At 43.1% G+C, this 72,089-nt stretch overlaps 1 protein-coding gene across 4 annotated transcripts; it reads left to right on the top strand.

Annotated features, from left to right (window-relative positions):
• Positions 1-19,162: 19,162 nt before the first annotated feature.
• sema3fa (sema domain, immunoglobulin domain (Ig), short basic domain, secreted, (semaphorin) 3Fa) lies at positions 19,163-71,170 on the top strand. Of its 4 annotated transcripts, none has more exons than XM_035151579.2 (19): positions 19,163-19,521; positions 21,543-21,697; positions 49,764-49,924; positions 50,015-50,077; positions 52,598-52,717; positions 54,326-54,415; positions 55,535-55,628; positions 57,331-57,450; positions 58,873-59,012; positions 60,943-61,057; positions 66,736-66,805; positions 67,570-67,714; positions 67,833-68,055; positions 68,567-68,655; positions 68,758-68,799; positions 68,949-69,106; positions 69,225-69,307; positions 69,472-69,605; positions 69,718-71,170. In XM_035151579.2, the coding sequence occupies exons 2-19, from the start codon at positions 21,586-21,588 to the stop codon at positions 70,144-70,146; spliced, it is 2,388 nt and encodes a 795-aa protein (XP_035007470.1). In that variant the 5' UTR covers positions 19,163-19,521; positions 21,543-21,585; the 3' UTR covers positions 70,147-71,170. The 4 variants fall into 4 exon arrangements, with proteins under 4 accessions (XP_035007470.1, XP_035007471.1, XP_035007473.1 ...); XM_035151580.2 differs by having other exon boundaries at positions 19,164-19,521; positions 69,240-69,307; XM_035151582.2 differs by lacking the exon at positions 54,326-54,415 and having other exon boundaries at positions 19,164-19,521; positions 69,240-69,307.
• The last annotated feature ends 919 nt before the right edge of the window (positions 71,171-72,089 follow it).

Here is a 72,089-nt window from a genome sequence, read left to right as displayed (position 1 = left end):
TGGAGACTAAAGTAATCCAACAGATGTGGATGAGCGCAGACATTTTCCTCAGCTGTTGCTTATTCCCCTTGAGGTTCTGTGACCTTTACCTGGAGCTTCTTGTTGCGGCGCCTCTCAGACATTAATAATAGGCAATCCTAAACATGTCATGGAGCCTGAGTGGATCTGGAAAGGAAGAACGTGCCGCTTAGGAAGTGGAAATCTCCGCGCAGTCGTCAGTGGTGAACCGTACAGTATGCACGCATCTCACGAGCTGCCTGGGGGCGGCTCAACACTCTCCAGAGCAGATGGACTTCCTTTAAGGTGGAAAGGGCAGAGAGTTTATTGAGCTCAAATCCTCTGGGTGTGCGACTGACTGAAAAGGTGAAGTTCATTCTACAGACAGGCAGACATACACACTACTTCTTTTTTCCAAACAGGAGAGATATGGTTTTCAGTGGAGTGGACCCTGCACCTGGGGTCCATCATCCTGGTCTGGAAGAGGCCCTCTATTTCACAGATGGCAGAGCTGATGTGGGCCGTGGACTTTCTGCTCTGGGTTTTTGATTACGTGACCTGGTTTCAGTGCTTGAGAAAAAGGTGTGGAATGTGGAAAACAGTCTCTCTGACAATGTGCAGCTGGTTTCAAAGAAAGAAGAATTCAATTTTCTCCACACAGCCTAATAGAAAATGTGTTGGCAAAAATTTGGGGTTAGGTATTTTCATCACTGAGAAGAAGTCACCAGGCAGTAAAAATGAAACTGGGCTTTCTAAGGCTCCATCCCTATGACTTCATCTTTGTTCGAAAATGCATCAACTCTTTTATGGATACTCCTGGTGCCCAGACTAGTTTTAGAGATGATAAAATGGAGAAGTTTGAAAATGGAAAACTCCCGGGCAACGCCACCCACACGTGCATGCTTTCCTGATATGAGTGATATGAGTTTACAGGCATGTCAATGAGGATGGGGATTAAAACTGATTTGGAGCCAAATTCCTCATGTGGACAGAGATCGTATGAGTTTGAAAATGCCAAGTAATGCGGGAGTTTCTTGGTCAGATTCACAGCAGTATTGATTATGAAAAAACGTCTTCATCATCCTCTGAAATAAAGGATTCTTTATTTGCCTTAACGCTTCGTGATGCACAGCACCAAGTTATTTAGCAGACTCACATTATATGAACTATGTAAGTGAGACGTTGAGACTGGATGAGAAACTGGGTCATCGATCTAACAGCTCATCACAGTCTCTGTTCTCTTCATTCTGTCTGAAGGCCAATAGATTAACATGTGTTTCTATATTCCATTGATCCGGTTCCCTAATCCAGTCCCACATGTCAATGTCAACACCTCCAGGTGAGAAACTCCTGCCCTTGTCAGAACACGAGTACACACAAGTGACCGATATATAAACAATGCATAATCCTTAGCTTAGCTTTCACACTGCATCCAGTCTTTTCACGGGAAACATTTTCTTTCCCTTTTTCTTCGTTCTTGTTTAATGACCTCTCTTGTGACCCATCAAAACTTTGAGGTGTTTGCTTGCTGACAAGGCAGCGTGTCCTAAAGGTCATGGACGTCAGTGAAGATCCTATTTTAGCAACAAAAACAAGTCAGCTGCTCAATGTTAATTGGCAAAAGGTACAAATGTTTGCATAGTTCTGTCCTTTCTGATCTTGCATCTCTTGACATATAACAGGACCTAAAAAATTAGCAAATATCATGAAAGTTCACCGTTTCCTGGACGAACCAAATGTCTCTGCAATATTGTTGTAATTATGTTTATTATTAGAAGGAGTTCTGGCTCTCATCTTCCAGTCTACAGATGAAACTGCTTCTCTGGTTAAACTAAGTTCAGTCATAATAATCCAAGTACTGCTTCCCATCACCTGCCCTTACCTAATGACACCCACCCTCCCATACGTAAACACACACAGACACACACATATTCAAACACAGAAACACACACCCTTCCTCATTAGTGAGCTTGGTCTCCATGGAAACACTAAACAGGTGACAGTATTCCGAAGGGGGAAGGTTTTGGAAAACCGACAGGCTACCATCCTGTGTGTGTTAGTGTCGCTCTCTCTCTCTCTGTGTGTGTGTTTGTGTGTGTGTGTGTTTGGCTGGGAAGTGTGGGACTGTGGCTGTGCCTCTGTCCATTGGCGTCCTCACACTTCACGCTCATGCTGCAGGTTACTCAGCCTTTCACAGCATTATGTCAACACTCACTTCTGAATAATTTAACCAACAAAAAAACCAAAATGTGGCTACATCATCATCTGTCATCTTGTGTAGCTGGGAATGGTGAGTTCGAAGATGCTGGAGCTTATTTATGTTCGGACAAGTATTGAAATATTTCAGGATTTCTGTCACTCTTCCATTATTATTATTATGAATATAATCATGTCAATTCATTTTTGTTGAGAGATGGCACTTAAAGTCTGAAAAAAACACAGACATAACAAAAATGCATTAATGAAAAGTATAGGTATAAATAATTATTGATACAATTATAAGAATAAAACAGACTTGTATCACAGATAACTGATGAATAATCAAATGTTTGGTTTGTCATATCCCCAAAAAACTTGTCTTGTAATTGTTAAAGGGAAAAAGTATTTTTGTTTAATTCATTTTAGATTGAAAAGATATTCACGAATGGCTACATGCACTGTATGACCCATGATTTTTCTGATGAGTATTTGGGTCAAATTACAACAGGATTATCTAAATATCATGTTAAGCACATGTACACGCAGCCTTGATGTAAGCCGGTGACAAGCTAATGCCTGTGAGTGAAGAGAGTGGTGGCTAACAGTTAGCTTCATCAAGCAAGAAGGTGCTCACATACACAGAGATACTCAGCTCTGATGGCATGACCAGACATTAGACAGTGTCCTGAGGCATTTCCCCTTAATGCTACGACAGCAGGGACGAATCCATAGTGGATTATCCGACCTCTTTGTAAATAGCCTTGTTACCACAACAAATAGAGCTGTTTGTGCACATAAGGGGAAACGACCAGAGGGTGGTCTGGTGGAGTGGGTGCGGGGTTAACCCCAATTCAGAGCGTGACAAGTTTAATATGTAGGGCAGCTTTAATGTCATGCCCATGAGTCGAGGTAAAAAGGCTTGGAATGCTGATGGGTTTCATGTGGGGGGAGCAGGTTCAGAGTTCATCATGCTAGTTAAGATTAGATAAAGATTCGACAAACCTTTCACATGTTGCCCAACATGGTTGGAATGAGACTGACGGAGAAGCAATGCTAACATAAGTCTGTCCTACAAAGAAGACAACAGAATCAGTCTTTTGAGCTGATAGCGATTGAAATGAAGACAAGGACGTCAGGTGCCATTATCATGAAGCAAAATAGCATAGACTGTATATAAAGATGGATGATGTGTCTCTACTTCCTCCACTATCCAGAAATATTTTAAAATATTTTGATACGAACGAGTCTGTGTAGCAGCAATCGGGATTTGAAAATCAATCCCCCGAAAAATTTGAACAAAAACTTTTTGTCTTTTTAGTTTGGTCCATGCGGGACGTATATGACTTACACTGCAGCCAGCCACCAGGGGGCGATCGAGTGATTTCAACCCAAACCATTTCCCGAGCTAGCCTAACCAGGTTGTTTTTGCAATAAGCCGAAGCAAACGTCAACCACAGCATTGGGGCATCATAAAATTATTCAACAGTCCATTGATCCAGACTTCCTTCCTCCATGCCACGCTTTTTAGCCCCTCCTGGGGGGGGTGGGATATGCGGTCCGTCCAGCGGGTTCTTGGTCTACCCCTGGGTCTCATTCCAGTTTGGTGCGAACAGACAAATTATGTTTTTCTTCCGATAGATGCAGAACAGAAAACACTGCAAAGGTCACGGTAAAGGTCAGTTCAAGCAGGAAGCGCTCAGGTGTGACCCATAACACAGCTCTTTTCTAATCAAGTGTAGCAGTGACCCATGACAGTGTGACAGTGTGACAGTGAACCAGTGTGAACACTATGAGCTTGAGGCAGCGAAATGGAATCCAGCCATTATTCATTTTTTTGTTTACTCTTGTGCTTTTCGTACTGTGACATGTCAAAAAGCCATATTTACACTTCCTGCAGTGTAATGACCCGAACTTGTCAATGAATCTATGTTGGAGCCATGCTGCCTCTTAAAGCCCGCGTGTCTGTACGATCCTGCTGCGAGACTCATTGTGAGAGAAGCATCCCAGAGAGTGTTGTACAGTTTACGTCGCCATGGTAACAGGACTCAGCGGGGGCCAGAGGGAGGGATCGGGCATGCACAGTGGATTCAAATGTTGCTACAGGTGAACACGCATGACTTCACATGGGCCCTTGCGCTCTGACATGCGGAGGTTTCAGCTGACACACGTGTAGGGATGATGGGGGCAGAGAAATAGGCCGAAAACATCAGTGTGTCAGCAGCTGCCTCCCCGCAGCGGCCTGTCAGACACGGACGAGGTCTCCCTCCCGTCCCTTCCTTGCACAGTACGCTGCGCTGCAGGTGAGTGTCAGTCTGGAATCTGCTAAAGGTTCATTAATATTAAAAATGCAACCCACCAGCAGTCACTGAGCTACTGCAGATGTGCGGAAATAGAAGGAACGATGTGTGGATGACTGAGAAGGTGCAGGAACAATCTCTGTATGCAGAGTCAAGATCCAATTACAGAGCAGCCACAGGCACAAACTGTCACAGACATCACGTCGGGCTCTTTATAAAATGCCATGCCACAGAAAATACCCATACAGTTTAACTGCAGTTTTGCTGCAGGTAGAGACATCCACTGTCAGAGGTCTCTCCGCGTCCCTGTGGATATACAGTAAATGAGCGCTCTCCTCTCTTACCTGACTCTCTATGGTAATGAGAAGTGACACAAAAGATGTGGCTGATTTCCTATATGGCCCTGGCAGTCGCTTTGCATTAGCAGGGATGACGGGTGATTAAAGGGGGAGGCAGAAAGTGGTGTCTCGCTGAGTGACAGTCAAATGAGGGAAAGCGCGAGTGAGGCAACAACCTGCGAGAGGCAGGAGCTTGATTACTTGATCGCTCTCGCTCCGCGCGGCTGCTGTGAGTGCATGCAGGTTCCCAAGCTATTTTTAATGAGAAAAAGATGCAGATGTAGATAGTCCAGCTGAGTAGCTATTAGCACTAGAAAAAACAGCACTTTGATTGAGTACAACATTATCATGCTGTTTAATTCAGTGCTATACCTAAAATGTGTTATTATTCATGCAGTGAAGAAAACAACACTTAACACCTCCGAGGAATCAGAAGAGTTTGCCATTTATAGACGTGTAGCTGTTTTGCTGCTGGCATTTCAGAATTTGTACCTGACATTTAACCAGCACACATATTAAAACTGAACAATGCCATTGTGCATGATTGTCTAAATTTTAACTTCCTGATTTTTTTGTATGATGATAACAACACAAAATTGTTCTAGAGACGTATAGACTTAAATAGACACGAAGCAAACAATGTGAACAGCACAAATGAAGCAACGCCAAAGACACAAAATCTGCGTCATTCGCTTCATTTGACTTGAGTGAAACGTTTGCACGATGCGTTGTTATGAAAACCAATCAGCAGTGAGAATGAAACTCACCAGACACAGGTCCTGGCACGGACCCTAGCTAGCAGGTCGTCTAACTGGCAACTGGTCAGCCTTAAGTAGCAAAGGAAACGGCAGTCGTCCAGCTCCTGGAGACGACTGAGAAAATTGCATGCATTGTTTTGGCTTCACCGGCTTTTCCAGTCAGTAGTCCTCCTCCTCCTCTCTTTTATTTTCTGGAGGAGAATGGGCAAATATTTGCAGATTGTGTTTACTAAGTACCGTAAACACAACAAATACAAATTGACACAAAAAAGAAATGTGACCGCAGCATTATTTCCAGAACACCTCTATTACACCTCATCTATTAATCAGAACGCCGGCGGTTTGATTCCCCTCCAATCTGCATGTTAACGTGTCCTTGGGCACTGAACTGAACCCCCTGTCGGCTCTGTGTGAGTGAGGATGGGATGTGTAAGTGATAGACAAGTGCTGTATGAGTGTGTGAGGGAAGGCGTAAATGTGATCTCTAATGTAAAGCACTGTGAGTGGTTGTGAAGACTGGAAAAGCACAATATCAATGAAGTGAATTTAACATCTAACACAATCCTAAATTGAATGTAGCTAATTCCTGCATCCTGTCGTTTCCTCTTTTGTCTATAAAATGGCATTTTTCAGACATTCAAAGTCCTGATGGTCTTTGTTTGGATAAGAACGGGTTTCCACCAATTTATCCCCCCCAACCAAACCTCACTGCTGTTTTTTCAATCCAGAGGGGACCCCCACATGTCTCTGCTAAGGGTCTTTGTGCCTCAGGGAGAGCAGCATGGGGGGTTTTACCCTCTACTGTTTTCAGGAAGGGATTAGGAAATTTATTGTGATTACGTCTGCGCTGTGTTCCACCCCCAGACCCATTCTCCTAATCATCTCTTGTTGCGCAAAACACAGCACAGCATCAAGGTCTGCTGCTCCTCCGGCATCTCAGCCCCCCCGAAGGCTCTCATTTAAATGTAATCCAAATCATACTAATAACCTCAGCTAATTAATTACCATGTTTTACACTAATTAAAATGCCTCGCCCAGTCTTCAAGACATTTCGACGAAAAACAACCGAGCATGCGTGCCTCTTAACATTTCCCATACGTATCGGTTTACATAACATCAGCGTGGTAAGTAAGTACTGGAGAGGTGAGGGGTCGTGTCAGAGCCAAGTGACCCAGGTCCTTGGTGTCTCTGGAGGGAAGACCAAGCATAGCGTTGTGGGGTAGCTCATATTGCAAAGATGTCTAAAAGTCATAATCCTTCAGCAAAAGAAGGCTGATGTCACATCCACTGCTGAGAGCTGCTGACCCCTCGGCCGATGGGATGGGAACTTCAAGGCCTTCACTCAATGCAGACCAACAGATTTTCAGTTTTCTCATTCCAACACATATCTGATGATTTTTTATATTTCAAAATACAACAACCGCCTACTTTGGTTACTTCAGACATAAATCCACTGACACGTTTATGCTAGCGTCCAGAGGCTTGGGTGTTACGTTGCCTCGGTAACTCTGGTCCAGGACGACTAAATATAATAAACTTTCAAGTTTAATATATGAGTTTTATGTTTGACACACGTTTCAGATTGCAAGAGTACATTTCACACTGGGTGCTGGAATAAAGAGTGAGTAAAGCCATTTATACTTTCTTAACATAATTTTTTTTAATTAGAGGCCATATTTTCATTTAATTTATTTCATTTATCCTTATTTAAGCAGGAGGGTCCCATTGAGCTACAATATCTCATTAGTCCTGGTCAGGACGGGCAGCAAAGTTTCAAATATAGATACAAGCAGGGACAAACATACTAAAACACAGCAAACTGCATAGAAAGGACTTACATAGAAACATGAAATTGATAAATGAAAATTACTGAAATAAATGAATGAAATTAATATATGAAGTTGATTAGATATGAGGTGTTTATTTGCTAAGTGATACATTTGAGTTTTCACAGCATTTTGCGACATCGACATAAAGCAACTGCTTGACGGTGCATACCCTGCGTTTAGGTGTACACAATGGTAGGACATTATGTCAACATGACTCATAATAAACATCATAATCAAAATAATGTCCTATTCAGAATAAGGTTAATAGTTGGAATATTTGTGTCCATTTAAACGTAGCCAGTGTCAATCACTCAAAATAGCTTTGTCACATTAACTGAGCGGCTTTGTAAAATTTAAATGTTGTAGTGATTTAATTTCCGTCTAATTTTGTTGGCTAGTTCATCATTAGTTTAATAATATATAGAGAGTATATTTGGTAATATATAATATGAGAGTGCAAGGCTGTGGCTACTTCCTGGAAGCCTTATGTACAAGTGCCGACCTGGTGCATTCCAAATTTTAAAATAGTCTCAGGAGAAAAAATATTGTTCATTTTTTGCCAGCATGCGCTCATGCTTAACAGGTGGTGGGTTCTCTGCACAAGCTGCTGGGCACAGAGGGTGGAGCGGGGACGACATCACCTCATATCAATCCTAACTACCTCTGGCCTTTATCGCCACAGATGCATGAAGCATGACACACTGGATGCTGGTCAAACTCCAGCTTGGACTAAATGAGGGATACTTCATCTCTCTGTGAGGCCCGTCACAAATCAAACGCAGAGGAGGTTTATTGAACACTGAGACTTCCTCGCACCCATCCTCGGCTCTGTAAATAGCTCAAATCACTTCCATCTTTTGCCAAAGTAATTTCTCAATTTTACCAGCCCCAGATTTAGATCTAAATTCAAACGGACTTTGCATTACGTCAACTAGCATGTCAGAGATTGTTGGGAATCCTGATCTGCTTTGAGTGAAACTAGCACAGCCTTGACTAGCATGCTTGTCAAATGGCCCTGTCCTGGGCATCATGCCACCGGTCTATTGCTGGAGACATGAACTCTTGGGAATGTTGGGATAAACAGTAGGTCACTGTATGATTACAGCTCATGTCCCTTTTCCTCTAAGACACCGAAAAGCAACTGAAGAACAAGAGAGGCAACAGATGTGTACTGCAAGCTTTCAAGTCAAGTATATTTAGATCTGAAATCAGTTAAAAAAATTGGCAGATATACAGCCGACACTAGGTTATGGACAAAATATGGCTAAGTTATAAAGGAATAGTTTTTGAAAGTACTCCTACCTTTCAAAACAAGAGTCAGATGAGATGTAATTTTTGTTTGGTAAATGTGAATTTAGCAACTACTTAGCTATAAGCTTAGCACGAAGGCTATCTTTATTCAAGAGCACGATCTTTCAGTTTGAAAGCATTTACGGATATCACTTTCAGATTGTTTAATGCTTTCACTCAAAACCTTGCACTTGCACTCATAAGGCATCTGCTTGTGCTCAAACTGTGCGCGTGCACTCACAGGATTATATTCAATGGGAACAATAGAAGAAAAGCAAATCTAAGCACAAGCAGGTGCTATTTGAGTGCAAGCACAGAGTTTTGAGTGAAAGCTCTGAAACTGAAAGAGCATGCAGTCGAATAAAGATTGGGAAGAAAAACCCATAGGAACCAGCTAGTCAGGCTCAGTTCACAGTTAACAAAATCAAAGACTAAAATCGTCTTCATCATCATCATCATCATCATCATCATCATCACAAATTGTTAATCAGAGGTAAATAGTGAGTTAGGGTGTTTCTCCTTCATTTTAGTCTCTTTGCTAAGCCTCACCAGCTGCTGGCTGTAGCTTTGTATTTGCTATACAATGGTATCAGTCTTTCACCTAACTAAAAAATAACAAAAAGATATTTCCCCCCAAAGAAATTCTGAGAATTTCACATGTGTATCCTTCACATATTCCCTAATTTGTCTGTTGTGGTTCAGCCATATTTTTCAGGTCAGGTTTACAGAGTTCCTCTTCTATTTTGTTTTCAACAAAATGTATCACTGATACTGAAATTTGAGCTGGTGACTGTATTAACTTATTGAACCTGTGGGAAAGTAAGTGTTACATCTCAAGAATCCATTCCATGAGTTATAATATCAGGTTTTGACTTAAGCATGTCTTTTTAATACAAATGTGTCAGCACAGGGCAGAGAGGACCTGACCTCAGGGGCTGTCCCACAGTCTCGTACACTAGGGAAAATGTGGAAAAGAAAAGGTCTCCAAACACCGTCCTCTCCACACAGCAGGTGTCTTTTTTCCTTCGGATGTGAGGTGGACGCGCTCGTTTGTTTCTGTGATTGGCAAGCCAGACGTGAGGGGTTTGACGGAGGCTGCGGGGCAACACATAAGAGTCGGCCCGGACCCACTTGGTATGCTGCGGGCTCTCAAGGGGCAGAGAGAAAGGACGGGGGCTTGGCTCGCTGCTAATCTAGTTGGCAGATGACTGACGTCTCCCTGTCCATCAAAGTGTGACCTGGGGCATAGTTTTAATGAGATCCATTCCACATGACAGGCGCCACCTCTCCCTGGGCTGTCTGTCTGATCGCCTGCTCTGTTCCAATCAGATTGCTGAGTACATGTGTTGCTGTTTTACGTACATTGTGCCTAATTGTCTGTGTGTGTGCGTACATAGAAGTGTGTGTGTGTCTGTGTTCTGTGTATTTTAAATGTCTCCGAAAAAGGAAGTGATGTCTGGAAAAGTGAATGAACATGTCAAGGATGAGAGACAACGCTGCAACAAGCAAATCTTCTGCGTTACAAACCAGAAGTGTTTCGACCATTGGCTGCTTTTAGAGAATTAGGAGCCAGATGTGCAATTTATTAGCAGCTGGCTGAGGCTGGACACTGTCCTCAATGATTGACCATGAAACTGTCAGCACGTGGTAATGCCGGGGAGTAATATTTGTCAAGAACCTTTATATTTTAAGTTTTAAGTTTTAATTTCAGTTTCACTGTATATCAGTATAAACTGACACAAATAACCATTGCATCAACAAAAAGTGACAATTTTTAGGGCCCCAGAGTGTTAACTACTCAAACTTGAGTGAGTAACAAGCAGACTTTTTATCTGCGCGGCGAGGACAGAGCACTGATGGGAAAGCAGACGGTGATAAGACCAGGGGACTTTCTTCTGGGATTGACTGGGGAGCCACCAACAGTTGTGACATCCTTCCAACAACATTTCCACAGTTAATTAAATTGCAAACTAATCCACAGAGAAAGACATAGTTGAGAACATGCGCTTGATGTGCCAGCCTGTCTCCAGACAACTTTACAGCACAACTGCTGCGGGAAACACTGGGAACAGATGTCCAGATAGATTTGCTGGACATCTATCCTTTCTGCAGGGCTGAGAAAACCTTTCGTCATTGTAAAGAGATAAAAAAAGACTCATTGTGTTACATAGAAAGCTTTTTTTCTTATTATTGCAAGACACTGTGTCTGTTTCAACTAAAATATGCAAAGCCACGGTCATCAATGCTTTCGTTTTGTAAAAAACGCCCAGTCTGTCACCGCTCCCAGCTCCTCATCTGTGATACTTTAGAGTCCCGAGTCTGTATCAAGATGGAATTCTTTAAGTTTAATTCAATTTAGGTGTAGTTCTGTCAACAGGCAGACAGTCGAAGGAGAAAGCGGAGGACGACGAAATAAGTGTAACAGGGTGAACAAAGAAAATGTGGCGGTTGGTTCTGCAGAAACCGTCAGTAAACAAATTATGCTGTTTGTTGTTGTAGGTTTTGGTTGCCCTTCCACTTTCTTTTGTCTTTCATGAACACAGACACACACATGCAAAGCTTTCTCCCTCTCTCTCACATAAGCACACACACACACACACACACACACACACACACACACACACACACACACACACTGTGTTTGGTCTCCATCGCTCGCTCCTATGTCATTTTGAATTCTTGAGCCACCTGTTTCACAGCCTCATCACAGCAAGTGATGACAGGAGGATGAGATGGGGAGAGAGGGGGGAGGAGGAGCGAGGGGAAGGGTGAAGGACAAGGGACTCAGAGTCCAGAGAGAGTCATTTCAAAAGGAGAGTCATCATAAATATATATTTTAAACACAATGACACAAATGTACTCAGCACTACCCTCGTTAGTTGCAGAATCCAGAGCCACGATAGCAGCTCTGCTCTTGCAGTGAGCCAAATGCTAATGTCACCTGTCATATTCCCACAATGACAATGCTAACAAGCTCACACAGATGAGCCTGTAATATTTGAATGATAACATTTGGCTGTGGCTATTCATGGAAATGTTACTTTTATTGTTGTTTACTGCTGTTTTATCCTTTTGTGAAGTATAACTTTGTTAAGAAAGATAATATACAGATATTATATAATGATTACAATTATTGTTATTATTATTATAAATATAATAATAATAATAATAATTATTATTATTATTATTATTATTATTATTATTATTATTATTATATGCAGTAGTAGTAGAAGTAGTAGTAGTGGTGGTAGTAGTAGTGGTAGTGTTTGGTCATAAATCAAAGTAATTGACAAAGTGACATTTTGCTCTGATCTGGTGAGGGGATCACTACAGTTATTATAATTCATCCTGAAGGGAACATGAATGTCTTTATCAAATTTCATGGGAATCCAGCAAAAAAAATGTCTAAACATTTTTACGTAAAACCACAAATGTCATCCTTATGGTGTCGCTAGAGGAGAGGTCAGGAGACCATCAAAGTATGAGGTCCGCTTGTATAAAGCTTTAGGTCAGTCCATTCAGTAGTTGTTGAGATTTCGATTTTGAACATCCACCCATCCCATTCCTTCTTAATTGTGCTTGTTTTAGTTAAATTTAACATTCACTGCTTTCCATGAAAAAGAGGAAGATGAAGGGAACAGGAGACGAGAATCAGAATAAGGTTTCTGTGTTGCAACATAATTTAGTTTCAACAGCAAAGTCCTGCAAAGCCAACACATCTTTTCATAGATTTTCAGCAGCTGAAAATGAATAGGCTACAATGCAGGGGGAACGAAAACTCAATGAAAACCTTACAAAATGAAAAGGTTGTTTTAGTCTCTTTATACAATTAAAGAACTGGGCTGTGACAAAAACACAAAAGTCCATCGTATTCAGACCACAGACTACAGTCGTTGGAGTTCAGCTACCAACGCTGACCACTTTTTAGTGCAGCGAAGAACAAAAAGCATAGTCATTTCCTCTGGCTGTCCACAGTCTCTCCCTCCGGCCAGAGACTTGCGGCTGGATGCCGATGAAGAATGACACTGACAGACCAGACCCTCAGGGGGCCCTCGCCAACAACGCTGCCTGGGAAAACTATTACACAACCCCCCCTCTCTCTCCCAACCAACCACAGGTAGTATAGTTGGGGCACCTTCAGCCACAGAAGACATGCTAAATATAAAACCATAGTTATTGTTTGCAGTTTTACTGTGAAAAAGACAAGGGAGAGAAAAGAGCTGATACTGGTGAAGAGACGCCACCAGACAAGCAGGGGACAGGATCAGACCTCATGGAGCCTGTTAGGAAACAGCTTTAATTCATACCAAATCATCCCACCACAGCTGCCCTCCTCCGTTCCCAGGCAGGACGCATGTGAACCAGATACAATGAGACAAACTTGTGTCATTTGAAAACACAGAGAGAGGGGAAAGAAAGGCAGCTGTCCCATTTTTAGCTCCGCACAGCTCCAGCTGAGTCATAGTCAGCTTCGGTGACAAAAGAAGGAGGAATAGATACGAGCAGAAAAATGATAATCGGCCAAACACGGTGCGAACTGGGTGGGAAAAAGTGTTCTTGAAGAAAAAACAGTGCCATTAATCTTCAGAGTGCAGCTCATCTGTGAGTGATCAAATGTAGAAAAGTCGACTGAATTCACATCACAGAAAATTGGCTAATTATTATTTGGCAAATCTACTCGAGACGATCAACATTATTCTTAATGTGTAACAGTGAGGCTATTGTTTCAGCTCGATACGGTGTCTTGACTTTTCATTGTTATAGTCAATGTGTTCCAGGCCAACAAAAATAGCAGAAATCCAAAGTATTTTTTCTAGTTTGACTTCAATCGTAAACTAGCAGTTTGTGGTCTGAATGGGAATCTCCGAGCGGGGAGTGCATGTCTCTCCTGCAGGCATGAATGTGCTCGTAGAACTATAGACGAACGTTGCTGTATTTACCATAAGAACAGAGAATTGTGGTTCGGCAATTACAGCAACAAGACAGAAAACCTGGAGCTGCTCCAAAAAACGAGAGGCTGACCCCAGAGTCACCATTTTCAATACAATTTTTACATTCGGTTTCTAAGTACAAGAAATCGTCCTCTAATTCCTGATAAAGACATGTCCAGGGTTTGCATGTTCTGTCCTGTGTCAGGGTTTTCTCTGGGTGCTCCAGCTTCCTCTCACAATCCAAAGTCATGCAGATTGGGTTCTAGACTGACTGATTGACTCTAGACTGACCATAGGTGCTACTGGGAGTGTGAATGGTTGTTTGCGATACGCTGACGACCTCTCACCCAATGTCACTGAAGATTAGCATTGTTCTTCTCCTGGTGGGGATGGTTTATGTTACTGAGTTTGTTATAAGGTGAAATAAAGTAGATACACTAATAACAGGGGTCCAAAAACAGCCAAAGTTTTTGGGACCTGATTCAAGTTTTCTCCTCTGTCTGCCAGCCCCGTGATGGAGGTATGACTCTGTGAAGTGCGGGGTTATCTTTTTCCCATTTAAATGCTAATGAGCACGCTGCCCTGCTAGTCAAAGTGCTGCGGAAACTGTGTGAATTTTTAATATCTTACCGCAGCAAAAGGTAGCAGCTTTCCCAGTCAGGTGGAGGGACGAGTACACGGTGCCTCATTAAATTCGACACAAATGATGTGTCCCTCGGAGAGCGCCGAGGTCCATCCTGCCTGCATCCTCCACCTCTGTGTGTGTGTATGGTCATCTGTGTGAGGGTGTGTGTGTGTGTGTGCACTGGCATCTGTGACGTCTATGATGTGTGTGTGTGTGCGTGCGTGCAGATGTGCGCAGCGGAGTGTGGGCTGCACTTGTTTCTTCACCTCATCAGTAACCAACAGCTGTTAATTGCCTCCCATCATGTGGTGACGGCTGCAGACAGAGGTTGTCACAGCCTGTTAATAATTACTTTCCACGGCTGCTGGAGTCATTGGTGGCAAAAGGTTGAAGAGAAATTCATTGAGTGTAATGAAACTCATATGAGAGCGTGACCCTGGCTCTTCTACTGCCTGGATTTGTATTCCCTACCGGCACCTGTTTCCATGAAAACCACCGGTGTCTTCTCAGTAAACGCTGTGAATGATTCCTTGTTATATCGTTGCAGTGGATGAATAACTGTAAAATGGTTCTTTGGCACGATCCTCGGAGAACTCGGTAAGAGTGACAACAATAATCGATGCAGTGTTGCCTTCATGTCCTCCAGGAAAATGTCAGCATTTTTAAATAGACCTGGAGTCAAACTTACGTCAGAGAAATATCTGAAGGGAAGTGGCGTGGTATCTGTCTACTAATTCCAGAAATCTCCATCTGTCTGTCTGTCTCTTGAACGCATATCTTGAGAATCGTTCATCTTATTGGCTTTACACTTGGCATGTGTATTGTTAAGGGTCCAAGGAAGTGCAGTGTCAAATTTGGTGCAATTTGTATACGTGATAGTTCAATATTGACGTTGAATGAACAGATGAGCAGCACCCTGGACTCATCAGCGTAAGTGACGCTGTCGATCACGACAACAGCACCTTCATGACAACGGGCATGATAACGACAGCTACAGATTCTCCAGTTCGGGGTTCTGCGTACTGAGTGGCATTCAGTGACTGAGACCTCTCACACAAGCACATCAATGGAAAACATGAACGCAAAAGCCACAACACAAATGCAAAAGTGACAACACAACTGCGAAAGCCACACAATGGAAACACTACCACGATGGAGGAGAGCAACAGCGGCTGTTGACAATGAAACAAGCAGTTACGTACTGTGGTCAAGCCGCCGCTGCTTAAAATTGGATGCTTGTCTATTCAAGGTGTAATTGTACAGCTGCACGGAGCACCTGAAAAAGGAGGAACACATTGCAGTTGTGGCGTCGCTCCTGCATTTGTGTTTTTCTGTTGTCCTCGTGTGAGTCATCTCTGCCATCAAAGAGTCGAGCTTCACTAAACTTTGAATAAACAGGTGAACAGCGCTGTGTAGCGGCGGTGGTGCAGCGTCATGGCTCTGTGGACTGACTCCTGCAGCTTTACTCGCCGCGCCTCAACAACTGCAGGTCACTTTTACAGTTTCAGAAAGAGAAGCTACAACCAGCATCACCACAGAACAAACAATTCCAAACAGGCAGGTGTAGAACAGGCTCCTCTTCACTGGTCTTTAACAAAACTTCTAAAGAGACAGAGGAGTTGCATCTTGCACCAGCAGCAATATTCAACTTCAGATTTTTAAACCTGGCTCCTCGCACAGAACAAAACGCTTCAATGGAAGATTTCTTTTGCAGGATTCCTCTGCATGTGCTGCCTCTGTGGTCTGGCACCCGATTGTGATCTTTGGTTTCAACATTATCTCTCCCTCCTCGCTCCTCAGATAGCTGCTGGAGAAAGCAACGCTAGAGGAAAAACTGGAAAGCATGAGGGACTTTTGTGAGGGCGGGCGCTCCTCAAAGCCAGGATTCAATAATTGCTTTCCTCTTGTCTCACGCAAGTGACAGATGGTGAGGCCACCAGAGGCCTGAAGATGGGAATGATATTGTTGATTAAAAAGAAATATAGGAAACAACATGCAGCTGCTGGCTTCGAGAAAGGGGAGGGAGGACAAAAAGAGAAGAGAGAAGGAGAAAATAGAAGCAGAAAGAGCTGGGAAACGACAAAAAGAGTATCGGTAACGAAACAATTAAACTTGGCTGATTCACACACGGTTCGATTGGACGTTGCTTAAACTGGTGTCATGTGAAATTTGGTTGAAGAGATGTTATTGTTTCAGTGAGTCATTCATGGTGAGTCCTGCGGGATGGAGAGTTGTTTTCCAGATATTTACGAAAGTTGTTATTTATTTGGAGCTGAGCAGTCTGGTGCACAGACCACCCTTCAAACATGACGCCCACCTGCATATGTTGAGCTCTCTGCGTCTTTGTGAGCCAGTCTGACGGTTTTTTTTAGCTCGTCCAAGATTCAGTTTGACTGAAACGTATAAATGTCTCCTGGTGTGTGCGTATGTGCTAATAGGTGTGGAGGGGTAATTGTTTCCCAGAGCTCTTTGCTGCTATCAAGGGAAATTTAACACTTTCTAATGACAAATGCTGATGCCGAGCTCTCGTCCCTCCTCTGTGCTCAGAGCATCAGAGCCTGGTTTCACACGGCATCCACTAATGAAATGAATTTATTTTATCTATCAAAGGACAGAGAACTGAAAGATACGACCAGAGATCCAGTATCTTCATATTCACAGAGGATCAGTCAGCAAAAGGGAGCTTTTTAATGTAACTTATCTTCATTACAAATGTTTGATAAGGACACAACGAATTAGTCTTGGACTGAATTAAAGCTGGGTTTGGTAATCTTGGAAAAGCTATCAAGACAAAGCAAGTGACCCCACCCTCTCTTATTGGCCAGCTCGCTAAAGCCACGCCCCCCAAAACACATGGACGTGCACCGCCTGACAAAACTGCTAAGCCAACTTTTCCGTGAATCACTCGATCAATCGTCTCTGCTTCATCTGTGTAATTCCTCTCCGCCTCTGCGGCTTGTGAAGACTCCGGTCTGGGGAAAGGATTGGTTGTCGACACATCCCGTCTTGTCATTTTTAAGACAACCATATTTATTTATGGCTGTTGGGACGTGAAGAGGATTTCAACAAATAAGATAAAAAGTGTTTCAGAAACAAGTTACCCTCCCAGCCTTTAATGACTGAATGAATCAGTATATTGCAAATCATTTGGGTCCAAGTGAAAGTCACTGTATTTGGCAAATTTATATTAAAGTTTTTTTGTATATATTATATATAAGTTTCCATTTAATCTGCGCGAAATCTAAGCTACTGTATTTATCATTTATGGAGTAATAAGCATGCACACTGGGCATCAGCTGCATTGCGCGTTGACTGGATAAGAAGCTCAATAAGCCATCGTGATCAGGGGAGGGATCGAGTGAGATTAAAAGATTTAAGGCTCCATTTGCCCATGAATATCTGATGCCTATCTGAAGCCCGAGCCTGTGATCCTCTGTCAGGTCGCAGAGGTGGCGGAGGAAATCTACCTTATCCCGCATCTGGCCACTTTTCAACGGTTGGGTAAGCGACCGTGCAGCTGAATTCCTGTTGCACAGCAGCTGTTACAGCACCAAATAAAAAATGTTTCTTCTCGTCTGATATCATTTGTCTGCCTGTTTTTTTTCTTTTCTTCTACGCCGGAGTCAAAATACAGCATGTGATTCATACTTCATTCAAAAAGCAAACACTGTACCACAGTGTGAGACTGCCAATACCACCAGATACTGAACAATTGCTTGGCTCAGGGCGGGCATCTGAAAGCCTCTCAGCTAAACTTGATCCTGGCTCCAGTGCAGTGAATAGAAATCAGTAGCAGGCAGTTGCAGGCTAATCTAGTTGAGAAATGACCTCAGTTCTATTTTTTAACTGTAACAGCCTCTGGAGGAAGACTTACTACTCCAGTCATCCGAAGAACAGATCTCCGTGGATCATCTGAGCTCAGCACTGAATTTATTGACGTAGTTTGGACGCAGGTTGCATTGTGATGAATTTGTCATATCCCTCAGATAAAATAACGGCCACGTTGCATTAACACAAACTTCCACGTGGGCTGTATTACAGTGAGTCTTTGCATTGGTTAATTATGGGAATATTTAAATTTAAGATGTCACTCAGTTTATAAACAGTAATACAACCCCAAATCCAGTAATTAGTAAATCCTAAATCAAGGCTGGTAACTAAGGGTGACCGGGCTCTTGCCATCAGCATCACACAGCTCTGGTTCTGCATAAAAGCACTTCAATTACTGCTTAAAACATGTTTTTTAAAAGGAAAGCATGATTTTTAACTGGTTTTGATGGATTTTGTTTATTTTTAATATCAATTTTATAATATATTTGTTTTGTGAGTCTGTTTTGTAACGTTTTATTCCCATGTATTTTGTAAAGCATTTTGTGAGCTTGTTTAATAGAGTACTATAGAAATAATTTTTTTTTTTTATAGACATAAAATTTAATTATAATATATGTATATACATGTATGTAGCCATAATATCGTTATCTTGTCTCGAATGTACATGTCAGTGAATATTTGTTTAGTTGCCAAAGATAAATACTAACGGCAATGCAAATAGATTGTGTTATTATAATAATGTATAGGAATCATTTCAAGGTTTATTTTCAACATTTTGAATCAATCAAATCACACTAACATAATATAAAAGCAGCCTAAAGGTCGTTTTGATTGCCACCAATACCTAGAATCAAATCAAATCATAAGACGTTATAATGAGTTGTCTGTTGGAACATTTTAAAGACACCTCTCCTCCTCTTCCAGCTCCACCTTCACCTCTGCACCGTGGACCGTGCGGTGTTTCGGGGCGGGGCGCGGCGTGGAGATGCTAAGGTGTATGTTCCCTCCCCCATGGGTGTGTCCACCGCCTGGGAGACTCAAGTCTATCCACCTGCGAGGAGCCGCTGCTCCTCACTCCACATTTGAGCGTCGTTGCGCACGGTCCTCCTCCTCCTCCTCCTCCTCTTCCTCTTCTCCACTCAGCTCATCTCATCTCTCCAGGAGCTACTCTTTTGTTTCTTACCTCGTCCAAAAAAGGGGGGGAAACAAACACAGAATCTGCGCTTTAGAGATCACTTCAAGTTTAAAGCGGCTGCGTCAAGTTAGATTCAAATCCAAGCTTTGTTTGGCTCTGGGATAATCGTGCGGGATCTGCGGCGGATACACTGATACTCCTGCGTGCGGACAGAGGAGCTCAAAGGATTTGGGTGGATGGTTTTAAATGTTCACCAGCTCTGGCACAATATTCACCGGACGCATCTAGGAGGTAGGTTCAAAATGTAAAAGCTGCTTTTGGTAACGTGACAAGTTAATTTCTAATCAGGGAGATAAATCAGCAGGAATCCAGCCTCATTTGGTGGAGTCGAGCTAAAATGAATGATCCACGCGCTGCATCTGCAAGTATATAAATGTGTTTATTATGAAAGTGGAATGATTTCTGTCTTATTTCAAGATAAGAATGGCTTTTACGATGCACTTCCATTCGCCCGCGGTTTGTCTGTATCTCTGGTGCGTGGGAGTTATTCTCCCAAATTGCCATTATACTCAAACAGAGCCAAGTGTGTGCGTGCGTGTGTGTGTGCGTGCAACGTGGATTGTGAGGCACTGAAAGTTAAATGTTTCTGCATGTGACGCTGCACCTTCGCCCTTCACAGTGATCAAATGTTCCTGCAGGAGCCCACTAACACCTGACGATCTAAAAATCCAAAGGTCCCCATAAAAATAAATGACACGTGGTTCATGTTCGAGTCCTCATAACTCAGAGAGGCCGTCACGCTTTATTCTGGTGGACTGTCTCTGCCTTTGGAGTCCTGTCCTGCCTCCGGGGCTCAGCGTGGAACTTGATCTTTAAGCCTCGACTGGCAGTTTGACCTCAAGACTCCAGATCCACGTTTACAAGTCAGACCAGTGCCATGCGTGGATAATCACACTGGAGTTGTTTCCAAACGCTTTGGCACGCTCCTTGCTCTTCTGTGCTGCTTATTGTGTCACCAGAGCTGAGTCCTTTTTTATGTGTTGGATGTTATTATGTTCAGCGGATAACAGCACGTTGATGCGCTTTGTGATTTTTAGTCTGAGAGTGTGCCAGTGCGCGCACAGGCTGCACCAGCACCTCCGTGTGTGGTGCCGCTGCTAAAACTCGGCCCCTCGGTGTAAAATAGCAGCGGTGATTTCTCAACGAGCGCGTTTTGTTTCTCCGTATTGTGAAAAGTGAGGTGTGGTGAGGTGTGGGCAGCTCCTCCAGCTGGAAGGAGACTCCGTGCGTCCACAGTGTTGCGTCCGTAGCGCGCAGAGGCAAAGCCACGCAGCAGGATTAACTGTGGAGGTGCAGGACAATGTCCATTACAATAAAAGTCTCATTAGAAAATCCAGTTGCATTGATGCATTTTATGGTTCAAGTTTATATTATTTGTCTTGCATACAGAACCTGGATATAAATGGTTTAGATTCCACAATTGTGCACACCAGATATAGAAGGGCTGCACAGAAACATATCAGGCTTTGCATCAAGGTTCTTTGCTTGATTTTTCTTTTTTTCAGTGTATTCATGAGGTGTATCTAGTTGTGTTAGTTTTGTGCAAAGCCACACATCATTGAATATATTTAGAAAATTGTTCCTTGTTCAAGCACTTTGTGTTTTTTCAAATACGCTTAGAAAATGCATGTATTGTTAGTAAATGACTCAGTGTTACCTGTTCATTATCTAGACTGTGTTGGCTCCTTGATGAACTAAATCTGTTTACACTTCTCAAAATAGCATAAAATATCTCTAACTTGATATGTAAGAACTATTTGATGCTCGATCGCACTTTCTCGCTACCACATGCTCACACTATGGTCCATAAGGTTTTTACCGTCCATGCAGACAGTCGGACCTCATAGTTTCAGCTGCTGTGGTGGCATCAATGCAGTTCTTTCTCTCATGCGAGAATGTACCTGAAGTCTCAGTAGACTGCGAACCTGTCACTCAGAATCTGTTGTGCATGAGAGTTACCTTCTGCATCTGCAACCTCGTTACTGCCATAGATTTAATTTATTCTGTCAGAAACGCTGTGACTACTTTTTTTTCACCCTAAAGACAACTGAAAGAACAGGTGCAATTAAGGATCCGCCCCTGATCCCTGATTCATGACTTCAATATCAAAAAGCTTGAATAGATCTAAATCATCGTGTGAAGAAGTAAACTGATTGGTTATTGCGGCTCAGTCAGGGTTGGTTGCTGTATCTGATTTGTGAGGTGAACTTGCCTCGGCTGTTGTCTGACACTCGTCCCTCTGTGTCCCTCAGCTCCCGGACCCTCCTTCCCCCCCTGTTAACAAACAGAGGGACCATGTTGTGGGACAAACTGTGCTGGCTGCTGGCCCTTCTGGCCTTGTCATCCGCGGTGCTGACCTCCTCTAATGAGCCCCTCTCCGCTCCGAGGATCTTCCTGTCCTTCAAAGGTAAGCCACTGGAATTACTGCTGTGCCCCGTGACCCAGTTACTGTGTTTCTGCTGCACACATGTATTGATTACTGGCGTAACACTCAACTTCTGTCGGCAGTTACTTTGATTACTCGCTCTTGTTCACGGGTAAACTATTGGCCCTGTCTGAATTTAGGGCTCCACAAGCCCTGGCATTTGTTCCTCCAGTCCTGTACAGAGTTAGTGTGTCGGGGGAGATGCTCTGCTCATTGTTCTGACTATTCAGGGCCCAGAGAATATGTCTTCATTTAATCGCATGGCTGCTATTTGTTCCCCAAACAGGCCTTTGTGTGACCTCGCCTCCCTTCTGAAATCAAGTCAGATTTAACACTTGGCTGGGCACCGCACTCAGAGATCCAGCGTGTTATGAATGTTTGCCAGTGCGCCATCAGACCCTTTGTGTGTTGAACTGTCCAGTTAAAGTAGGTCTTAGTGGTGCAGTCTGCTGTGTCTGGTGCTGGCACAGTCCTCGTGTCCACGTGAAGCTCTGCAAAAGATTTTAATGAACCTCTGACAAGTTCGGATCCAAGTTTTTTTTGTTTTGTTTTACAAAATGGCTACACTTCAGATCAAAGCTGTGTCAAAAGTTTGGATGAGTGCAATCTTTTAGGAATCCAAAAACTGATGTCATAATAATAATGAATAATGTTGAAAGACACATTTTGGTGACAGATGTGATGGTGTCATGGTCTTTTACTAAACCGATGAAAACCCTTTGTAAATGAAGGGCATTGCCAGTGGAGGTTCGTCCAGCAGTTTTCAGTCATGAACTTGGGAAAATTGGCTGTAGACATTTTCCAAACTTTGTCTTTCACATATGAGGAAAAGCAGCAGGAGACCGTCTGGGACACGTTAACAGCAACAGGAAAATGTCCAGCATATTCAGGTGAGGGCTGGAGCCTGGGTGGAACATGCAGGAAGAAGGACATGACGTCTAAATTCTGCTGTGGAAATCACATATGTTTTTATTTACGGCACGTTGACACCAAGGTCGGCCCTTATTGCCAAATTTGTTAAGTTGTTTGCATCTTCTACATTTAGGGCCCCTCGTTTTCGTCCCCTTTCTGGACATTTTCTTGTTCTATTCTCACATGGGCTCTCTCAGAGATTTTCTGCACAGTTTTTACTTGGGCGTTGCCAGGAACAGTGTGCGGCAACTGACTCTGGAAATTTGTGTTCTCACGTACAGCCCCTCTGGAAAGTTTCAGGAAAATCTGCGGGCTCCAGTGCATGTCTGAAACCAGCGACAGTCTCTCCTGCCTCGCAGATACTTTTGCTTACCTGTTTGTTTTCTCTCTCTCTATAATCGAGCTGAATTTCACACTCGACCGGTTTCACATTTTCTCAGTAGAAAGGAGGTCATTTATTTTCTGTTTCTTTTAATTGAGTTCCTTTTGTTTTTAATTAGTTTCTGAGGTGACTTTTATGCCTCACAGAGCAACTTCAGATAGCTGGAGTCTACAAATGCACCTAAGCTGTGCATTCCCTAATTGTATTGGTTTTGCAGCGTACTGCAGGGAATAGCTCCGTAATGTGCGTTTATTAATTTTTCATGTGCCAGTGTGCTTAACCAAATAATTGCTTTAGGTTTCATAATGTCTGTCTTGTGCTGACACACAGATTTGGTTGACTTGTAATATGTGTCTCCTGACGACAGATGCAGTTTATTTTTAATAAGCGTTTCAATTTTGATGATAAAACAAAGTGGGACAAACGACTCACTGTATGTAAACTGGAGCCATGTAATTGAATCAGTTGTGTTATTGAGTTTGTGTTCGGGACCCGGCCTCGTACGTTTTTCTGTGACGGTTATACGGTGTCACTTTCCACTGATTATTTGCATTTTATGAAGCTGATATTTAAAGTTTTTGGCTGAAATACGAGACACAAGGCGTCGTCTTTGCTTTTAAAATCTTTGCCCTCTGTCAAAGCAACAGATACCGGGTTATGTATTTATACTGTAAATATGAACACACCTTCCAAGAAAATTGGTAATATCATATGAGACATACAGTATATATAGACAGTATTATGGCTGTTTTTCACAGTGGCCATGCGCTGTAAATACACAAATACCTTCAAATTTCATTTACGTAAACTATAATTTATTAATCGTTACATTTCAGCCATGTTGGGATTGTATTGACAAATTTATATTGTTTTATAGGTAGTTTTACCTCACCCTTGTGGAGGGATAAGGACAAAGGATGTCGCACTTGGTATGGACTGTAAGGACCTGAGAGGCAAAAGTGTTATTTTTTAATATGGGCTATACATATGAAATTTGATTATATTAAATGCAAGATTTCCTAAAATGCTACACAACAACAATCTGTATGATTCCCATGCTTAAAATGTTTGATCACATTTAAAATCACGTTTAAGTTTTATTTCTGGCACCGAGTCTAAGAAATTCCTGTACTTTGGTATTCGGCTCTGATTTAGTTATTTAAATTAACCTTTATTTCAAATTGGCTGTTTCACCCTATTCCTGTAGTCACCGCCAACATAAAAATTCTAGTTCAGGATAATAGTTTCATGTACCCTCATCTTAAAAATAAACCAATTAACCAGTGAGTAAGTAAGTTTTTACTGCCGGTGGTTTGTAAAACTAAGGTTTACAGAGTCAACAAAGTTGATAATTTTGTCTTTTGAAGTTCCTAAAGTAGCTACTGAGTGTGTTAGTGCAGTCTGAGTTATTAACTGTGATAAATACCAAGAGAACAAACACAGGCTAAGACTGAAGGAATGTCCCTTTAAAGCTCGTAGGGATAGATCATCAACCCAGACTTCAAAAGGCTTGGAAAATAGAAACACACACACACACACACTTACAACAAGCCAGCATTAAATGTAGCCTGATGTTATTACAAAAACAAAAGGTCACATTTGTCCAGTTATGTAGGTGTATTCGCTCTCATGAATACACATGGCCGGCTTAGATCAGCAGCTGAGAACTCCTATATTTACTTTTAAACAAGGTCTATAATCGCATGCTATTTTAGTGTGAAGGGCTCTGCAAGGTTGTGACCCTTCAAACAGAAGCCAGTCACACCCGAGGTTAACTGCCCTCAAACTGTGGGAGAATGGCACCATATTAACAAGTAATAGCTTGTTAGGCTAATCCTCGGGAACATTTGAAAGTGTTTAACTCTGTTTTTCTACGGCCTCTTCAGTCCTCCGTGGAACACCTGGGCACAGCGTTAGCTCTGGGAAGAACGCCCGAGGAGAAAAGACAAAGCCACGCAGGCAGTCCTGTAATTGGTCTCATTCTCAGGGACAATCTTTGCCTGGGCTCTCTTACCGAAACGTTCTCTTGTCCCACGTAATGGGGACGACGATTGTCACGCCTGAACAAAAGCTTTACTGTCGGCTCTTTGCGCCTGCCAGTTTTTAGAGTTAAGATCAGAAATGGCCAATTTCTCCTCCACCTCCTTATTCTTTGAATAATTAGGAGCTGCTACTCAGTTTGAACTTTGCTGCTGGTACTATTTCTGACTCTATAACAATAGATCCCAGCTCCCACAGATTATGTTGTATATAGGCAGATCTATGTATGTATATATAGTGCATAAGAAGAGCCCTTTGTCTGTGACATGCCTCTCTGTGGGTGGTCCTCTGCTGTTTCTCACTTTTTGACTCCTCCTGTGAAAGAGAAAGTATCATAGTTATAATCATCCTTCCCTCCCCATGAGATATTACTGCTTCTCCCCAGATTGTTACACGGACGACCGAGCAAAGTTTATCCACTCGTACCTCGCCCAGTCTGCTTACTTATTACTGTGACACTGGAGACAGAGCTAAGTGCCTCAGCCGAGCCTCGCAGCAATCAATGAGCCGCTGAAAGCTTATCCACAGCGAACCTGTCTGCAGGCGGATGACCCCCGGCTACACAGGATGGATCTTAAGTCTGGCCAGTGGAGTCCAGACAAACCTGAAAGACATGGTGCTTTTCTTATGTAAGAAAAAGTTAACTTGCCACCACAAGTACTCTAAAGGAGACATCTTGTGCTTTTTTAGCTCAAAAGAAAAAAGTCCTGCAAAGTCAAAAAGCCCAAAGTTAGGGATAGAGGGAGTGCCTCACCTCCATAACTCCTAATAATGACCTCGTCAGCGGTCCAGCCAATACTTGTGGGGTAATCGTGATTTCATGTCATCCCAATTCCCCGGCTAGTCATTCGCAACAAGCTGTCGTTAAGGAAGAAATGTTTTGCAAACGTCTGAATGAACATGCAAGAGAATGTATTTGATTTCTGTGAACAGTTGCAAGATGCATTTGTCATGTTCTCTGGATTCGTGAGGACAACAGTCTAACTAGTGAGTGAAACTATCGCAGTAGCGATGTTTCTTCCAAAACAAATAACTTGTGCGTGTGTTTGTTTTTTTGGAAACAAGCTGAGAGTAGCAGAAGCACTGCTCTGCTTGTTTTTCCACAAAAAGTCAATAAGCTGTTTCTGGCTAAAGTCCCATCATGCACCATTTGAAACACTCGCATGCACAGCACTATCTAATCCACATCCTGTGTGCCCTTCTACCTACCAGCTGTGCTTGTTTACTTCTTTCCCAGCAGAAAAACATCATCGCTGCGTGAGGGGAAACACGTTTGTCACAGTGTTTTGCTGTCCCAGCCCGATAGTGCTTTCAAATACTGAGAAATATATTTTGTATTTTGGTTGCTGTTATTACTGCAGCTCATTTGCACGTATCCGTACTCTGATACAGTTTGCTCTCTATATGCAGACGGCTTGTACATGTTTGTAGCAGTTTATTGTCCAGTTTACTGCTGCTCTTCTTTTAATATCCACTCGAGAATTACAGGGGCACTGAAAAATGTGCATGATGTGTGGTGGCTGTTGCACGCAAGCCTGCAGCAATTATTACATTACTTTGCTACTTTCTCTCCAGAGATGGTGATGATGCTGCTGGAAGAGGAGAAGGAGGGGTGGGGGTGTAGAGCATCCCAGCAACCTCTGCTCTGCAGGATGCATGCTGTCAAACTATGATTATTCAGGAGAGAAAAACGGAAGGTGACAGCTTCAGCTGCTAAATATAGTGTCCCTCCTGTTTGTTTCTTCCTCGTTTTATCTCCCTCTCCTCCTCCTCTGCCTCGCCGTCCTCCTCCACCTCCTCCTCCGCCTTTACTCTGCACTCCCACCCTCCTCGTTTTAGCGTGTGTTGATAAGAGGTTGGCAGTGTGAGCGGAAGGGAGGAGAGAGCGCACCCATGTCTGCTGCCCACTGCAGGGGCGTGCTGTTGTAGCACACTCGAAAGGTGAAAGAGGAGATTGGGGGTCTGTAACGTATGCAGACTTGTAAGGGAGCAGTGAAAGATATAAGGGAGGAGTGTGTGGACATATTTATCTCAGTGAAGAGAAGGGTTAGATCACATGCAGTGAGTGCTGTGGTAAGATGTGTCGAAACTAAGTGTCTCCATTGTGCTGCTGTGTGAGTCATTTTCACATTGCAAATTACTGGCCCCCTACCTACTTAGTGATGTCACATATAATTCACATTCAAATCAAATGAAAAGGCAGTAGATTGAAATCACTTTTCCCTAGATTTGAATAATTTGAGTGTTTCTTGAGCTGACATGCAGAGCCCATGCCCGAGCATGTGTTAATGCTGGCCATGTCCCGAGGTGATAAAAATGCACAACATCCACATGACAACAATAATCACTCTGCTGTTTATTATTCCAATCTGCAGCTACTAGGTGTTTTACTCTTAGATTTAATTATTTGTACTGAAGAGAAGATTTGTGCCGGGAACTCCGATGAGCCAAGGTAATTTGGGTTTAGCAACGAATGACAACTGAATTTTGACAACGTGATTGTTAATTTCCTAATGAAGTTGTATCTGAATAGTACGGGGTTGTGTTTTCTTTTAACCAAAGAACCAGACTTTTTAATGAACATGCTCATCTTTTTTTTACTCTGAGAATTGAATGCCCACCCAATCTTTAGAAGAGCTCCATCCGTGAGTCATCCAGCATTGTCTTTACAGAAAGAAGAGCAGCACTTTTGATATAAGATGCTTGAAATAGCTCGTCCCATTTTGTAAATCTCTCTCATGTCTTGGTGTCCAAGAGTGCAGTTCTTTTTTTAAAGAATTTTGTGATAGTCGTTTTTTTCCAAGGATCTTTAATATGTAAATGGTAGTTTACTGCGGGTTTGATAAATAGCCCCTTCACAATTCTCTGTCTTCTGTGTAAAGGGGGCCAACACAGCAGGGAGCGAAAGGCAGCCACACTTTGATGGATGTGTGAGTGATAGATGGTGTCTGTGTGTGTGTGTGTGTGTGTGTGTAGTGTACATCCTGGTGTGTCTTTGTGTCTCTTGGACGCTGCCGCAGCCAATTTTTGTTAGATCAAAATGTGGCAGACGGGATAAAAATAGGTGTGAGCCACAGTGGTACATCAGACTGATGTCATGTTTTTAAGGAACTTGATTGGATTGGCTCGTGTAGATAAAGTGGTTAATGTTGCGATTGTAATTGTTGTTGTTTTTTTCAGTCGGGCCTCAGAGATCAATGCAGAGCTTATAATTCTTTAGGTGCATTTTAAATCGTTATTAGAGGCAGATTAATATTCAGGCTGTGATCAACCCCACCTCCTGCAGGAGAGAAGAAGGAGGGCCGAGGAGCTGAGGAAAACAGTTGATGGGTTAGAAATGGAGTTGGAGTGAAACGGATTTTACAAGTTGTGGTTTTCCAAAGATTCAAAGTGACAGAGGAGTGTGAGAGAGAGTCTTTAATATTTATGTCAAGTTCATGTGGTTGTGTGCGTGTGTGTGTGTGCATGCGCTCGACTTGCAAAGCTCCTGTAAAGAAGCTATATATGACACTGCTTTGGTTTGGTTTCCATAGCAGCGTCTACCTGTCACTCCTCACAAACCGAATCGGGTTCAAATAATTTTCCTCCGCAGAGGAGGGGTGGGATGTAATCACTGCATTGTGCTTATTTCCCCTGATGTCTGCCGTCTCATCTGCTCGTAGGAAATCCTGAAGCAAAGAAGCCCCGAGGCTTCGAGGCTTTAGAGAAGACAAATGAGAAAATAAATTAGCTAAATGCTGGACTTTGATCAAAGCCGAGGTGTGATCTTGTGAGGTTGTTGCAGAGGGTTTATCGAGTGAGAAGGTGAAGCACTGGTTTCTTTATGTTGAGGCTCCAGTCGGCTGGACATGCTCTCCAGATGTGGTCGAGGTGTGGGAGACCTTGAGGAGGGGGGGGTGGTGTTTGCAGCCCGGACTAAATTAAGGAGACAGCGGGTCAAGGGCACCTCTCCACTTGTTTACTCAGACAGCTATCCTTCATTATCATTTGTCTGTCAGTGTCGGGATCTTGTTACTGCAGTGCCATTGACCTCCCTCATGTGACGGCCATTTTGAACCCTCAGGGTGGGAAACCACTTTGGACACATTCTGTCATATATGGTTGCATTTATAAATGTGTACGTGTGTGTTTGCATTCAATGTCAATGAGACCCTGAGAACAACCTATGATTTTGAACTTGTTTGGCGACAAAGAGGCAATATTTTCAAGTTGGAACTATGAATCATTCATTTGTTTCATTGAATAATAGAAAATTAATGAATAAATAAACAATTTAAATTCTTTTTTCCACAGCTTTTATGAAAAAGATATTATTAAACATCCAATTCACTGATTCAGATTCAACTTTCCCTGACTTTGTGCCACTTGTGTGTTTGAGAAAAACCTTAACTGACCATAAATTATAAATAACTACATTACTTAGTCATCAATAGATCCACTTATCAAGCAGAAATACAAATCTGTTGTTTACTGCTTCTCAAATGTCAGGGTTTGCTGTCGTTCTCAGGGCAGTTGTCACTTTTTTCTGGTGTTCACTAGATCAGACAGAAATCAAATAACTCACTGACAGAAATAATAATCATAAGATACAGCCCTAATATATTTAATGAGAATTTTTATCTCCAAATACTCTTTTGTTTGTGATGTTTTCAGAGGTCATCTGGGAGTGATGAAGACATGATTTATTTGAGATTACAACATTAAAGCAACCACAAAGCAGTTTAGTAAATAGGATCAAGCCACTGCTTTAATCTCCAGAAACGGGTTTGCAGTTTGTTTATCTGCAGTATCTCAATAAACAATAAATTTGATCATCAGTCTTTTAAGATTTATTAAAGCAACATTTCCAAAAACCCTCCGATTGCATAGAATGGAACAATTTGGTGCCTGCATCTGTTTTACGTCATTGTAACTGATATTGGTTTCAGACTGTGTGTTGGAACTTCTGCGGGTCAGGGGAGGACAACAGTTGGACCGTCCTGGAGCAGAGGGATAGTTTATATCATGTGTCCAAGGTGATTTTCTGCAGCCCCATCACAGTGACGCTATATGTGAGTTTTAGTCCTCCCTATGGACTCAGACTGACACGTTGAGCCCGAGGAGCTCAAACATCCAGGAGGAAAGGAAGAAAACACAGAGTCAGATAAGGGGCGCGAGAGCAGAAGTGACTGTCAGGAAGATATAGGCTGAGTGGAGGGAAATGTGAAGCAATCGAGCAGACCCAGACGGGGGCTCTGAGAGAGCTAATGGACTGCAGGGCATCAGTGTCAGGTTTGCTATCTGGTGGAGAGCGTGGATAGATGGTGGGATTCGAGAATGAGAAGGAGGAGAGGAGTGTGGGTGCACAAAGGCAGATATATATACGCTGCCTGGACAAATTGTGCGTCTGTTTCCCATTAGCTGCGTATGAGTGTCGGTTGAGATGGTTTACCTCAGCTGGTGACTTGCTCGGGAGTGCCTCCACAGTTCATCTTCTGTGCCGCTGCCCCGGCTATAACCTCGCACTACGAGGTCCAATGTTTAGTTCAATGAAAAGTGCATAGTCTTTATTCACACTTGCATATTGTCATACCAGTCTCCTTAGAGGGAGTGTTTCAAGTTATTTGGCACAGGAGAACATTTGGAGCACAGCCCAAAGTGCATTCTGAACCTCACGTCCTCTCACCGACGATACAAAATGATAGTACAAATATTTCCTCTTGCAGAGTGTTCATATGATCAAAGTCTCCTGCTCTGTGCCAGTTTGGCAATGCTTTATGGGAAGTGCGTCCTTTCCTTTCCTCAAGTTGAAATTGTTTTAAGGCAGAAGCTGGGCAACCTCAAACACCCGCGACCTCATGAAATGATTCAGGTGTGTGATATTCAGACTGGAAGTCTATGGAGCCTCTATGTGTGTGCATACCTTGGACGAGGACCAAGGCGCTGTCTCTGTGATTATGGGAGAAACGAGGCCTGTGGTTGAGTCTGACCATGATCCTGTGGGAGGTTGCATTAGTTGTGTTTCACTATTGGATTAAAAAAGCAGAAACATCCCCTCCTTCTCCTCCAGCTTCAGCTACAACTCTCTCTCTCTCTCCCACTTTCATACGCTCTTCATACATTCTCTGTGCAGGATGCGTAATTGGTGAAAACTGAGCCCGAGTCAGATGCTAACATCATTACCAAGCCCACCTTCAAGGATTGAGATGTAAACGATTGGTAAATAGCAAAGCCCTCCTTGTCAGATTAATCTCATTTCAATCGGATTTTTATTCCCCCAAGTTCCATTAGCTGCTGTGGCTTTTTCGGCAAGCGCTGCCTAAGTTTGAAGGTCAGATCTCTGAGTGAGATCACCCCTGTGTGGGCAAGCACCCCCTGAACCAGTCTCATCCTGCAAGAACAACAGAGAAAAGCCGAGCGTAGGAGGAAGGAAGGGGTAGAATGTGGTGGAACATGAGGTTTCCAGGCCTTGTTTTCTGCGCTCATGCACTGATGGGCTCCCTGATAATGTGCTGATTGTGGAGGGGAGGAGATGGCCTCTCATCCGCAATCATTGTGACTGATGCATTGACGTGATGCCAAGATTTTCTCCATGCCTGCCCCATGCACGCCCCTTTGCCTCCGAGCTTTGTTAGTCAGCCCTGTTCTCAGGAACCCTCTCTAGGTGTCCCTGATGGTATGTTGTCCGTGTGTGTGTGTGTGTGTGTGTGTGTGTGTGTGTGTGTGTGTGTGTGTGTGTGTGTGTGTGTGTGTGTGTGTGTGTGTGTGTGTGTGTGTGTGTGTGTGTGTGTGTGTGTGTGTGTGTGTGTGTGTGTGTGTGTGTGTGTGTGTGTGTGTGTGTGTGTGTGTGTGTGTGTGTGTGTGTGACTGCATACATATGTATGCATGAGAAATAGGAGCAAGGGCCTCCTATGTTGCTGTTGTTTTTGTTGTTGTTGGTGTCGACGCCTCACTCATCCCGGTGAATGGGCTGCTTGGTCTCAATAGAAGAGAGGCGTTTGTGTGGGCTGGGTCCATCATTCATTTACTTCATTCATGTCCCCGGGGAAGCGGAGGGGGAGTGGCATACAACACTGGCACGGCACTAACGCTCAAAGCATCAGTCTGTCCTTTACCTCCCTCTCTCTCTCTCTCTCCCACTCTCCCTCTCCGTCTCTCATCTTCCTCGTCTTGCACTTTTCCTCCTCTTGGCACAGATGCTGAAACAGTCATCACTCAGAGCTTGGCTATCATCCTGGGCTTTCATGTTCTGTAGGATTTCATGTTCGCTGAATTGATGTGCTCCTCTGGACCTTGTGCTCCGCTGCGCTACAATGATGGAAGACCTCAGACAGCCCCTCACAGAGCTCATAGGAAGCTTCACCTCCTGGCACAAACACAAAGGCGCAAACTTTTTCTTCTCCGCGGCTGACAGATCTAGTTTTAATGTGGTTGACCCAGCCGAGAATCAGACGGAGGAAACAAAAAAAATGTCTTTTGCCTTTGGGAAGATCTCCAGCCTAAATGATGCTTTGTTCAAGTGTAATCACATTTCGGAAGAATAAAAAGCTTAGAATTCATTACTCCAAGGCTTTTGATTATACTAACGTCATTCACATACACAGCATGAAATTTCGTTTTCACTACCGTGGCCGGATTACACTGTCCCATTAAACCAGCTATGCATGATTAATTAGTCACAAAGCATGGCAATACATTGTGAGCCAATTAGACCATAAAAGCAACCGGAACTTCACAGATTTTAGCTGCTACGCTGCACTGCATGCTGGGATATTTAACTGCATTCCTATGTGTCACTAAAAGCTATTATTTCTTTTTTTTTTCTGCACAGATTAGCCCAGCATCAGCTTTTTTGAAATATTTTCACATGACCAGCATCACTGTGTATCATTTCTATCAGGGTCTACGTCTAAAATTTAATTATCGGAATTTGAGGCCTTAAAGTCTTTAAGAAGTTGTGCTAGGTAAAAAAAATGTTTAGGTTAAATTGGATTTTAACTTTAATTTAACACCATTTCCATTGTGATTAAAAAAAATGCGTTTATGAGAAATGTTCTGACGGCATGCATAGTTTGTAATGTCTCTGTGTGTTGTAGTTCTTTCTTGACTATACAGATATTAGTACGCTGCAATAGGACCAGTGTGGAACTGACACCCAGTCACAATTTATCTCAGTACAGTTGGGTTGGCCCTGGGAAAGATGGAAACCTACTGTCTCTGCCTGTAGTTTGTAAGGTAGCATAGAGTATCACAGGTTATTCTCTACTAGGCTACATAACCTTGTGAAGTGTGGCCTGGAATATCTGTCAAACTTCACATAGGTCTTTAATTTTATTCATTATGGTCTTTAAAAAGTTTTAAATTTAGCTTGTTGAAGAATGCAAAAACCAACCAAACAAAGTTTGTTGATAACTTAAATACTATACCATACGATACCAAACATATAACTGCCCCTAAAACCTCAATTTGTCTTGGTAAATTACATTTGCTATGCAATACAAAGTCCCAAACAATTATGTAACACAATGCTAAGTAGCTGGGAAGTGTATTATTTCACTGTTAAAGCTGTTAGTTCACTTTATTTAATTTTTGTTGTACCAGGTCTCACATAGATCAAAGTGATTTAAATCTGACTTTTAATGTCCAACTCAGGGCAGAAAATAAAAAATGGGTAATTCCATTAACAATGCTTAAACAGTGGTGCTTTGCAAAGGTTAATGCTAAATATCATAAATTTGCAATAAACACGGTGACTATTTCCATCATCAATCTGCAAAGTGACTGCAAAGCCATTAAGATAAGGAAGCAGCTGTAGAGATTACGTCCTGGTTTGCCTGAAGAAATTCTTCATCAGAATGCTTGCAGGCTCCGTTTCATTTTTTTCTTTTCTTTTGCATGATTTCGAGACGATCAATTGCTCTCTGAACTCTTTTCTTGTGTGAACGTTGCAAATGATTCACCAGTTCGTCAGATGATCATAACCATACTGCTGGAAGAAAATATGGCCAAGCTGCAAACAAACAAGCCTCGAGCAGAAGTGTCTGCCGTTCAGATCTGATGAATGAAAAACAGATAGCAGAGACGGAGTGTGTGCAGGATCGAGCCGAGAGAGGCTGCTAAGAAAAGAGAGAAGCTCTCTCTCTCTCTCTTCCTGGTGTGGATCAGACTGCGCTTGGTCGTCTTATCAGTGCACAGCGGAAGGCTGAAGCACTGATTTATGACGAAGAATGAAAGTGTGGGATCAGAGGATTTCTTTTAACCTCCATGTTTCACTGTGCAATCACTGGCCTCCTTCAACACCCTGTGCGAGGACGCATTGGAGGAACTGTGACCAAGATTTTCCACTGTCACGCATGTTGTCTTCCTCCCAACTGATAAGGCCTCTTCCCTTCCCCTCCTTGTTTTTTTTTTTTCATACCTCATATCTGTCTTTCATTCACCAATCAAAACAAGTGCCTCCAGCTACACTTTCTTTTGTTGAACCGAGCATCTCCCACCTGGATGTTCAGACGTGTTGCTTTCGTTATAGGTGTGAGCCTAAAGCCAAATCATTGGCGGGTCTTGAGCTGCTGCTGTGGTTTTGAATGTGTTGCATCCGGGCTGTTTAAATGCTGGAACGGTCAACAGTTCTTATCTATCTCTGCTGGTGTGCGTACTAAGTCTCACTGAGCAGAGCTGCCAACAATAACATGCCAGAGAAATCACAGCCATTTTCTGATTCCACGTTTCTATTTGAGGGCAGAGTTTTGTTCAACCTGGTGCATGTGATTGATAAAACCTATAATCTGGATAGGGGGGGAATCATATTTGCCCATTTCATGCCTGCTGGGCAGTATCTGCTGTGTTGTATTAACTTAATGAATGTTGATGTGGTTTGTTTAGAGTACACGTGTTATGTTGCTTTGTAGGATTTTATCCACCTGGCTCTGAACCGGTTTCTTACTTTTGCCTGGCACCTTGTATCTGCATCAAATTGCACATAGTCATAGATGAGTCCCCTAAATATGAATGATTTTACTCACCAAGATCTATGATTAATTCCCTTGGTAATCTGTAAAAATGACAAAAAACATAAACTTCTTTCTGTGCCTATGTCCCAGCCTTCTACCAAGTTTCCTGAAAATCTTTTTCAGTAGTTTTTGGGTAATCCTACAGAGAATCCAACCAGGAAACAAACGGAAAGGGGTGAAAACAAAACTTGTACAAAAGCACGGACATCCAAACTTGATGACAAAGACAAGACCTGTTGAGGCTCCCATAAACTTGAATTACCTCCCAGGTAAAACTTTGGGCACGAGTCCTTCTTCAGACAAAGTGCAAAGCAGAGGTACTTTATGTATATATGCACCAGGAGGTCACCAAGTTTATCAGAGCCTCAACTGGTGTGTGGAAGAAATTCCTTGGCGGAGGTAGTTATATGAATATATCACTAACTAGAGCCATTCAAAATCCACTCTCTGCTGCCCTTAAAAAGCAACACCCTGCATTCTGACCCTTCTGGTCACGGGTGTGGACAAAGGCCACAGGGTCATGGAGTAGGATGTCCCATCTGTCCATCACACATGAAAGCTGCCAGACCAACACGCACTGGAGTTTCAGAAGGGAGGGCCGAGTGCGTCAGTCAGCGAGGGGAGTTAAAAAGGCTGTGGATTACACATACAGACAGTAATCTATAGGTCTGTCAGCCCATCACTCTGACTGACCTTCCCTAACTTGGCTTTAATGGCAGGCTGAGATGAGAGAGTGGGGCCGGCCTGTAGCGGACAATTCACATTAACCATTAAAAGTGTAATGGGTGCCAACATGTTTCATCTTGAATGACATTTCTTGTGCGTTCAAAGCACAAATTGAACCTATTGGAATGTAAATTGTCTTTTTTAGCCTGTAATTATTTTCTCAGGCCCTCTCATTTAGCAGGCCATTAGTGTTGGGAAAGATCATTACGAGATCATTTCAGTTGATATTGCAAACTTACCTCGAGTGCTGGTGACATTGAGGTGGTCTAAGTTGCTTCCTTATGAGATCACACTTCAGTGTACCACCTGTTTGGTGATGTAGGTCTTCCTTCACACCTCTGATAATCTCCGTTATCAACTTGTCAGATCATTATTCTTCACAGAGACCCTTTGACATGGAAACGAGACAGGTGGTGATGATGGATGGTGCATCATTGCAACTAGAATAGTTGGTTTTCATTCAGTCACTCTGGGTTCAATTTGTTACGAAACTACAATCCTCAACACCCGTCCATACCATTCCCATTGTCTGCATTCCTTTCTGACAACCCTCCCCCCCTCTCCAGCCCCTTATCCCTTTGCTTCAAATCCCTCCATTCCCATCATATCCATCATACAGCCGCTGAGAGGAGATGAATGCCCTTGACTGACGGTCATCATCCCCCACTTTAGTTTGCTCCACTCATCTACTCGCATATGTGTCAAGCAGACAAGACAGACAGCAAATGGACTTGTTAAGGTGGATGTTTTGTGAATCACAGCAGCCAGTCGGCACCACTTGGTCTCCCTATATTCTCATCTTCCCACTGCAAACCTTTCACCAAACTTTCCTGTCAAATGTTTGGATTAAATCTGTTTTTGAGAATGTGTTTGTCAGTTTACATTTTTGTGTGTGTGGACATTAGTATGCGTCTCTATTACGTGCCGTATTGGCTGGTTGTAAAAATTACAAACTAATTGTTGAAACAGAGAAAAAGCAAAGATGGTGATGCTCATCCGGTTGCTGACGGGTGTCATATATAGACATAGTATCAGTTTTGTTGGAAAAAGATGTTCTGATGCCATTTTTCCCTTCCTGATGATGTTTCTGGTAACTGGACTTTGAGTATCGGCCAATCCCAAATACCCATACAGTACCAGCTGTGTGCTAACGCTCACAGTGATGATTGCTATCAGTGCTGTATGGCCTATAGCAAGTGTTGTAATTGGCAACATTAGCACCACCCTTGAAACTGAAGTCTAGCATACGGTAGATGCAGCTGTGGTACTTGTGGGACCATCTAGCATGAGCTAAAGCTACAATGCATCGTCATATAAACTGCTCTAAAAACAGTACTTGCCATTGGCAGTACAGGGTATCTGGTTGAGGGTGATGTACCTTAAAGATGTGGTATCGAATCGGTGCATAGATTTGCGTACTCACCGATGCCCGACCCGGCTTTTTCAGCAGTATTGGATGCGTTTTCGATGCTGGAACCTATTGGAACGTCTCTAGCTGATAACTTGACTATAAAAATAAGGTGGTGAGTGGATTGCGAAACACGCAGAAAAACGTGCTCGAAGACTCACAGATAAAACTACTTTTTTTTGTTTTTGTTCAGGGAAGAATTGTTGATAAACCTGAGCCAGCGATGGGCCCAAATCCAATAAATGAAACTCTAGCAAAAAACATCTCACACTTGTGGACCTCAATCCACTCATCGAGGCCATAAGAAGAAAAAAATAATATTGTTCTTGGTCTGCTCCCAAGTAATAACAGCTTTGGGGTTACCTGTAATAACTTGTCATGGAATGTGTGTGTTTTTGTTTTAGAATATACTCAAGAATTGTCCAAGCATATTGCTGGTGATTTGTTTTTCTTTGGTTACAGAGCATTTAAAGACAGAAAATACAGAGTTCATGCTCCCAATGTAATTACCCTCCGAATCATCCACTGAGGTCAATGCCATATTGATCTGTTGGTTCACGGCTGCACAGTTGGCCACTAATAGAATGGATTACTGCAGGAATGGTATGTTTGATCTGTTTGCAAAGAGCCTCTCTTGAGGGAAAGTGTTTTGAAACATCTTTGACATTCAACATTATAAGTGTCAATCAACTGTGGCATGTTGTCTCAGTGGCAGAACCAAATATTTTTATATTTATTGGACATTTTCCATGAGGATATGGAGAAGCTAGCCAGTAGGAAAGGTAGGCGAACCGGGGGGGTCTGGGGCCTAAACCTTCCCTGGAGAAAAAGCCAAGACTTAGCACCTCTGTTACATTTTAATGCCACCTTATACACTGGTCATTATATTGCATATTTAAATGAATTTGTCTACCTTATCGTATACATGTGATTTATTAGATGGTTGTGTAAAACATGCCAGTTGACTGTGGACAAAATATCACTTTTCTACATGTTTGTTGAGGTTGTGGTTTGATGTAAAGACCATTTGAAGTAAAATGGTCTTTTACTTAAAATGTAACTGATGATAATGAATATAGTTTTCAATCATTGTCAATTCACCACAGCTCCTCCATTCTGCTTGGTGTGTGTGTCTGTTTGTGTGTGTGAATTCAGGGCAAAATATGTCTAATTATATTTATGGAATAAAGATCTTCCTCTAAAAACCTGTCCCAAGAAAATACCTGTTTCCTTCTGCAGTTGAGGTAAATAAAGGGACATTCAAATGTGAATGTCATGGGGACGTTGAGAGGAAATTCAGGGGGCTACCAAAGTTAGTATACAGCCTCTGGGAACCATGAATCTCTGTCCAATAATGTGGGCCATTCCATCTTGTTGATGTTGAGATAATTAAGGGATAAGTGTTGATTACTGACCTGTTGATGGCGCTACAAGGAAATGCAGTTGATCACCAGCACAAGATGTTATGCTCTCAGAATCATGATTATCTGTACCACTTGTCAGGGGATAACTAATGCAGTACTCTGCCCCAAATTGATGGACTAGCCGATTGACTGAACACCATCCATTGTCATCCATAGAGCTGAAAATCTAAAAATGGCATCATTTCTGTTTTAGAAAGGACTCACTGTCTTATGGTTATGCTTTTCTGAGTCTTTGTGGCAAAGCCTCTACTCGCCATTAACACGGCACAAAGGCCGTCTGACAAAAGAGCAGGTCCTTGCTGCAGGCCAAAACCTTGACACCCCATCTGAGGTCCACGCCATGCTGCTCAGCAACCAGCCGTCTGATTGTTGAGCATTATCTGGTTGTCCCCTGCCTGTCACAGTAAATTAGTGCACAAGGCTCGGCCCAGGATCTGTGCCGACACGTACCTGGTCGGGGCTGACCCCGTCTTTGTCTCGCACTGACGTGGGGTCAAGTGGGTGTGTGCAGCAGCAGGGCATGTAATATTATGTTGACCGCGCCGAGGCAGATGGGCCTCTGGTTCTAGCCCATTAGTGGTCTGTAGTATGATGCTGGTGACCCTGGAGCTCCACTAGCTGCCCTGTCCGGTCATTTGGGACCGAGGTAGAGTTTATACTCACAGCTTAAACCTCTAATTGACCATCTTCTTTCATGCCGTAATACAGGAAAAGGCTAGTATAGGCATGTCCTTACCAGTGTAGTGCAGTTTCCATGATTTCCACGTTTTCAATTAGCACATTTAATCCAAAAGCTCCAGCTGAGATCATTGACTTTAGAAATTAGTGCAAGTGCTTAAATTCCACCTTCCAAAACACTAAAAAAGTTTGGTCTCTTGAATGGGGTCAAATAATTGGCCTCTCTCTCCAGGTGGGCTGCTCAAGTCTCTCTCAAGAGAATAGCTCACACAAACACCACATGGTGTGTGTGGACAGAGGAGACGGAATCACACATTAAATTAACATGAAAGACATTTTAGCTGGGAAGCAGCAAGGAAATGCCATGCTGTGTCATAGTTATTGGTCCTGGTTTGAATGTGTCATCGTGTCCTCTTTGCACAATGGAAGCTGCTGGAACCACACAACCGCAGGCAAGTGGGAATTTTCACAGGAATTTGCTTAAAGCTTGCACAACATTCGGATGAATGCATCACTGCTGAATCTCAGTGTCTCTCGACTCCTTCTTCATGCCAGAGTTAAATACTTTTAATGGGTGAGGTTTGAGCCTGCCAGTCTCTGCAAAATGCCTCATTCGTTCGCACATCATCCCCCATCACCCTCCTTCTTCCACCTGTGCCATGCTGGGTGCTAAAGAAAGGATTGAAGGAATCAACAGAAAAACTGCCGTGTGTTATCTCAATGTACTGGTATGCAGACGGAGACTAGTGGATGCTGGCAGGATCAGACAAGCCAAGAGGAAAGTAAAGGTGTCGGAAGAAGCTGGGTGATAAATCAAAATCGCTTTAATCAGGCATAGAGAGGAAGATTTAGGATACGGGGGAATGCTCGAAGTTTTTATGTCAAGCTGCCTAGACAACATCTGTAAAGAATCCATTCAGTGTTCTGGATGGTGTGCAAGGGTGGCGGAAAAGCTCAAACAATCTCTAGTGGTTGATGCAGGACAGGGAAGCGATTAATGATGCCGATATACGCATTTCCTCATCACTCATCACTTAGCGGTAATCCAGTTTTATTTTGAAAAACAGAAGAAGCAGCCTTTTGATTATCTGATTGAAAATGACTGAAAGGATGAAATTATTTTGTCCTCCTTAATATAGTAGAGTTTGAGTCTTAACTGCAGCCACATTTCATTGTCAAATGGAGTTGAACCTTTTGTGCACAGGTACTTCATGGAGGAACCCTTCCACATAAAAGCACAGCAATGTCTCAACCTATTTCAGTGTCCTGCACTCCTCCCTCAGAGAGTCCTCCAGATTTAAGTACGTTATTTAGATTTCTCCCATTCAAAAGACAACCATTGCCTGATCAGCACATCTTTGTGTCTACCTCAAATGCTACATCTCTCCCCACTGCACAGGAGTTAAGACTGTCTGTAGGTCCCACTCCGCCGAATCCTGAAGCTGCACCACCGCTGCTGCACAAAGAGCAGAATATGCTGCTGTCGTGATCAACATCATCACCTACGTTGAGAAGGCTCAGCTACTGCTCCTACAGAGCACTGGTCACCTGTTTATTCAAGGTTTATTCAAGGTTTATTAATATTGAACATGTCACATGTCTAAATCACACCAAATTCGACCCTGCGCTTCCTTGGGGCCCTAACAATAAAAAGACCAAGTGTGAAGTCAATAAGTCGAACGGTTCTCAAGATATTTGAGCTACATACAGACAAACCGAGATTTGGGGGAATTATTAGTGGGATACACGTGATCAAAATGTTACACACAGCTTTTTAAATCCATGTATGTGCGTCTGTTTAACTTGTGAATTATGGTGTCTGTCTAAATACCAAATGCTGCTCGCTCAGTCCTTCTAAAACATGACTTTTGTGAGCTTCTGTCTCCTCCCTCCACTCCTGCTCTTACCTAAGCTTCTGTCTGAGATCTCGTGAGTGGGTTTTGTCCTCTGTCCAACTCCTGATTAGAATACACATTGGAAAGCCTTTGTGAGCGGATCTTTTTTTTTTTGCCCCTCCAGCAGCAGTGCAGGGAGCTCAGCCTCTCTGTGTTAGTTGCTGAGCAGCTCTCTATGAGTTCGACTCAGAGTTTCCATGGCTCTCTCCTGCCTGCGTTGATAAATGGAAGTTCTTACGTTTGCTGTCAGGCTTTACTTCCCCCCGGGACCCCTCCCTCCATTCTCACTCCTCCACCACACCATTTGCTGTTTGTGGGTGAAAAATGACCTCAGGGAATAGAGTGGATTCTCATTGCTGGACTGGAGAGTGGAACACCCAGACAGGATAGAGGTGGCTGTTGTCCCCAGTGGACTCTGAGTCAACACTTGCATCTAATGGTCTCTCTATATTTACCTCCTAATTACCCCCCTCTTATTGCCCCCAGCTAGCAACACACTGGCCATGACCTTGATACACGAGAAAGCATGAGGGCACTCGTAAAAGTGCGCTTTGTTCACTCCTGGCTACAATCAGAGGAGAAATGAGCGGATTTATCGACAGGAGCATTGCAAATTTCCACAAACGTAATCGAGCAGAGGATTAAGAGAAATCTATGAATAAGAATGAAGTGAGAAAGCGCCGTGCATCTGGGTGTTTGTTAGTGCAGCTGACCGAGAGGGAGAGTATTTGTTCTGAGTGCCATGTCAGAGGTCAGCCGGGGAGAGGAGGATTTTTCATCCATTCACACCAACGCTGTCTCATTATTCAGCCCTCGCCATAATCCCTCTACCCTGACGTGTCACCAATGACCGCCGCTGCCACCCGGACCAGCTCGCTGCAAGCGACAGCACGGCTACATCAACAAACACAGCTTCATCATCATTACAGCAGCTTGCAGCATCTGCACGACCCAAATCCCCCACACACACAAACAATTATGCTTACAACGGCCAGCCACGGGACCAGACCGTGTTTGGAAGATTTAGTATTTTGTAAACGAAGTAAGGAACCAACCAGTGTTTTTTTTCATGTTCTCTGAAATCCAGAGATTAGTGTTGTAGAGGAAGAGTGTGTGGCACAGTGATTTCCTGAAAAGCAAGGCTTTATATGTAACGGCATAGTGTTGGTATGGATTTCTCACTTTTCATTGCAACTTAAATAAAAACTTTGTGAAATGTATTGTAAATAGAAGATAAAGTATAAATCCTATAGAATCCTTAAAAGTCTCACTGTAGTAACGTGTTACCAAGCAGAAAAAACCGAATTATAACACCAAGACCTTTGTGAAGAAGCAACAGTGAACATATTGGATTTTATTTTACCTCAGCTCATTGTGCGTGCTCTTTTTCACTTAGCTGCACCTACACCAGTGTCCTCGCCCCCATTCAAACATTTCTCAGGAGCCGTCTTCTCCCGTCTCTCCCTGTTCTCCTCCTCTCTTTAACCATCCCAGCTCAGTATCATCATGACCACCCTGCTCTTTCCTGACCCAGCTTGGCGGAGGCACCCTGCCTGACCCCCCAGAGATAATCCTGATTATGCTGAAGTGTGTAAGGGGGCCAGGATGAGCTTTCACCTCAGACCCCGTGTGCCCTTTGACCTTTCACCTGCAGCCCTGCAGAACTATTGAGGGCAGCTGTCCACTGTGGTGTTTGTAGGGGAAAAAGCATGGACACGCATTGCATTGGTTTCTGCTGAACATGAAAAATAGTTTTTCTTTGTTCCTTGACTGGATCTCTGGAAAATGAATAATAATAATTTATTTTAGTTCATCCCTCTGTGTAAAAGGTTGGAAAAGATGACATAACATTGGAACAGGAGCCACATGTCTTGTCCGTCTCCTCTGTGCATGTAATCCCACTGTATCCTCTTCTGATTACATGCAGTACAACATGAACTTGATGGAGGTTGGCTTTTGCAGACCAGACAAACTAAATAATTGACCTTTCCTGTCAGTCGAAGCAGAGCGCCTCCTCTGCTCCCTCGTGCTTTAATTAACCTTTGCTGTCATCCAAAAACAGCAGAAATAGATTTGTTATAATCTCTCATTTCTACTCGGGGAAGTGAACTCACTGCTCAAATCAATTTTTCCCTGCTCTTGATTTGTGCAGTAGGAGACAGGTGTCCCTAATTTGATGCGAGGATCAGAGCGCTCGACTTCTCTTTCTATGCGCGCGCGCACACACACACACACACACACACGTAGGCCACACACACAGTGGTATCGGTGGCAGACGAGCATGAAGAGCACCTGAGTGACAGCATCCGGAAGGGTATAGATAAGACATAATCTGGTGCCAATTATTTCTCCTTGACAGGCACAGGTAAGCAGCAATCAGTTCCAGTGACATGTGTACTGAGTCAATAGTCGTGGCCCCAGTGAGTGGCGGGAGGCTGATTATGAGGTGGTGAACGGAGGCAAACACAAAGCGGAGACAGGTTGAGCTGATAAGGCTTCTCTCTGCTGTTCAGCTCGTCTCGTATCCGTAATGACCTCTCTGTCCTGTGCAGTTACACACATGCACCGGCCTCAGATATTCAGCGTGCACTTGGGATTTTCCAAGAGACACTTAATCCTTTATATTGTGTATTTATAGTAGATGGATGAATCAAAAAGTTACTCATACTCACAGGTTTGTCAGTGTCTAGAACGAGACCTACGATTATTCCGAAGATGAGTAATGAGCGTTGTCTGAGCTGCTGCCTTTATGAGTTCGCCTAAGGGTTAGACAAATACAGCGCAAGCCCTTTTACGCCGTGAGATTTTTTTCCCCCAGCTTTCTAAGACTCAACTTGACAGTGGTGAGAGAAACCTGGTCTGATTTGTGGTCGTCAGTCAAAAATGGTGGTCCAACCTTGCACTGTGCTCCATCAGAGATCATGGGAGATCGAGCAAGACCTGACATTTAGGAAGCAGTGTGACTGCATGCTGCTAATAGCAACCAAATGACCAAATAAGATGAGGGTGAATGGAAGAGTAAGGTTGTGTGACACTAGCAAAGAAGAAAACCTTGCAACGCTTAATTTTTCAAAATGTAAGAGTCGCAAGCACAAGCTTGAGAAGCCATAGACCTTTTTAGAAAGTTGGTCCTGCAGTTGATAGATACAAATCCTTTTAAGGACATATCCGTGCACGCGTGACTGCAGACAAGCTGCAGCAAGGTGTGGCCACACCTCTGCTCTGAACAGCGGTAGATCAGGGGGAATTCAGACTGCATGCTGGGGATGCCTGGGCAGGTATGTGGGATTTTCTGCTGCCTGCTTCCTCAAACCACACCCCCACCCACGACCACCTCCCTTTTCAACCGAAACTCCCACTCACACACACGTATATCCACACTGGCTGGAAGAAAGGGAAGATTTCCAAGGCTGATAGCAGCAGGCTTGTCTGGAAGCGTCTTTCGTCATCTTCTTACAGACACAAAACCGTGGTCACTCGTGTTCCTTTAAATCTGACCCAGGAAAACCACACCGCTGTACAAAGCCTGGCCGAAGGGCGGCATACCTTGGCTGCAGAACAGAGCAGAGAGTGACACTCGGTGCAGAGGGATCACATCAACAGGTGGACAGACCACAGGCTCGGTTTACCAGCAGATGTCATTCACATTCTGGGGGAGTAGTAGGGGCAGATTGGCTTTTATCCAACAACGAGGGTCTCCAACAAACTGCAGACGACTCTACGTTCACACTAGAGACTGAAGACGTTATAGCTCTGTCTGCCTCAATGTCTGGTGGTGATTACTCAGACCGTGCTGGGAAACTTGTTGATACACACCAGATCCTGCGGTCTTTAAAGACAGACACTTGCACCCTATCATTGCTGAATTTGCCAGTGGGTCGTAAATTCTGCCGCTGAACACGATGTCAAGGCGCTGATTTGTTTTGAAACATTTTTATTGGCTTCATGGGCAATTAGGGCTGAGCTGCAACGGGCAGGAATGCTACCGAGAAGCTGAATTTGTGCTGACAATAGGGCTGAGGAGTTGCTTTGAGGTGGACTGTTATCATACCTAACTCCTTATCTCACCACACCACAGGCATCTTTTCATAGGAATTGTGTTTTAGCAGGTCTCAACTCATAAAGATGTAATATTTCTCCTGAGTGCAAGATTGCTCCTTCATTTTCACAGATTAAAATGGCAAGATGAATAGAGTTAATTCACAGTACAGCTTTGATAGAGCGATTATATTTTAGCCGAAGGGACTTGTAGTCTTCATATTGGTTTAAAATGTGCTTTGGAATGAGTCCGATGGGTTGTTTGGCACCATGAGCACATAGCTTCAGAATGGGGCCACATACAAAAGGGATGGTGTGATGAGGCTAAGCATGTGCACACATGACCGTCACCAACACGGTTTTTACTCTTTTGGCCGGGCCTGGCTTTTTATTACCAGAACAATATAACCAGTGATCATCAAAGTACAGACCACCATGAAAAGATGTTTCCTTTTCTTCTTTTTCAAATGATTTTCATCGAGCACACGCAGCCCCAGACATCTTTTCCATTATTTCCCGCCAACCATCTTTTCTGTTATTTGTCAGTGGTCTCCCGTTTTAATTTTATAGAACATAAAACTGAACCGTGTCGCAAGTGGTGGTTTTGTAATGATAAGTTGTCCAAACCACAAGTGAATATAATTTCAACCATGTAAATTCTCTTCTGTGAGAAGATGATTATTCCATTTTCAATTGTGCGATCTGCCATTAAAGTAATGTAATTGTTGCGTGCTGCATAGTAATCCCTTCAGACTGAAAACTCTCCTGCAGCTCACAGTTCTTTGGACCCTGTGCTGGTTTTCATTCTTCATGCATCATGTGGCCCCAGTGAAATCAATATGGTCATTTTTTTTAAGGTCATCTCTAAAACTGGTAGATATCGATCCAGTGATTCTGAATGATAGACTGAGACTAGAAGAGAGACAGAGAAAGATGACGGGCTGTCAGGCATTTGAAGCTGTAACGTTTTTTTGATGAATGTTAATATGGAAGGTGGTAGATTATCTGTCGGTCTGTCCATCGGTCTGTCCATCTGGTCCGTCTCGTCTATCTGCCTCTCCAGGCTACCTGAACTTTGCGGTGACCTAACCGCTGTCAGACGTGCGACAGCCAGTCACCACCAGTATGCTCCCGTTCAGATGCCCCATGAGTGCATGAGTGATAAATGTGGGATGTCAGCTGGTGACTGTCCCTGAAGCTCCAATATCGTTTGAAGTGTTTGTTCCGCCGGAGCTTCTAGTTTGCTGAGGTGTGTGGCTGACAAGGAGACGAGTATAGAAAATGAGATGGGTTGTTCATGGAGAAAAGATGTACGCTGATTTAAGTTGCTCTCCATTTGTTTATGTCCATGCATCGAATTTGCATGAGCTCATAGATGCGTAACATGAGCATCCACTGGCGGGCTGTCACCTCCTGCACCCTTTGTCCTCACTTAACAGAACCAGTGCAGGAACCCGTGTTGATATGGTTGGTATTGATATCAACTGAGGTGATAAGCCCAAAATGTTTAGTCCTGCCTGGTTGATATGGAAAAATCCATGGTTAGTGTGGTAACATCATTTATAGATTAATACAACAGCAAACACTCCTTGAGCAGCTACTTTAAAAAACTGTTTATCTGTTTACAGTACAATTCAATAACAAAATCAACTTCTCCTATTAAAGAAGTCAAAAATACCAACGGCGACATGATTTCATGCTGCATAGGTGAAACGGTTACTGATTTTACTATAAACCAAGGTGAAATTCCCAATGGTTAGTATTACTACTAATAATAATGATAATAGAATGATCACAGTGTGTGCATCTGTCACAATGCTATTGTAATTCTAATCATCAAAAAGTTAATAACAGTTAATAACAGTGCAAATTAGAGTGTGGATGAAATTATTTTTGGGCTTTTTGAGTTCAGTAACATTTGCTGAAAACCTTATCGGTGAAAAACATCAGGCTCGGGTTTGGACACAAAACCCAAAATGCATCTCAGGCTTGGTTAGTTTTCTCTCAGCCTCGGTCAGGTTCACTGCACTGCCTGTGGTTGCATGTGATTGATTACAGAGGAAACGCCTTCAAATCAAAGCAGCTTCAATAAGCATCATTTCCTGTGAATCCCTCTTGTAGTCGGGCAGTTTGAATCATGCCCAGAAATGGCAGAATCTGCCACTGATGATGAATTCTGTTATACGGAGAGATAATTATAGAGTCTGAGTACCACTGTTTAAAAATAAAACTACAGCCATAAATGGTAAAAATAGTTCTCAACATGGGGTTTAATTTTACAAAGTAATATTTAGATCTTTAATATGTGAAACATAAACTTCTGTGACAAATTTCCTTGGATTTTAAGACAAGTTTCCATGGAATCGTTTATTTTAACTGATCACAACAACATTTTGTAAGACAACACCCCATTATTTCACCACAATATGACTCCACTGAAGGTCAATTAAACACGGACCCACAACACATTTCTGTCCATGAGTGGGAACAAGCTTTACAGAATATTCTGCAGGGAACTTATGAGAATTACATGGGTGACAGCCACGTCTATTCCTGTTTACTCCCTTATCCACTCCACCGAGGGCCGTGATGCTGCGCCGTGACAGCAGCATTTCACAGCTCCTGAAGGAGCTCAGCTCACCAGCGGCTGAGGAGCTTTCAGCCAGAGGATTCATGTCAGTATTTCAACATGTCCTGTGCAGGTGGAAAACATCGTGCTGCCTTTTTATATCCGAGTAAAACAACAAGTTCTGCCTGGATGAGGAAAGCTGCTGTAGCTGTTGGAGCGAGTCTTTCTCTTCATCAGTGACCCTCAGACCCGGTTAAAGAAAACAGTAGAGCTGTTTGTCTGGTCCCGTTGAAGTGGAACATGAACAGGTCCTCTATCTGGAACCCCAGTTTTCTCTGTAAATAGAACAGCACAAGTGCAGGCTTAACTATCTCGAGCTCCACTTTCCCAAGCGTAGTTTGAAAGGGAGCAGGAGAAAGAGGGAGACCTATCGGATTCTCTAACAGCTCGGGAGGTAATGGGAGGACCGGGAGAAAAAAGCTGCTTTCTGTACACCAGATCTCCACTTATCTCCCCTCGCACACCGGGTGTAACTTAAACTCACACACCAGTGAATTGCCCTCAGCAGCATGTGAGCCATCTGAGAGCTGTTTGATTTCCAAATAGTTTGGGAAGCAGTGATATGGAGGAAAGGAAGTGGCAACGTTGTGTATGATGTGAGACTTTAAGCGCGGGGGTCAGTGTCTTTGGAGAATTGACGTCTAGAGATTATAATGAAGGAAATCAACTCTTTCACGACTCCATGTAATTGGGGAGAAAAAATGTGAATGAGGTCCAGGGCCAAACTCTCAGCTCCTGAACATTATCTTCATCTGACCTTTGTGTAATAGAAGCCATGTTGTACTCAAGTTTAAATGACTCTTTGCTGTTGTCATGACTGATCCACTACTTTTCTATTGTCATTTAGCTCTGAGTCCCGTCTCCTTAAATATATAATATGTCCAAAATTCACTACACCTTTGGACTTACATTATCCAAATGTTTTCAACAATTTTCGCACCCAGAGAAATCCAGTATTGTATTCAAGGGAACATAACGGTGTTTCACTTTGGTCGCCTGTTAATTGCGTTATATCCACTTTACCCACTATCCCATTATCTACTGGGGCAAATTATGTTTGACACACAGTTTTTCCCTCTACTGTTTGTATTGGTCACTCGTAATGGATCACGTTTATTCATCGCCGTTTGATACCTGAACTCATCCGTTGACCTGATTTGCTCCTGAGTTGTGTCGGGTAGATTTTCATCAGCAAAGGTTGTGAAGACAACAACTCCCATGATCCCACGCTGCTCCACGATGTCATCAAACTAGGTCTTTTGTTAGTGTTTTGATCGAGAGACCCCCAGTGGCCAAAGTTACATATTTAATGTTTATTTATATTTAACAAAAATGGCAACCTTTTCTAATCTTAACCAAAGCTCTTTCGTTAACCCAACTGCAGATGGGACTCGAACATGCGATATGGAGCCTGGTCACCAGTGAGACGCTCATGTACTCCCACCATTCACCCCAACAAGCTCCTGCCAATTTAGATTAGATTTCCAATGTATTCGCTGCTGCAGTTTAGTTGTATATAAACATCATTTCTTGAAGACAGGGTTGGTTTCACTTTCTGTGTCGTTGCTTGTGTCAAGTCTGTCATTCCCTGATGGAGCCTGCCCATAATCCCATAATTGCTGGTTGTAACTGTGATGCTGGGATAAAAAAAATGAATGGCCTCTTTAATTAGATTTAACAGAGTCTGATTAGGTACATCATTAACATAGAAGAGCCCCTCTAGCACATAAAGTTTGAAGGAACCAAACCAAAGAGCATCTCTGGGCCAAAAATTAGCTGCTACACACACATCTCCTGTAACTGTCTGTGGTTTGTCAGTTCCCAGTTTTATTTTATGCTTTTTTTTTTTCTACTTCAGTCTCACAGCACTAACAAAAGTATTTATTTCCCCCCACTCTCTCTTTTTTTTTTTGCCTTATTTATGCAGAGTTGAAGTCCACTGGCACTGCTCACCACTTCTCCTTTTTGCTGAACTCGACCGACTATCGTATCCTCCGCATGGACGAGGACCACGACCGCATGTATGTGGGCAGCAAAGATTACATCCTCTCTCTGGATCTGCACGACATCAACAAGGAGCCACTCATAGTAAGAAATGTCCCACAAAAAAACATTATAAAAACTAGGATCGGCTCAACACAAGTTTACAGCTAACCAGTATTTCCCCCCCCCCGTCAGATCCACTGGCCTGTTGTCCCACAGAGGAAGACTGAATGTGTTTTGTCGGGAAAAGACTCTAATGTAAGTATTCAAACAATGTGATGTAGAATTAGAAGATGTGCTGAAACAATGAACAAATCTGAACAATTATTTATGACCAAGTACAAGCATTAGTGTCACTTTAAAGTGAAGGGAACGTGTGTCACGTTAGGGGGGAGAATATCAGAACAGCGGCCTGTTGCCTGCTTTTAAATGAGGAACGTGGACCATTAACAATAAAGAAATACTCCAGCGGGTTTTGGACTGTTAAATACAATGAGGATTGTAAAGATGTCACGTCAAGCTATAGGGCTATATTACCCTCGGTCTTCTACCATCGCATGAACTGAACAATTAATCAACTAGTCAAAGAATTTATGGATAAATGAATCCTTGTAAAAGTAATCATGCTGTTGCGGCCCTTATTCAGAGTCTCACGCTGGTTACTTCCTGGAACCTTTTGAGCAATTCATCAACTCTCCGAACCAGTCAGGACGATGTACCTGTAAATATTCCAGCACGGCTGTAAACCTGCGTCCTGTGTGACCTGCTGCACGTTTCAACATTTACTGAAGCCCTGGTGTAAAACATCTCAGCTGTGTTTTCTTCTTGTATTTTCCGTGGAGGCCACTTCAGATGTGAATGTGGCGCTGGGGTCATTGAAGGACATTTTAAATCTCGCCTCTCATTCACTGTCGCCGCCGCCCTGATTGCTGAGTGCACACAGCTGCCACCAATTACGCTCGAGCGGGAGCCCGGAACGTGCGACACTCGGCCGTCGTCCCTGAAATCTGAAAACGCCTTCCACGCACCAACCTACGCATCTCATACATGACATAGATAAATGTATATTTAAGTAATTTAAATGTCTTTTTGCACCGCGATTCTTTTTTTCTTTGTTGTCCCGACTTACCACGGGAAGCTACAGGCCTGTGTGAAGTGTTAATACCATTCAAACATCCAGACAAAGCCACGGCGGAGTCCCCACCAGGACGAGATGGAAACTCATCATTGAAATTCATATTCAAACCAGATTTTCATTGTTTGATTTTGTTCTCACACACACACACACACACACACACACACACACACACACACACACACACACACACACACACACACACACACACACACACACACACACACACACACACACACACACTCTTCCATGTTGGGGGGTGAGCGCTGCCAGAGGTCGGTGGGCACGAGGCTCTGGCTAATAACCCTGCTCTCCCCTGCTGGTAGAGAGCGCAGGCTGCTGTTTATCCAACTGGAATGTTCATTTATGCGTGTTTGGTGACCCGCGCCTCTCACGGCCTCTGGCTACGTCGCATTGGCATCTGTATGTTCACGTGTGCATGTGCGAGCCTCCGTGTGTGTGTGTGTGTGTGAGCGTCTGGGTGTGTGTGTGTGTGTGTGTGTGTGTGTGTTAAAGGTGGGTTTGAAATTTCATCACTAAAATAAGAAATAAAATTGGCCACTGCGAGACGTCCTGGCAGCGCGGGCCGCTCTTTAGGGAATGACAGATGATGACAATTCAAAAGCAATTCAAAGGGGATGTCGGTTCAGGCAGGAGGTCAAAGGCAATCATCCCCACTGTGCTCTCGGTGGGGGGGCGCTGAATAATACACACAGGCCCACATGCATAAACACACACGCGCACACGCACATCCTCTGACTTGTGCATCTGTCGTGTAGCTAAGATCTGCCAAAGTGGCTCACCACCCCCACCCCCTTTTTTTTATGCTTGGTACATCCTTTCTTTTTCACCAGCTGTCACTAGCAGCCGACGTGACGGACAAATCTGAGCAGATATCATAAGCCCGTACATTTTTGTAGATGGAGTTTTGATTTGGGTGGATTGCGGAGCGGCAGAGGCGGACAGCTGGTTGGACCAATCGAGATTAGAAAGCTTGCAACCCTCGAAAGCACTGAGCTGTTTTCACCAGCGCCGCCTCTTTTGTCCTCCCTCTATAAAACTTGTTTTGTCTGCCTGAATTCTTTGCACTCAAATAATTGAAATTCTAACTAAACCACATCAGCGTCGAGATTTTCACGTCTTTGTCATCTTCTACAATAAAAAAAAACGCAAATTGGATATAAAAAAACAATTCCTTCCTAAAGGGCTAAATTTTCACTCAACAGTGTAATTATGCCTAACCAAAATGTTTTTCAGTTGTCAAGTCTGACGGAACATTGAATTGGCTCTTTCCCTCAAACCCCCGGCAAACACACTTGACAGCTCAGACCCACTGCTGCTCTTGGTTCCTGCCACATGGTTATATGGTGTTTGGAAACATTTTCCCTCCGACAGTGTGGTCTGGTGTGAAGCCCAGGCCAGGCCGACACTCCGAGCCAGGGAGCGGAGCTGCCAAGCACAAGCCGGCCAACAGCTGAAATGATAGATGTGAAGGTTTTAAGCCAGATAGAGGGGTTATTAACAAGCAGTGGGGCATTTTAGGATTATGTAACCAGTTTTTTTTTCGTTGGTTTTCATGTTCAACATCTTTTTTTAAATCTAAGTCTCTAATCCTGCTGGGTTTTTGTGTTGCCCTCCCACAGGGGGAATGTGGAAACTTCATCCGTCTGATCGAGCCGTGGAACCGGACCCACCTGTATGTGTGCGGGACAGGGGCGTACAACCCCATCTGCACCTTCGTGGACCGAGGACGCAGGTCGCAGGTAACCAAAGACACGGCCAGGCAGCCATGAAGACACTGTGACCTTTTGCTCTGAACCATATCTGTCAATCAATCTCGGATCAGGGAGTCTCCTTCTGCTCCTGCTCCTCAGTTTCATGGCCTCTGCTTTTCTTCAGTCATTTTCTGCCTCTTGGTTTTCATTGATTTGTTCTGTTTCACGGTCTGAAGGATTCAGAGGGGGGAAAAAAAGCTCTTGGCCGGTCGGTCTTGATCTCAATTATTACTCTGAAATTGCTGTTGTCGAGGCCCCTAACTGCCGCCGCTTAGAGATGTTTGCAGCACCAATTTTCCCTCACCGCTGGGAATCGCACATTGACAGTATATCGAGAGCAAACGTTGCCTCCTTGTAGACCTCGCTCCCTTCCTCACCTGTTTACCCACACTACGGCCTGTGGCCTGTCTGGCTGAGAGCCTCTGAAAGCCCATCATTACCGATGGAACCTCTCATCCATCATCAGCCTTGTAGCTTACCCCTTCTTCCGCCCCCTTCCTCCGTCCATCCCTCCCTCGCTCCAGCACGATGGCGCACACAGAGCGGCAGCAGCTGCCGGCCCGGGCTGCATGTCCGCACACTTACACTCACCGGTCCCACTGTTTAGTCTCTTGGTTCAAACGGAGGATTCAGGTTTCAATGTAAAGGTCAGTCCGCCTCTTGTCATTCAGCTTCTCCCCGAAGGCCCAAAAGCTATGCTGCTTCACACTGTAAGGATTTTCCGTGGTCAGAGTAGATGTAAACAGAAACCAATTGTTCCGAAATTCTTCCGCTTGGTACGCAGAGGGCTTCACACGTTTTTAGTCCTTAGTTGACGCGCCGTTTTTTTTTCACTATCTGGAAACATTCTCTTGTTCCATATACACAGCTGTTCACCTGTTTATTCAAAGTTCAGTGAAACTTGACTCAGTACACAGAACCCTGAACTGGAGAATCTGTTGTTGTCCCGATCGGCAACTCAACATGAGCTTTACGGATCACGTGTCCAAATCACAACAAATTCTCCGCTGCACCTCGTTTGGCCCTGAACATTACACATCGCAAGTGTGAAGCGGATCAGATGAACGGTTCTCAAATATGCAATCTACATACAGACAGAGATTACTGGAATTATTAGCTGCTTCAGTCATGTTTGAGATTACTTGGCAGGTTAAATATCCTGATGAAATGAAATAATTTCAGTATCTTTCACTAGTCCCATACTTACATTTCTATTCTTCACCTCATTACACTCTTTTGAAATTGTGTTATTGTTTGTCTCATTTTGTTCAGTTCTCTTCTCTGCTGCATGGTTTTTGCATGGAGTTTGTTGCTGTTGTGTTTGCATGACACTGAGTCGAATCTAACATGGCTCCTAAATGACAGAGGTCATCCACCAGACTCTGGTTTCACTCGCTTGACATTTTTCTCCATTTTTTAATTAAAAAAAATTCTTCGTCCAGTCTACTTGTTTTTTTGTTTTTTTCAATCCTTTTTTCCTACTATTTCCTATATATGTTATTGTCACAGGCATCACCAGTTGATTTTTACCACTGATCTGGAATCGAATGTCGGTAACGAGATGGCCCGCTGTGCCATGTCTCTGTTTTTATTTAGGGGTCCCACTTCCTACAGGCACCCCAATCTGGAGGGAGAACAAGTCGGGCAGCAGACTTCAGCACTACATCAGAGCACTTGGAGGCGAAGGTGGGCAGAAGGGAGATTTTGTAAAGGCTCTTTAGGTCTGACGCTCACCTGGAGAACTTTTGAACTCTCAGTTGAAGTAGGGGATCACCGAGTTCTGTTTTTGTTAGGTTGTTTAGGCCGCTAGCTGAACTGCTGAGTCTTTAAATAACTAGCATCAAAATGTTTACCATGGATCTATTTCTCTTTTTTTAACGGAGGAACCTTTTGTACTTTCCCCAGTGGCCTTCAACACAAAAGAGTACTTTATAAATGTGGTATTCCTATTCCTCTGTGTTTCTTCTTCATATTTTAATTCAATTTCTATTTATTCTGTCAATGGCTGTTAAGAGTGATTTCATATGTAGACATACGGTGAAATAACCCCCCAAAATACTGTGAATCACTTGTACTCCCTTCATCAGTTAAAGACACAGAGACATACAAATGATCAGCAAACTGATTGAACATTAAATGTGCAGAGTTTAGCAGTTATTACAGTCTTGAAGTTTATTTAGCTTTGTTCAAATGATAACACTTTCATCACAACACATGTTTTTTTGAGTCTTGCTATATAAAAACTGGGTAACAAATGCAGCTTTGACATTATTCTGCTTCCCTCTACATATATTTCCAACCCGTCAAGCATCATCAGCCAGCTTTGAAGTACCCGACTAAACTCGGCGCAGACACATACCCGGTGTTGACACAGATGTTCAAGATGTCCTCTTTCCCTATGAAATAATGGATTCTTGTTCCCGTTTGAGCCACTAACATGTGCAGCATGGTGGATGAGTTTTTTTGTGGATTGCTCTCAGCGTTTTCCTCCACCTCTCCATCTCACTGATAACCGGCTTTGTACGCGTTTTTGTTCCCCTCAGCGGATCCAGTGGTCCTGTGAGAGCGGGTTGTTCAGTGGCTGTAGAGTCACGGCTCACTCCTCATCGTTGTTACTCAGCTGATCACATCATTAGTTTGATGCTACTGTGAAGCATAAACTCAAACAAGTGCCTTGTACCTGCTGCAGTAAAATAATAATAATAATAATAGATTAATTCCTTTAACACAATAAATCGTTTACCAAGTGAGAAAGGAAAACAAAACAAACATATTAATGTTTTTCTGAATTCTTTTCCATTGCAGGAATATATTTTCCGACTTGAACCTGGTAAAGTGGATTCTGGTAAAGGAAAATGTCCGTATGACCCCAAACTGAACAGCGTCTCAGCTTTGATCAGTAAGTATCTACTTTTTTGTTGTATTTCTCTTTATATAAAATGTACAAGCAGCTTTAAAGAGCCCTCTATGGAAAACTAGAGGTTCTGCATGTCTTAACAGGGCTGGTCAATAAAATATCAATAATTTACAAAATAATGTTTTCACCAATAGCAATATAACAAAAGATCAATACATATCAAATATTACTTATTGATAGTGCAAACACAGCGAGGAGGTAAGACGCATAATTGATCTCCCTCAGTTTTTTAAATGCTTTGCTGTTGATCAAGTGTTTCTCATTTTGTGTTCATAAAGAAGAGTTTAAAACCACAACCTTAACTCAGGAGCAACAATCAGTCTTTAAACTTAAGTAAAGAAACAATAAACAAACATTTATCCTTAACTTGAAAATGTTTTAATCTTGATATCATTTTTGGCCATATCGTCCATCCCCATGACTTAAAAGCATAATTTTTCACTGCATTAACTGTTGGACTTTGTATTACTCAATTAGATTTCTTTTATTTAGTTTTTATGGTGTTTACTTAAAGAAAATCCATTGTTGGCTAGAGCACCTGTAAAGTAATACAATGCTCCTGTTGTGTGCTAGATTTACAGATTAAGGCAACCACTGACAAACCACCCATTCTTGTCTTATAGAATTGATTCATTCATGTTTAGTCTTTTTGACAGTGAAAACAATAAGAAATAAGGCCCTTTTTGACAAAGCCCATGTCTCTAGGTTGCTTGTTTTTGTCCTAAACATAAGCTAAAAGCAGGACATGTTGTTCTAATCAGTCCAGCTCTGGTACAGGTAGTTTTATTTGGTCAGACTCAGTGGGTGGTCTTCTGCTGTCAGCAGTGTACAGGTGGTCAAGCATGGCTGTTGATAAGTGACCTCCTGCCCTGTGTGTGGGGGGGGGCACAGAGAGCGCCTCTCTCACCTCAGCTCATTTCTAGCTGAACCGAGCAAAACTGTAACACTAAAAAAGAAAAAAAAACATCAGCTGCAGGTTTTCTTACACAACTGGCAGGGGAGACGGGTACCGCACTGACACCACACAGGAAACTGGAATTTCCCTGGTTTAGGCATTAGTGGGATTTTTAACACCACTGTTTCACCAACTGTATTTTACTTACCTCCTCAAAATGTCACTTCAAGTTTCAGCATATTTTACATGCATGGAAAACGAGGGTCTGGACATTTCTGCACATGCAGATTTCAGACATGATAGATTGGACTCTACTTGTGTGAAAATGTGTCTGCTGGAGATGCTGAACGGCTCCAATATCAGGATTTCCTTGACCCCAGTATATGAACCAAGAATCTGACTTGAAACTGTGGGAATACAGCCGTCTTTTCAAGTTACACTGATTGGCTTAATAAGCTTAAGTATGATTACAGTATAATCATAAGGTCACTGTTTCTAACCCGTATGTGACATTTCTGACTCCACTGAACAGACTTGAATGAGATGTTGAGGTATGATGTGTTTTTTGGCGCCGTCCTCTCGTCATGTACAGTTGATCTCTATCTTTGAACGGCCCATGTCCTCGCCCATCAGTCTGATTTTGACATGAGGGATGATGCAACGTTTTAATCAAGTTTCACTCACACTCGGTCGACAGCGTGTTCTCCATTTTGACCTGAAAAATTATTTTCATCCGTCATGACGTCACCTCAGCAACACCATTCCTCCTTCTTTCCCTGTGACTGACAGATGGAGAGCTGTACGCAGGAGTCTACATCGATTTCATGGGAACAGACTCTGCTATCTTCCGTACGCTGGGGAAGCAGACAGCCATGAGGACTGATCAGTACAACTCCAGATGGTTGAACGGTAATGTCTCCACTCACGGCTCGTGCTGCACCCAGCTTTATTTTCTTCCACTCATCCCTGTCCAGTTCATTTTTAATTTATTCCTCAGCTCTGTAAGAACACTGCTTTAATGTCTCAGGCAACAGCCGAGTGCTGCCTCCACATTACCAAGCAAATCCTCCGTGCCTAGCCTCCTAGAGTCTTCTAGGAATGCGAGTGTTGATCTTTCCAGCCTGCTCCACATGACCCACTGCTCATTTGACTTGAATCATAAAATGCACTTTGCTAATTGTGGACTGCACGTCTGCAGAGTCTGAAAACAAGGTCAGTAGTGTAGTTGCAGGGTGAAATGACTGAATGTCAATAATGACTCAGAGTAGCCTCCGCTGTCTAATGAACCGTGATTGTCACAGCACTTTAAATGCTCGTCGGGGTGCTGTCGGTTGATGTTTCTAAATCATCCACGGCCTCCCAGACTTTCCTCTGACCCTGTTGCCCTGACAACAGTCCCCTGGTAGTGGTACAACAGAATTGGGACACCTGAGTCCTGCTAATCAGCCATGTGGAATCTCTTTATTTACCCCCTCCCCCAATACATGCCCCCCCCCTCCGGTTTTGGTTTGTCCCCATTTGGGACCTTGATTGGTCGCGGTGGGGAGGGGCGCTCTGTGTTGCGTGTCCAGTGATGACCCAGTAAGTCAGCCAGTGGGAGTGCACTGTGATGCTACACTGAGCGTTGTCACTAGGAAGAAATTGAGGGGTGGGTTTACATTAGGACATATAAACTACTGTTCTGAGCTCCAGACAGTTATTAAAAAGCCTCTGCTTCATTAAGCTTATTTCTCAAAATTCAAATGATGTGTGTGGCTGAATCTTCATCAATTTGACTGAAAAAAATTTCAGATGATTTCAGATGTGCGCTTACAATTTCCTGAAATTTGCCAGAAGGGCTGTATGTGAGAACACAAATATCTGAATCAGCTGCTCCCGATATTTTCTGGAACTTTTCCTGACAGCCTCCTGGTAATATGTCAGAATGCAGCAGGAAAATATCTGGAAAATTCACAGCGAGCAAAGGACGAGAAACAGAAAAGCCCCAAAAGAGCCACCATACATGTGGAATAGGCCAAAGAAGAGTCAAAGTAGTGAGACGATGGGATTTGAGAGCTTTTGGCAATAATTATAGTAATAATAATAAATGCTTGCTTTAATAATTTCTGCTGTAAATACTCCTTCCTGACACTTGTTCTTGAACACAATCAGATCTGTATTTCTATAAATGATAGTTAATGTAATGTAAAGGTAAAGTTAGCTGCAGGCCCCTTTCAGACTTGATGAACTGTGGATTTGAACTGCTCTCACATTTGGACGCAGCTTGTGCGCAGAGGAACATGTGTTGCACAGCTACTAATGCTCTCTCCATCCATCTTTTCTTTTCTGCAGACCCCACATTCATCCACGCACACCTCATCCCAGACAGCGCAGAGAAGAATGATGACAAGCTCTACTTTTTCTTCCGCGAGAAAGCCTCCGAGATGGGCCAGAGTCCCATGACCCAGTCCAGGATAGGGCGGATCTGCCTGGTGAGTTATCACGCTCCCAGTCGGCAAACCTCATGTTGCTCATCACCAGTGAAAGGTTTATATGTCTCCATAATGGTTAGTTACAGTCTGTGTCCTGTTTCCTTGTCTCTTAGAGGAGCAGACAGAAAGCCCCCCCATTATCACCAGTAACAGCTAGAAACTGCTGAACAGAAAAAAAAATCACACACCACCAAATCCCCAGTTAGGAAACTAGATCTTCGCTCTTTGCCTCAACAGCTCGCTTCGGGAAGGATTCTGTTATTTCTGTTCCTCTGGATGAAATGTTTGAGTGGTGGAGTTTACTTTAGCCCACATCTGTGTACATGCATAGACATACATACAAAGCTGAGCTGTGTTTACTCAATGATGTAGCTGATGTGGCCTGAGGCACTTTCTTTCACCAGAGACGCACAGAAAAAAAACAGTGTCAAAAACGTTCAAGTCATCTCAACATGGACTCCAGAAAAACTCAGGATGCTCCTGTGTTTGTAAGATGCATCTTTAAAGTATGTAATTTACAAGATGGATACTAAACAAGAATAAGAGTCTTTAGCCCTGTGGGCAGCTCAGTGAGGCTTTATTTAGGTACAGCACCGCCTTAGATCAGCATGATTACAATGTGGACCTATAGCAGGTATAATGTTATGTTAAACCATCTTAGTTTAGTCTGTGTTAGCATTTATTCTTCTGCAGTAAATACAACATGCTGCTGCGGCTAATTCCAATGTCATGAAGTAGCTTGTTTTTGGTCATAAACCAAATTATTGGGCAAACAGACAGTTTTAGTTATTTATTTTTAGCATTACTTTTGCCGTCCCCCGTAATGTTTCTTTATCTTGCAGTTGTTTCCTGTTGCCATCATGCAACATGGTCATTTCATTATAGGTACACAAGTGTGGAGTCATCTGTATCCGTGCAGTTTTCATCTGTACAGTAACTGGTTCCGAATGAATCAGACAGTACCACACTGCATCCTTTACTAATTATATAACCATGCCTATTGCTGCAGTACTGGATCTTTATACTTCAAAGTTCAAAGTAAAATTCGATAAGCTGATCCATACTGCAGGGAGACGTTGGGTGGAATGGGCTACATATGGCTCAGAAGTAGTAGAAGAAGAAAGGTATTGTGAGGTATTGCAAGGTTACGCAATAGTAATCCTCAAGTATTCCCACCATAACCCTTCAGGGGCTAAATTCATCATGGTGGCACTAGAGGAAAAGTCAGGGATCGCAAAATGCATTAAAAAAACATCACCATGAAGATATGTACAAAAATGTTTGCCAGTGTTCATTGAGATATGTATCTGAACAAGTGAAAATGTTCACCTGCTGGTGAATGATCACCTTTATAATGTATCACCATGTATCCTTACTTGAGTAGCCGCTCAAGTGTGAACCTACTGGTGGAGATAGACAAAAAGTCAGAAGATTATCTAAATCAGTTTTACTTCATCCTCTGGGGACCATGAATGGCTTTTTATTTCAATCCATGTTATAAATGTGGAAACAATATGGACCAATTCCAATAAACAGATCAACTGACATTTCCATCCCAAAAGCCTAAAACTAAATAAAACATTTCTCTCTGAGTCTGTTGGATGAAACTTGTTTTTTTTCCATCCTCTGTTACATTAGATAAGGATAGTCTCGATTTCTTCGCCCCGTGCAGCTCTTTTGGACTCTGAAGTCCGTCGAGTTCCAGCACATGAATCATTTTCCCAGGGCTCGAGTGTCTACCTCCGTAGTAGACGTTGGCTGACCTCCCGAGCAGATGGGCCAAGCTGAATCACAGGGCTGATCTTTATTCAAACAGGCCCAACAACAACACTTAGTTTGGACGGTTGTTTCAAACAGCTGCTAGTCAGACGCTGGACGGACTGTCGGTGTTGAGGTGGATGAATGACTACTGTGTGTCTCTGCCGCACAGAATGACGACGGTGGACACTGCTGCCTGGTCAACAAGTGGAGCACATTTCTGAAGGCTCGACTCATCTGCTCGGTGCCTGGACCGGATGGCATCGAGACGCACTTTGATGAACTGAGTGAGTTTACATTATTATTCCGGTTGTAATCTCTATAAACACATTCTGCATGTGAAGATGCAGAATCTGTTGGCGAAGGACGAGATTTTAGGGCCAGAAACCATCTGATTTCCATTTGTTTGGCCAATCAGGTTTGAGCAGGCTTCAGTTGCCGAAGGTAAACTGTCCATATGGAGAGAAAAACCTATTACCTTTTATCATTTGTCTTTATTCATATGCAGATAGCGTTATAAGAGATTAGCCAAAATGTCGTATGGACCTAAAACATCTGCAAAAAGTATCAATGTTTGAGTTTTGTTTGGAGAAACGTTCGACTCGTGTGATAAAAGAAGCTGTAAAAAAAAAAGTAAACGGCAAACAGATGATGGACTCTTGGCCCAGATATCTGTTATAATGACCTTTGCCCATAGAGGCTAATTTGTTTTCCGGCAACAGCTGATTGGCTCAGAGATTGTCGCTTTTTCACACTCTCCCTCCATATCCGACCCTTTTGTCTGTTAACGCTCTAATCAACATTTACCATCTTAAACATGACACATTTTTAAAACTTTCTCACAAAAGTCAAATAACAATCACTTAATGTGACGTTTTGCAGATACATTTCTACAGGTCTTTGAGCATTTAACACATCTGCATGGAGTTAGCATCATGCTCATAATGAGCTCGTCTCTGATTTGACGGGAAAGAAAAAACTTGGCAGAAGGAAAGTGAGAATTCTTACATGGCCGTGTAACCACAGCGATGCAAAACGAGTCTCTCCAGACGGACTTCATGTTGACAGACTCCGTATCCACAACTTTCTCATTTGTAGAGTTCTCTTCACATTGAGCAGCTTACTGTACTCTACGCCTCTGCTCATGTGCAAAGGTACTGGTGAGAATCCGAGGGAAGCTGCAGCTTTAGATTAAGGTATCACTGACGCATACATGTTAATCTTGACATGTATATTCCTTTGAGCATTAACATGGCTCTCGTACTGTAGGTGCCACCCTGAAGAGTTTCTATCCTTCGTGATGATCGCTCTGCTTCCTTCAGCAGTTTTTCTTTTTACACGTTTTATTGCGTTTCTTTTTCCCAGCAAGAGATACAAAAACCAACGAACGTCTTCTTGTACTTCTATCTCAGTGAGGACACTAGTTGGCATAATGCATTTCCTAGCCCCTCACCCTAACCTTAACCTCAACTAAATGTCTAATCCTTATCTTAACCCAAAGTTAAGTTAAATTCTAACATTAACTCTAAAAGAAAATCTTAACCCCAAAAAAATGTGCACTGGCCAAAATGTCCTCATTTTGAGGTCCCCACAAAGACACAGGTACAAGTACACACACAGGACATACACACACACACACAAGCAATGAGCAGCTGGGATCAGTCCGACCCCTGTTGATCATCCCGGCCCGTCCATCATTCACATGACTGACAGGATTAAAGCAGGGATTTGTAGTAATCTTGAAATTACAGTGACTGTTGGTATGAGCAGCAGATTTTTGACGACTTCTCAAAAGTGTGTTCTCATTTATTCGCACACATTTTCACGATGGAGAAATCTGCATTATCACATTATGCAAGTTAATATTTACTTTGAGTCGTCTGACTTTCCCTGAATCCTGCTGACGGGATGGACTCGAGTTAATCTCAAATTAATGAGTTTTAAGCCTTCTGGGAAGCAGCTGTTTCAAGAGATGACACGAAGGACTCACTAAATAAAGACAATGCTCCGTATGGAGAGTATGGAAGTGGTTGAAATGTTTGGATGACATTACAATAGTTATAAATGTGCCCAACAGCACCAGTTTAAGAAAATAAGGACTACAGTGTCATTACAAATTGTTATGAGACTAATAATTATGTTCAAATTAACATAGACAGACAAATGCAGATTGATTGCATTCCCTTATATCTCTTCTCCCTTCTGCACAACTCCATCAATCAAACATTATTTTTATGGCACATTTAATTTTAAGTTAGTGCAGTTCAAAGTGCTGATATAGTACTGATGGATTTTAAGAGCTGTAACAATAAAAACTTTTTAATGTAAAATAATTGGCTGGCTGACCCGTGGTCACTCCCTATTTAAGATGGCTTCTAATCATCTCAAAATGTTTGCTTGATGAAGGTCTAGCACCAAAAGGTCCCAGCAGCATCAAAAACAAATCACCGATTGCAAGTTGGCCAGTGTGCTGGAGCTTTTTCCCCAGTTTTTGATCTTCTCGTCTCTCTCCTACGCACCTGTTCTGCCAAATGGAGGTGCGAAGCATTCTTTAGTTCTTGAGTCATAATGTAAAATAAGAAATAAAAGTTAATAACATCGGATAAAACGCACGCTAATAAAATTACCGTACATATAAACCAAACATAGATGCAATAAATGAATGCTTGTAAACCACATTTAAAAGCCAGGCTACAGAGAGGTTTCAATCCTTTGGCGTTTAGAGCTTTCAGCTCTCAGGTTCAGTGTTCCAGCAGTAGAGGCTGTGATGGTCGGCTTCATTTGTTTCCTATTATTGTCCAGTTTCATTTAGATTTGGTCCATTTACTGTAATTTTGTGAATCAAACAGAGATATGAGCTGACTGCATGAAAACATCCTTTATTCATAATGACACGATTTTGCTAGTTGCAGATTTTGCAGTAACAGCGTTCAGTGTCAGTCGGTCCTCTGCTGTCAGTGCTGCTGTACTTTCAGTCCGTGCCCAGCGCAGCGGGTCAGCTGTTGCCTCAGTGCAGATGAGCACTCGTGGTGAGGTCACTGCGAGTCCGCTGACGTCCCACAGCTCTGTGGTCGGCCTCCCCCTCGACCACAGAGCGTCTGGTAGAAATGTGTTCTGTCTCCTGCGGGTCCTGCTGGAGCCCAGCAGAGGCATCAGAGTGGCTGCGTGAGGACTCATGGGAGAGAGCGAAGTACATTCAGATGGTGGAGCCGAGCCGAGGCGAAACAGAGGAAAAAGCATTCAGTGTCTCAGCCGGGGAGAGGAGGATTATACAGACAGAGTGAAAACGACACATATAGACGCAGGAGGGATGAAAATGTCTGCCAGACAAAAGCAGAGAATAAAAGCGTGGGCGGTAACGTTTATTGCCTTTTCTGAAATGTAATTATGGAGTGAAACTTTTTTTCATTGAGCTATTTTTTTGCTGTCCCTGTCGTCCACAAATCCCTGAACCCTTTCATTCTTAATGACGAAGTTGAAGAAGCTGCTTTTCTGTTGGTTTTCTCTGTAATCACTCTGAGTGGACATTTTCAACAACATATTTTAGGTGCTCGTCTCTCAGAGTGGGTATCAAGGAGATAATCATATACAATCTGTTGGAATTTGACAGTCCTGGCTCCATCCTGGGACTATTCATCCCCCCTTCCTCCTTAGTTTCCTCACAGCACCTTTATTTATCCCCGGTCTTTGTGCTCACAGCAGCCGGAGACGTTTCTCTGCTGATGTGATGCAGCGAGAGCTTCACAGACTCTGATCTGTCTGATCTGACACATAAGAAACAAAAGTTGCTGTGACGCAACTTGTTCTCGACTGATTTGTGTCTTCTCTCCTTCGCTGCTCTCGCTCTGTAGCCGGGAGGTCTTGTCAAACTGGCGTCAGAGGGGTTATGAATTTCTACCCTCGTTTGCCAAAAGTTGATTTTTGCCTCAGTGTGCTGCCATTACCTGTCATTTTTATACCTCGAAATGTTTGGGGGTTGTTGTTTTTTTTTTCTTTCTGAAGAGATTTTAAAAAGAACTGATCAAAAGCAGGTTTGTGGATTTTGCGTCAGAAGTGACATCTTTAAACAAGCCACGTGAATTGAAGCTTCCTCCTGTTTATTTTGCGCCAGCTACAGACAACGCCAAGGGCACGAGGATCAGCGTTTCACATAACTGGGGCTTAGCAGTTTGTTCTTTGACGCGCCGCCTCTCGGGTTCACTCAGGTGATATGGGAGACATAAATACAGTATGTGAGTGGTGGCTCTGCGTCTTTGCTGTGGTGTGTCACATTAATAGCTCGACAGATAACCATGAAAAGGGTCTCAGGTTATAAAGGAGAGGATCCGATTCGATGCCTGTTCATTGTAATTGGTATTTTTCCAAAGAATTTCTGCTGTCGGTAATTATTGTACCTAACTGTTCAAGGCCATTTGAAACAAGTGATCCGTGCTCTTTTCTCTGTAGTTTTTCCATTAATGCAACGCAATGAATGGTCCTGTGTGTCCGAGTGCGGATGAGGTGTTATTCTACTCAACCTGTCTCATTTAAACTAATTTCACTAATTTCACTTTTCTTCCGTACTGTTTTTCCTCGCACTTTTCTCTCATTAAGTCATCAGGGGATATGCAGGGTTAACAACAGCCTCTGCCCTGTACAGTCATTGGATGCATATGGCTCCTATTAAAGCCGTGTTTGACCAGAGATCTCCATTTCACGTCTATTCCCCGCTGAGACAGGTTAGTTTCAGCCCCGTCTCAGGACGAGCCTGAATTCCGGATCTCGCTGAGGCTCTGTGGTAACCACAACTCTGGAGCAGCGCTCCCCCCACGTAGGAAGCAAAAAGTCTCCATATGTTAAAATGAAAATGACTTCAGGTCGGAACCAGGTGTGAACTAATAAATTCCCATGATGATCAAATACCAGACGCAGACATGAATATTTACTTTTCTTTGTCTGCACATTCATTGTGGGACTGTTATTGTGCTTCTGTAAAAAGGCAGCATTTTTTAGTATATTCAACATATTCACTCACGTATTGCACTCATGGACAAATTTTGAGGTACTTGTACATTTTTCCATTTTCTAGTACTAGTACACTGTCCGTTCTAAACCTGCCTGTTATAGAATGGGCTGTTTGTTTGGCCTGGTTGCATCTTCTCTTTCTGAAACTGTAAAAGTGACCTGCAGTAATTGAGCCGTGGCAAATAAAAGCCTGCTGCAGGACTCGGTCCACAGAACCGTGAAGCTGCTGCATCGCTGCTGCACACAGAGCTGTTCACCTGTTTATTCAAAGTTCAGCAGAGCTCGACTCAGTACGGAGGAACCGGAGAATCAGTTGCTGTTGTCGTGAACTTGCTGTTGTCGTGATTGACAGTTGTGTTGATGAGTTCCAGCCGCTGGTCGTTGCAGTGTTGGGGTTTTAGATACTAAGGCTTGTTAAAGCATTAGTATGAAAACCTGTACAAGCTGTTTTTCTTTGGACCCCTTACTAAAAAAGCAGAGTTGAGGTCGAATCTTTAGTCTGTTATTTCACACACAAAAAAATGTAGTGAAAATATGAACATGAGCAGCAGAGCTTTTCTGTTTTCACATCACACCCATCCTCTCACGACCTGCCAGATTTATCCTTTGCCCCTTTGGAGGGGAATAAATTACCATGCATAGGAACCACTAGACCAAACTACTAAACTTTATTCAAAGTAGATCAAAATACTTGTGTATATGATATATATAGTGTCATATATATATATATATATATATATATATATAATCATAATATCAATATAAATCACATTGGACATTTTCTGCAAAAGAACTTTTATTTGGATATTTGAGTAACATTTTGAAAGCCAGACTTTCTATTGCAATAGTGTATTTTTAAATTCTCTTATTGTTATTTTTATTCAAAAAAGGATCTAAATACTTCCTCCTTGACTGTGTTTCGTGGTTTATTACTAATGACTACAAATGTGTTTCTTATCAGGGGATGTGTATATCCAGCCAACTCAAGACACCAAGAATCCTGTCATCTACGGAGTCTTCTCAGTGTCGGGGTGAGTGACTGACAGCTTATTTTAAAACTCTCTAACTTTCATGCAGTTTGGAGGGAAGGTGTCATCTGTTTTGTTTTTATTATCCGTTTGTCGCTCCGCCTGAAGGTGTCAGCTCTCTCTGATATTGAAATGCTGTGTTGCGTATGGCCTGTCAGACTCAGGCTACAAAGACGCGACAGAAAGCGAATCTGGGGCCCAGGGGGTTGCGCGCCTCTGCAGTTCCTTATAGGTCAGATTTGATAGCGAATTGTCACTCAGCACAAAGCATTAAAATTCAAGGCAGCCAACCAGACGCGTAAATTGAGATTCAGAGTGCACACAAGCAGGGAGACGTGCGCACGGAGTCATAATAAACACGTCTTGATTAATGTATTTGAGAAACAAATATTGTCACGGTTTCCTTCCTGTCCTCGGGGCATCAAGCACATTTTCAACCCAGCTGATAAAAACACATGTGGCGCTAATGATAGAGGCCCATGACAGGAGTAACAAACATGGTACACCCACCGCGCAGCAGCGGCAGCCCGAGCTCCGGCGATTTCTCTGCAGCACGTGGGTGTTTGTATGTCAGTGTATCAGACAGCTCGACTCTATCCCAGTCGCTCCGAGAGTGTTTTTGTGCGTCAGAATGTTTCAGCGTCGCTCCTCTAAGAGCCCGGCTGAGTACGTGGGAAGGAAGTAGATTGCAGCAGCCACAGAGAGGCACCCACAGTAATTATCTCGGGAGAGTGAGTTAATCTGTCTCCCTGCGTTTTCTCCTCCAGCGCCGTCTTTAAAGGCTCGGCGGTGTGCGTGTACTCCATGGCCGACATCCGCATGGTGTTCAACGGGCCCTTCGCCCACAAGGAAGGGCCCAACTACCAGTGGGTGGCGTACTCGGGGAAGATCCCCTACCCACGACCTGGCACTGTAAGTAATACACAACAAAGCACCTTTTCTCTCATTAAAAGGAAAACTCTCTGTCATCGTTTTTCCCTGCAGAAGGAATTTGGTAAATTACAGCTTTGTCATTTTTCTTTTGTCTTAGTGTCCTGGAGGCACCTTCACCCCTAACATGAAATCCACAAAGGATTACCCAGATGAGGTTATCAACTTCATGAGAAACCACCCCACCATGCACAATGCTATATACCCAGTGCACAAGCGCCCCCTGGTGGTCAGAACCAACGTGGAGTATGAGTTCACCACAATTGCCGTGGACCAAGTGGCAGCTGCTGACGGCAACTACGAGGTGCTCTTCCTGGGAACAGGTTAGTAGTCGAAGGCATTTACTGACATTATGTGATAACTGACCTGTAATATAAAAATCATGTTATTGTGTTTGTAGATTCATACCATGTAGTGTTCATAGCCCTCGTTCACTTCTGGAACATCATTCCACCCTTATATGAATTCAACTCACATTTCCCTTTCTCTGTAAATCCCTTTTAAAAGAAATCTTAAAATATACTTTCATAGCCTTACATTTGTTTCATTTACATTTGTTTAATCAAATTAAATTTGTTTACTTTATTTATTCTTTTATTATATTCCTTTATTATGTATCTCGTTTGAATTATTATTTTATTGTACTGCCAAGCACCTTGTATCGTAACCTCAAACAAAAGGCACTTTATAAATAAAGATTGATTTTGAATAGATTAGAGCCTTTAAATTTTAGGGGTAGGAGATGAGTCAAAGTGTGGGATTCAAATATACATTTCATGAATATGAGAAGATGAATGCAGTCAACAGGGTTGGATCCACTCTTGTGTTTTACAGATCGAGGGACAGTCCAGAAAGTTATTGTCCTGCCAAGAGACGACTTGCAGACAGAGGAGCTGGTCTTGGAGGAAGTGGAGGTCTTTAAGGTCAGTCACCTTTTTAAATTCTATTAATCCTTTTTCTATCGCTTTATCTAAAATCATCGTGTTTAATATTTACTCAAAGCTGTTTTAACTGTATCACTGCAGGTTCCCACTCCAATTACCACCATGAAGATTTCATCCAAACGAGTAAGTTAATTTTTACCAAAAGAATCATTTTAAACATGATATAATCTCATGTTATATAAAATAATGACCTGTACCTAAATGTTCCATGGCTTAATACAGAATGTGTATACGCTTTTTAAATTCTGATCCTCACATGTGTTTTATTATAGCAACAACTGTACGTGGGGTCAGTCCTGGGTGTGACCCACCTCGCGCTCCATCGCTGCGACGTGTACGGCGAGGCCTGCGCTGACTGCTGTCTGGCCAGAGACCCGTACTGCGCCTGGGACGGCAAATCCTGCTCGAGATACTCTGCCTCACAGAAGAGGTGAGCATCAAGATAGTGTTTGTTTTTCAGAAAAGTCTCACCCATGTGCATATGTGACTTTTTATGATGATAAGACGCTATAATATGTTGACGTTGAGCTTTTTATTTCCGTTTGTTGATCTGACCCCTTTAGACGGAGCCGACGACAGGATGTAAAGTACGGCAACCCAATCCGCCAGTGCAGAGGTTACAACTCCAATGGTGAGTGTTCAGACTGCAGAGACACACACACACACTCAATTCAGCAATTAATACATTTACTTATTATCTACCTCTCGAGAACTTGCATGTGCTCTCTATCTTTTTTACATATTTTATTTTCTCAGAAGTAATACATTAATATATGTTCACATATTGTTTGATAGCAAACAAGAACACTCTGGAGACCGTTCAGTATGGTGTGGAGGGCAGCACCACGTTTGTGGAGTGTCAGGCCCGGTCTCCTCATATGTCCCTGAAGTGGCACCTGCAGAAGGAAAACAGTGACAGAAGGAAAGAGGTGAGCTGAGGTTTTACTGCAAAGCTGTTCTAGTTTCTCTACTACCAAATTCACTGAACTGATCTGGTGTTTAAGTTTTTTTAATTCTCAGTTCTCCTCCTCCACTTTCCAGATTCGCTCCGAGGGCCGCACCCTGAAAACAGAGCAGGGCCTTCTAATCCGCTCACTGCAGTCCTCTGACAGCGGCATATACCAGTGCACGTCCACGGAGAAAAACTTCAAGCACACGCTCGTCAAGCTGCAGCTCGTGGTCCTCTCCAGCCGCACGGTCAACAGCGTGCTGGTGGAGACGGGCAGCCCGGCGCTGCCCCCGCTCCAGTCCAGCGCCTGGACCCCGAGCGCTGGCCAGTACAAGGACCTGCTGACGATTCTGAGCCAGCCGGAGATGGGCCTCATCAACCAGTACTGCCAGGATTACTGGCAGCTCGGAGACGCCGGCCTCGGGGACAGCAAAGCCAAAAGCCTGAAGGAGCTGAAAGAACAGAAGAAGCCGCGCAACCGTCGGCATCACGACGAGGAAACGACTCCGGCTGAGACATGAGGAGCTGGACGAGGCACCCCGTCATCCTCAAACCCCTCCCCGTCTACCACACAACCTCCGAAACACTGCAACCCTCCATCTTAGGGAACTGAAATCATGTTGTCATCATGGACGAGACAGACACTGCAACCCAAAGCAACAGCATCCAACAGTTTCTATGTAACTGTTCAAAAAATTCACAATATTTATTGTAGGTTGTAAAAAGTAATTCTTTGTACGTATTTAGAAGACATGTTTTTTGTGAATAGGTCAATCTGTGCAAATATTGTTGTTATTATATTATTGTTAGTGTTATTTCTTTATAACAATGTGTTATTATGTTGAGAATATGTTTATGTTTGGTGTTTTTGAGAAACAGCAACAGTAACCAAGGACGTTGGAAGTGTCCACACAAGGACGAGGACCGATGGACGTGTATTCAGAAACGGTTAATGTTGGGATCACATGACTGCTGGCAGTATTCAGTGTCTAAGCCGGAGGTGGAATCAAGGAGTCACTGCTCTTCTTCCTGAAATGTCTTCACCAGAACGCTCTACTGTGTAACAGACAGTTTTTTTTTATTTTTATGACTGCAAGATACAAGCTATTGACAGAAGGATGATGACATTTCATGGGACATTTTCCGGATAAAGAGAAATGCCCACAGACTGCAGCTGTGTCACAGTCCTTCAGTCACTTGGTAATGAACAGTCATCTCCTCTCTAGACGATGTGGTCCAGCCCCGGCCGAAAGCCACGACGTTATTTCACTCATCGCCCGAATTCTTCCGAAATCCGTTGCTGCCAAGTGTTTGTTTTGTTTCTATGTGAATATCACATCTCAATGTTGTATCCTTAACAAACGTGATCTTCGTGATAAGCTGTTTTTATTTAGTTTTTTTGCGGGGGTGGGGGGGAAAGGGTCTTTTAACGACACAAAAGCTGAAAATATAACATTGCCTTCTCTTTTCTCTCTGTTTCGAGATAAGAAATTCCAGCAGGCAGCTACGTGTGAGTTTGTGACAGTTTGTGATTTAAAAAGAAAAGAAAAGAAAAAGAAAAGAAAAAACTATTTGAGACAAAGCACCTTCTGTTGCCAAATCAGTGATCTTGATGAACAGTAAATACTTCACATGTACCTGGGGCATATTATGCAGTTTATTCATATGAGCGAGCATTCAGCTTCTATGTTGTAACGGAATTTTCTAAGCTCGCGATGAATCCAAAGTTTGCATTCCTGCCAGTTTTATGCTAAATATGGGGGATATTGTGTTTGGCCACTTAAACCAGTCGACACTTCAGTTAGAACACCGTGACTAATGTGTTGTTTCGCTTCAGTGCTTGAGGACTGGTCATTTTATCGGTGCAGAGCTACTTTCGGTCGGTCTAGTGCAGATCCATCCTGCTCTCAAGCACGCCACAGACTTTATAAACCTGAGCCGCTTCCATACAGTTAAAAAAAACAGTGTCACAACCAGTACAACCACTAAATGAGCTGATCACTGCTAAAACCCTGAAGAGAAACCTGTACCAAAATCTTCAGAAGGTGGCTTTTCATCGTGCATGGCATGTACAGTGTATGTTTATGGTATTTGTCTAAAAATGCTACGTTGCTGTGGATGTCAGTGAATGTCTTTCTCGTCGTGGGAATATGGAAACACTATCAGTGCAAGAAAGACGTGATCACACCTTTTTTTTTTTTTTTTTTTTAAATGGTGTGAAATACTGAAGGTGCAGAAAGGTCAGATGGTGATTTTTAAATCCTCGATTTCTCTCTCCCACTCTGTCTCTTTCTCCTCTCTCGGAAATGTGCAAAACAGATTCTGCGTAGATTTCAAACGCGCATCTCTTCTGTTTTCTCCGTTTTTCAGACTTTGCTCGGAGTCATTGAGGTAAAGTAATGTATGATATAATGCACAGTTGATGTTATTGTAATGACATGTAAAAAGTTACTTTTATCTTTTC

This window comes from Hippoglossus stenolepis, chromosome 3 (assembly GCF_022539355.2).
Source record: "Hippoglossus stenolepis isolate QCI-W04-F060 chromosome 3, HSTE1.2, whole genome shotgun sequence".
In the NCBI taxonomy this organism is placed as follows: Eukaryota; Metazoa; Chordata; class Actinopteri; order Pleuronectiformes; family Pleuronectidae; genus Hippoglossus; species Hippoglossus stenolepis.
This window is presented reverse-complemented; position numbering and strand designations above follow the sequence as displayed.

Bases quoted from the DNA above. Each gene is read 5' to 3' on its own strand.
- sema3fa (XM_035151579.2), top strand. From the start codon at position 21,586: ATGTTGTGGGACAAACTGTGCTGGCTGCTGGCCCTTCTGGCCTTGTCA. The intron at 49,925-50,014 runs GTAAGAAATGTC...CCCCCCCGTCAG, and splicing joins TCAACAAGGAGCCACTCATA to ATCCACTGGCCTGTTGTCCC. The intron at 54,416-55,534 runs GTGGGCAGAAGG...TTTCCATTGCAG, and splicing joins CAGAGCACTTGGAGGCGAAG to GAATATATTTTCCGACTTGA.